This window comes from Lampetra planeri, chromosome 13 (assembly GCF_965212315.1).
Source record: "Lampetra planeri chromosome 13, kcLamPlan1.2.h2, whole genome shotgun sequence".
Taxonomy (NCBI): Eukaryota; Metazoa; Chordata; class Hyperoartia; order Petromyzontiformes; family Petromyzontidae; genus Lampetra; species Lampetra planeri.
The window spans coordinates 2,129,835-2,186,396 of record NC_136119.1 but is presented as its reverse complement, the minus strand read 5'-3'; the positions used below and the strand labels follow the sequence as shown (position 1 = coordinate 2,186,396).

The window sequence follows — 56,562 nt, the reverse complement described above, 5'->3', positions numbered from 1 at the left end:
AGAGGAGTCAACAGTGCAGATATCTGGGGGAAGGGAATTCCAAACTATGGAGAAAGCAGATGTGACGGCATGGTATATCACGGAGTGATGGTTAACTTGGAACTTAGAATGCTTTAGATGCTGGAGCCGTATGTGTAGATGAGTCATTTAAGAGATAGACAGGAAAGGGTCTATGATCTTGACATGCACCAATATTTGCAGAGCAAATATATAACAATGTGTCACTTGTGTTAAGAGGGGCCGTGTTGCAGTGACTTCAGAAGCTATTATGTGATGAAATCTTCCAAGCATGTTTTCTGACACAATGCACTTACAGCTGCAAGAATTCGGAATGGAAAAAAAACTAAAATTAGTTACTTCAGTGAACTTATGCAATGATTTACTGGAATTTCTGTAAAAGGCCAGTTGGCTTAAAATACTGTGCCTTTACTTTCCTCTCCGTGACAGTAAAAAAAATCCTGTAATTTCAATTAATCAATCATTTATTACCATTATTTTTGCATAACTACAAGATTGTGAATTGCAAAATAACTCTATATACAAGGAATTATTAACGAAGGTCATGATAATTAATTACATCAATCTGTGCCTGCAGCTGTATTATTTGTGCACATCTAAATTATCTCATTGGCAAATATACCTAATAATGTTTATTGGTCACAAGTGCAGTACAGAAAAAACACATTCCATATTATAATGGATATTAACCTTTTTACCATTGCAATATAATGTAGAATATTGAGTTTCAATGCAAATTCTTCATTGCAAAGGTAGGTTTAATATCTTTAGGTTGGGCCCACCTTTGCAATGTTTAGACTATCCAAAAAGGCTTCTCACTTTGGTAAATGGATAAGTAACGCCGATCTGACGATGCTGACGATATATAACGCACTTTGCATCATGCTTACTTTATTTTAACAATTCCAACTGCACAAGCACCAGATTCCCATCTTGACAAATAGCCTAAACAGTCACCTTACAGCTTAGCCCCATTACATCGGACGGAGATAAACGGCTTAGTTTCAGGCAAAGGAGTCGGGACGAAAATGGGACATTCGCCGACACAAATATTCTGACCTCAAGTGCAATTGCACAGCTAACTCTGTCAAGACATGAACAAGTTACCACGAGACTTCCAAACAAAAACACGATTCACAATTGATTTATTTTGGTTCGACCACGTAATCAAAAGTTAATTACGAATCATATTAGCCGCGGAAACCTACGTTTTTATTTACAATAAACAATATGTGCCTGCTGCAGATAGAAAGGTGGCGATAATGCGGGTTGTGGTAGTGATAAAGGTAGAAGAGTTAATGGTAACAGCAGTGGTAGTGATAACGATCGTAGTAGTAGCGACGGTAACTTTGTTTTATCGTGGTGGCAATCGTGATGACAGTGATGGTAAAAAGGCGTACAACACAACCAGTGTACAACCTTGAGCATTACCCATTGTCATTCAAATAAACCCAAGGGGAAATAACCAAATGTGTACGTATTACAACACACAGCATTGTAATGCTATTCCCCCAATGGGCCATAGGGACATTGCCAACGTGTCACATCTCATATCCTCGTGGCTTGTGTACACAAACCCCCTTTCAAGGACCCCATTGATTTACATTATGTTTGTTACATTCAGTACAAAAAAATAAGTGCCGTAAAAACACCCCCCAAAAAAACTATTAACTTAATCGTCTTCAACACCAATGCAAAAAAAATACTCCACACCGACTAGGCCGTAGGCTGCGTACCGCTGTGGGACTAGTTACGTAGCCGGGTTTGGGAGCGCCCGGCGGGCACAGACCCCGACCAGGCCGGCCTCGATCCCTCTACGGTCCCTGCTGTCGAAATGACCGAGCCCGTTGAAAGTACTTGTTTTTCAGAACTGTACCGTGTGAAAGCGACAAGGCATTTTTTCCTTATCGTGGAGGATATTTATATCGATGTATAACCGTGTTAAATGCTGTCGAAGATATCTCTCACCTTCGCTCGCTCGCTCGCTGGCTGACGAAGATGGAGACACTTGAGTTGAGACACCAGCTTCTCCCTGCTGCTGTTGTTGTCGTTGTTGTTGATGTCGGGAGTGTTGCTGCTGCTGTTATTGTTGTTGGTGGTGAAAATTGATGGTGGTGGACCAGCTTCTGTAATGGAACCATAAACAATAGCGGAGGCGGAAGATGAAGCAGCTTGGCTCAGGGCTCCCCCAGTGGGCGCCTCGCCTCTCTCCGCCCTCTGTTGGCTTAGGCCCGGCCCTTGCTGTAGCCTCCTCCCTCAATCGCTCACTCACTCGCCCTCGTTCCCCAGTACATTCGTGTTCACCTACTAACCTCGGCCTTCGGCACGAGTTCGAAGAAGGAGAGAAAATATTTTGGTTTGAGCCTTTGACCAAAATATTCCCGGAGGCGCCATCGCACGCGCGGAGAGCGACTTCTGCACAAACTTAGCGGCAGGTTTAGAGCAGATGACAAACGCATTCTGAATTAAATAAACATAATAGGCGATGGCATCAACCGCGTCTATTGAGGTCGCCCCCCCCCCCCCAAGTTATTCTGTAACAATGCAGTTTTGACTACATGTTGTTGTCAACATGACGCTCACATTGCATCTCTATGGGAATGTAGGATCCGATTTGCCACGGGGGTTCCGTTAACTCGTGTCGTAAAAACAGGAGACCGCCTATTCAAGTTCAAGTTCATTTATTAGGTAGAGCCCTGTGAGCCATTCGGCTCTTGAATCGGGTGCAACCGCAACAAACAAAAAACATGAACAAGAAAACATCTTAAAGTGACTATGTGCAAACAGAAAATCCAAGAAAAGACAGCAAAGTATTGCAGAAAAAGCACCGCACACCAACGCTGTGTTCAAAAATCCCAGTGGAATGCAAGTCAAACAACAACCACAAGACAACTTCGATTAAGGCCATCAGTCTTACTCCGTACTACAACAAACAAACATGGCCAAACCAACAAACTTTTCGAAAATCACCAAAATAAAGCCATAAAAGCAATGAAACAGTGATCATAGGAACTGTGACCGAATTTTCACAATAAACGACGTAAACAACATGTACCATCAAACTCTGCAGCCATAGCTGGCTGTGCTGCCCTTTGGAGTGTAAATAACCGAATAAACTAAATTCAGTAAAAGAAAACGACAGCCCACAAGGGGGCAGCCAAATAGCCCAATGGGGAGTTGGGGGGCAGCCAAAGAAGGTTACCGACCCCTGACCTACCTAGTATCAGAATTTGAATAAAATGGAGAAATCCGATGAGCTACAAAGCTTTTTCACAGATGTCCAATAGGGGCGGGTCAGAACGTTGCAACAACAATAGTAAAACACGATAGGAGTGCAAAGTAAAGGAAAGGTAAACAAACAGATAAAAAAATATACAAATAAAACTTAACAATTTGTTTAATATTGCCAGGTAGAGCCCACTGAACTATTAACTTATTTTTCAGAAGCGACTTTGGCCACAAATGATAGCTCAACAAAGTGGCATATGTGGAAATTTATAGCAGCAAATTAATATAAATACACGTAGTCTAATAATCTACAGACAATACACAACCTATCTTTCAAACGATATCTTCGTGGCTAACTTCCCCACATAATGAAACATACGCACCCTGTACCGACATTACCAAATCTCAGCTTTATTGGCATTTTAGAATATAAGTCAGACCTTAGTCGTGATTGTCCATACACTTTGTATAAATTGGATCCATTGAATGCCTGGACATTTCTACTTTTTTGTAGAATCAATCACCTGCTTCTCCGATGGCTGTGAAAAATAATGGCAATACAAAATGTCATTGCTGGATTTAATGATTATTCCAGTGCAAAGTTGAAGGCAAGCTGTCTGTTATTAACTTGCCCGTAGAGTGTAGAATTTTTAATCTCACACCACAGGTTTAGCACGACTCATAAGTTGATTACTCTCCTATCACTGGACTCGGGCCACGTGAGAGCACTGTGCAGTATCTAAAGCAAGCTTTGGGTTGTTTGACCCTGAACCAGTGATGGAAATTCGATATTCTTATTACAGGGGTCAGTCTGTGAAGATTTGGCCACCCTTGTATTTTAACCGACTTTGACTAATTGTCTGTCGACTTTTTTTTATTTGAGACCTCTGACATTGGGATATGGATGGGGTTACGCATGAGATTGTCCAAATGGTCGCGTGAGATTGACTTCGTGGTGGCGCGGGAGACAATCAGACACGGGGGCAATTGCTTTTTGAACATCAAAGTCTTAAGCTTCGTAAAACGCACGCTTGGAATTAACATTGACGGAGAGAAACATGGACACGCGAATCACATGGCGGCGTTGCAACTCCAGCGTTCGGAGGGTGATTTGACAAGTCTTGGCCAAAAGAGTCGAGTAACAGATGGTCAATCGTCATGACGGCACACCTGTCAATCCACACGGTTTAACCCGTATTCTTGTACAGGGAAATGTAGTTTTCAGGTCCATTCGGCGTACAGCCGTTTCAATACGGGCACATTTTTGTCTATTTGTGTTTCTCCCTTGTGATGGGCCTTTGTAGGATGGATGTTGAGATTGACAAGGACACGGGGGTGACCAATAAGGTCTGTGATCAGGTAGGGCACAGAGAAGGGGTTCATTATCTTTGTTTCTTTCGGTAAAGTCACGTAGGTATCAACTAAAATAAATAAAATCACGACGTTTTCATCGCGGAACCGATACAGCAGGACAACTGCTGATTTAGGAGGAAACCCATCCCACAGAGGACGCGAAAAAACCCAGGAGACGGAGCCATGAAAGCAGCTCGTGTGCGGTGGAGGTACTTTAACATCGGGCGATCGTGAAAGGCGGACAAGGGGTATTTGGAGGGCTTCCGTCCAGCAGTGGATCGAGAGCGGCTGAGTAGGGGGGGAGGAGGACGATGATGAAGCCCCGCCCCTGGCCGAGGGGTCAGAGGTCACGGGCCAGCTGTTCCTGGACGCCTGCGTCTTATTCCCTCGTCCTCCTCCTCTGTCGGCACAAAGTCAGTGTTCCCCTTCTTCCCTTCGATACAAAAAATTGAACCTCCGCTCATTTTCGTCGTCTGTAGTTCGACTCCCGGTCGCTCCGTGGCCGATTGCCTTGGCTTGCAAAAACAACCGAGACCGAGTAGGCCGCAGCCGAGGCCCATTCTTGCCTGGCGTGGCTCCCGGCGAAGGCGAGCCCTGCCCGGCGTCGTTATCAGAATGGCCAGGGGTGGGTCGGGGAGTTTCGGCAGTTTTGCCGTAAGCCTCACCCGATAGTGACGGACATTTAAATGTTTTTTTATCTTCCCATGTAGTGTTTTGCGATTTAACGTACGTGACGAAATGTGTGCGGCAATGCAGCTGTTTATACCTTTAAGGCCAATAAAACACATAACACGAGCATCGCCAAAAGTACAGGAAATCACTTTAAAAAAATTTAATATTCAACGATACTGCAATTTTATAACAATGTGTGTGTGTTTATTATATCGCGTCGACATGCGGATGCGTCTGAACATGAAGTTATGCATTTTGACGTTCGGCCCAATTCATTTAACGACTCTTGTTGGCACAGTGCAGAAAGATTCCGTTGCTGTGCTACAATCGCATGTCAATGTTGTGAATGTCGAAGGGTAAACTTTACCCTGAGTAAGGACTGATGTTTTATTGACAATGTTAAGTACTAAAACACGGATAGTCCACTGAGATGACTTGGTTTTTAATGGAAACTTTTTTGTTTGTTTTTGAAACAGGAAACCTACGTGCATTCCAAGATTATTATATTTTAATTGTCCCCGAATTCCCTTATTGAAGGGTGGCTATTTTGAGCAATTACTTGATTTTGTTATGAATACAGTGTAACTGGTTATATTATTGCAAGATGAACTCGTTGTCATGGGATTCGTCAAAAACCTACTGGGATTTAAACATACAGTATTGTTGCTGGACTGTCTTTGAGTGTGATATAGCTTTCAAAGCCCTCTAAGCAAAGATGGGTGGTGGTATAAGCTTCAGGGGCCATTGTTGACCAATTCAAACACGTATCGATACAATTTGTGTCGTGGGATGCTGTAGTTAGCACCGAGTATCCATTAAAAAGTAGGGAAAATACTTCTTATTCAAAGAAAATTTTAAACAAAATTGAAGTACTGTACATTGTTTTTAAAAATGGAATAGTTTTTCTTTAACAGCCGGGCACTGTTGTGTCTATGAATGTGATGGATCCGTTTTATAGTATGTGTGTGTTCCACAATCGGATGTAATTTGTCATGTTCAGCTTAAGATGAAACCTATTTACTGCATCTTCAATGCATTGGACAAAATACATTTTTGAGTAGGATAGGCTTTTTCGAAGGCGATATACAGTACATTTCTTCTCTTACTATCGACTTTACAAACAGTTTATTTTACCAACTAAACAACACTTATGTAAAAAAAAGTTAATTGGAAATCTAGGTTAAAAACAGAGCTTACCATGTTATTTTTTTTATTTATTGTATTTCAATATGAGCCCGGTACAGAGCAAAAATGAGGCAGAAGGGGGGTGTACAGAAATTCCGCAGACCTCAGTCCTGCACATTGCATCTGGGTTTAAAGCAGGGGGGAAAGTGTTCTCGCTGCACTATGTAATTTAAAAAAAATCCTTGAATCTCTTTTACAGCATGACTCACCTTCCCGAACCATCGGAGGTGTTCGAGCCCGATGTGTCCCGCTTTCGCGTGCAGCGCCGCTCGTGGGATGAGCTCCGGGAGGTGGTGCGTGCCAGCCGCAAGCAGCAGAGCCTCATGGCCTGCAAGGCCCCGCACGAGTTCCAGTTCGTACGTTACGGCGATGAGGCCGACCCTCAGCGATCCCACCGCGTCTACTTCCTCGGTGCGACACATGCGGGCAGTGGACACACACTGCACTTTGACATAGCCATGGGCCCTTTCACTATCAACTTAGTAGTGATCGGGCACCAGAGCAAATTTAACAGCACTCACAATCCTTCATAATTTTATAAAATAATGAACTTTGACAATCTACTGGTGGATGAAGGCCTCTGCACACCATGCCAGTAATGGGCAATCTGACTACACTTCACCATGCTGGTCAGTGTGGGGGGGGTCCAGGACTGGTTCAGATATCATTTTCTGCTGATGTTAGCCATGGCTGAAATCAACTCACCGTTTTAATAATGCAGTATTCTAACCACTGCACCACCGCTACCATCCACTCATTCTTTATGTGTAGAAACTTAATTTATTAGTCACAGAATGTACTTGAGAAATGTTGTCATATAGAACAAAGGCTCATTCTGACTTGAAGGAACTTATTGGAAGGGAACCATGGACCAATGCAGATCTAGGAGTGGTAAGCAGTTTACATTGACCTTAACAAACTGCAACATGATTTGGTGAAAAGATTGAAATGGATAATTAGTTGCAGAGTTCAGCAGTACAAGAAAAGTACTTTTTGTGGTAAATCAACAGGGAAGTACAATTTGCATGACAAGATGAAAATAGGTATGTCACGTGAATTAAGTTTAACTGGGGCCTCTGTTACAGGTATGCCAACAGGAAGCAGAGAGAGCACTCTCTTCTATACTGAGGTTCCAAGGCAGCTTCAGAATGAAGGACATACATTCTTGTCATGGACACAAATGTTGGATCAGTTTCAGGTTCGTACCCACGAATAATCATTGCTCAGTTTACAGGTTTTAAATAAATTTGAAATTTCCAAGTGACCAGCAGTAGTAACTGGTGTTTCACGTTTTACATATTATATGCTTAATGTAGATGCTGGATTGCTTTCTTGTTTTTTCTATGCCAGTTAATAGTTGTGTTTATGTTGATGTGAAAGAGTGCAAAAATGTGTACACTTGTAGTGAAATTGCAAATATGTTCTCAACAGTCAGCAGTACAACTTGGCACATTCTCACGGGAAGAAGAACTTCTTCGTGAGCGGAAGAGGATGGGCACTTTCGGGATCACATCTTACGATTACCACAGGGACAGCGGAACCTTTCTTTTCCAGGCTGGTGGAAGCATCTTCTACTGCAAGGATGGTGTCAACAACCAGTTCACCGTGAGTCTTCCAGTGACTTGTTTTCTGGTCAGTTTTTTAAGATAGGATTTAATTTCACTTACATGCCTATTTTTGTTTGTGCTGTGGACAGACATCACAGCTGATGCCAACAGAGGTACAGACAAGCTGTACTGGCAGCCGCATGGATCCCAAAATCTTCCCTCCAGATCCATCCATCGTCACCTTTATCCACAGTGGTGACCTCTGGGCAGCAAGTTTGAAGAGTGGGGAAGAGTGCAGGCTCACCTTTGCTCACAAAGGTTCACAGCAAATTATTAACAGTCTAGTTGCATACATGTACACAGAACTGCCCGCAAGCAAATTTGTAGCCAGTTTCAAATAAATTGACCTCTTATGGGCTCTGCTTTGCAGGTGTGGGTGGAGTGGCTGATGACTGCAAAACAGCTGGTGTGGCCACGTTTGTGATTCAAGAGGAGTTTGACAGATACACCGGCTACTGGTGCTGTCCTGTGGCACAAGCAGGTGATCCTACCTCTCCTTCCACTTGTCGTTGATATTTTTCATGAAATTCTTAGAAACAGATAGGTATGTAACACCTGCCTCGTTAAACCTACCGGAACTGCAGGTGCTGGTGACAGCAACATTCTGCAGATTTTGTATGAAGAGGTGGACGAGAGCGAGGTGGAGGTCATTCACGTGCCAGCTGCCGCATTGCAGCAGCGCAAAGCAGACTGCTTCCGCTACCCCCGTGCCGGTAAGCACCCACACACAAAGAAAAAAACCCCACAAACATGACAAAAAACCCTCAATAACATAATCACATAATTCCACATTAGCTGTGTCTAAGTTGCCGTCATTTGCGATTACTTGGTTGTAACAGAAGTCTGGTCATTAACCCATCCCAGCGCCCCACCCACGCACACCGCTAGGTTCCGACAAACACACGGGGTGACCCTGGCTGCAGCTGACTCTCCGGAGGTATTTCACCGTTTGAAACAGCGTTCCCGATGGGCCATAAACCGGCCATTTCTTTTTTTTCTTGTGTACATGGATAATGTGTGGTAATTTAAACAGTAACTGTCTCTCACATGGAAATATTTAACTAATTTTCAAAGGGTTTCTTTTTTCATTGAGCAGTTATGTATACAGCATTTACAGACACGGGTCGTGCAGGAGATAGACTGAAAAAATACAGTTGTGTACCCTTCGTGAGCCGTTGATTGCTGGGATAGGGTGTTCTCACCCTATCCCTTTAAGTTAGTAAAAATGTGTTGAATCATGACATCATTGGCATGACATTGTTTTTCATGACATTATTCTATACACTTTTCAACAATGCTTTAATTTTTTTTGTCTTTTTTTCAGGGAGTAAAAACCCTCTCGTTTCACTTAAGATATGTGAATTCACAGTGGACAAAGAAGGCAGGGTAAGTGGAAGTGATAATAATGTTTTATTTTTCAATTAATAATGATTTTATCTGAGGGTGCTTCTCAAAACAGGGAAAGTTATTTGGCAATTGAATCCCCTTACACTGTTTCAGTTAAAACCAACTGCGCACATCTGTTGTTCAGATCACAGACGTGGTTGACAAGGAGTTGCTGATGTCACTTGATGTGCTTTTCCCTGGCACGGAATACATCACGCGAGCAGGCTGGACTCGAGATGGACAGTAGTAAGTGCACTAAGGACATCGCATAATGGGCACGGCACACGCACTCTTACGTTACAAGCGATTTGCGTGCAATGCAACGCAAGCTTTAGGCATCTAATGGATTCGCCTCTCAAAATTTTTCTTGGTTCTCAATTCGGTTCAAGAAACAACTTCTTTTAGTAAAAAAATTGTACTGACCTATTTGCATTGTTTCTCGTTTTTTTTGTCCCATTTGTAGTCTCGTTTCCTCCATTCTGAATATAACAAGTCTGTCATTGCATATAGTTTTATTATACCCTAAAGTATAATTTCTCACACGATTTCTTTCATGCATCGGGAGCGTGAGAATGGACATTTATCAAATAACCATTGCGTCATCATTTGCCTAACAGGCCATGTTTAAGAATTGGTGGTTGTGGTGAAATATTTGATGTGTGTGTGCGTGCCGTTTTTTGACACTTGCCTCTCTGTCCCCTTGCAACTTCTGACATCTGCAGTGTGTGGGCCCAGCTGCTAGACCGTCCCCAGCAGAGGCTGCAGCTGGTGCTGCTCCCGTCCACGCTGTTTGTGCGTTCCCCATCTCCAGGTGGAAAGTGGGATGAGATCGCTCGAGCCACCCCGGGCAGCCTCACTCCCTACCTCATCTACCAGGAGGAGACTGACATCTGGATAAATGTATGGCATGGCAAGCAGCCGTTAATTGAACATCCTTACGCACAACACGGGGCATCTCATCTCTCTGACTGCCAATAAAGTTATTTAGGCTTCTGGTGACAATGATATGTGTATTGTTGACCTTCAGGTCACCGACATCTTCCATCCACTTCCTCAAGAGAAAGAGAATGAATTTACTTTCATCTGGGCAAATGAGACCAAAACCGGGTTTCGCCACCTGCATCGAGTCACAGCGCTTCTCCAGCAGAACAGCTGCAAAAGCTCTGAGGAGTCGGCCCCAAACCCTGGTAAGCTTTCCCTATGAACACGACATGCATTGCTTACTAACATTGATTATTGCCATTCATAATAATCATCAGCTATGAAGGTCTCCCAACGCCGTCGCCGTTTCTCGCAGTCCTGCGATGTAAAAATCCACTTAGCACCTGCACACCAGCTGATCTCAACGCACCATCTCTGCAATTGATAGCCTCTTGGATGTGTTCTCTGAATGTATGCATGTTGAACTTATTTCGCACCATATACATAGCCAACCGTGCTAATCGGAGATGCGATAATTGTGCTGATGCTGCTGATGATGCTACTGATGGTGCTGATGATCGTGGTAGTGCTGGTGATAATGGCAGTAATGATGGTACTGATGATGGTGGTGATGTCAGAAGTTCCTCCCACCTGTGCACCTGTCCCGGCTATATAATCACAGGGTGAGACGTCACTAACTCAGCCACCCCTAGAGTGATCCCCTCTCTTGGGACTGCTTTGGTGGAATTTTCCACAGTAATATCTTCAAAAGGGGGATTCTGATTTCCTTTCTCAGAGGGTGTTCCAAACTGACATTTACTGTGTTACTCTTGCTTCAGAGGAAGTAGGTGTGAAGAGACTTAATAAATTATTCATAATTTTGTAACAAGGGGAAAGTGCCTCCAGAACCAGATAATCCCATTTGCAGTGCCATTCTCACGCGATTACAGGCTTAGTGTGTTTGTCATTAAATCTCCTCGTATCGTGCCAAGATCTTTGGCCTGAATTACTTTAATAGCACTGCTTCGTGGGTTTGTCATACGTGTAGAAATGATTCTGGTTGACCATATTTCCATCTTTAAAACGACAATATACTGCGTGTGTGTATATAGATATCCAAAGTATTTTTTTAACTAGTCTTATGTAATCATATTGAATATTTTTTTCCAGCTGATTTTTTGTGCCCCCTGAAAGAAGAAATTGTCTTGACCCAAGGTGACTGGGAGGTGCTTGGTCAGCAAGGATTCAAAGTGAGCAACCTAGCTCCTGCTTGGATGGTTACATTAGACAACGGTTAAGGCACTGCGGGTTTAGAAATGTAGTGAAAACTCGGCATGATTCCAATAATTGTCATGATTTTGGGGTTTAAATTGTAACATTCAGTTATTTATTTTTCTCACTTTTTCCAATGTCATTTGTATTGTTTCTATGTTTGTTTGTGTCCTTAGTACAGTTTTTTTATACCATTAGCCGAAATGTAACAGCATAACATGTGTGTACACTTTGCATAAAGTGTAAGTTATTGATTCCTACATGTCTGATGAAATGTGTGTATGCTTTGGGATCCCTTCTCTAATCCCCCTGCTTGCCCCCCCCCCCTTCTGCATTCATTCTTGTAAAGCGTATTGAGATGGAAAATTATTTTTATTACTTTTGTAAGAATCTATTTAAAATGTATTAATCGATGTATTGTCACAGGCGTACTTTTATCCTGTTTTTAAAATACCCACTGCCACCAGGTGTGGGTGGACGAGGCGCAGGGCGTGGTGTTCTTCCAGAGCACACTTGATTCACCGCTGGAGCATCACCTGTACGTGGTGAGCTACGTGAGTCCGGGGGAGGTGCGGAGACTCACCCAGCCAGGCTTCTCGCATATCTGCTCACTAAGTCCGGTAAGGAATGTCTTGTTTATTTACTCCATCCCCTTTGATTTATAACCAAGAACGTAGCGAAACAGGAGGTAGATGATCGGCAATGCACAATCGGTAGCACTTCGGGAGAAAAATGGAACGGTAAATCGTGATAGAGATATAATCTTAATATCAGTTCAAGAATTGTATGCATATTTTAATGCAAAGAAAATGCATTTAGCCCAGGTATAAAACTCGATCTGAGATGAAGTTTCAAATGCTACACTTCAAAAAGTTAACTGTGACCTTTGCGATTAATGTTCATTATTGTAATAACAGCTGTCACAGTACCATTTCATTGCGTAACACTACGGCGATTACGTACACTTTCTTTTTTTTTGTCTCGTTACCTTGCTTTGCCAAACGTGACATAACCAAAGTCTTTGGGGGTGGGGGGGGGGGGGGGTTTGCCCGCTGTCCCTCTGCTGCAGGACTTTGACTTGTTCGTGACGCAGTGCAGCAGTGTGGCTCGGCCGCCAGCCGTGCATCTCTTCCCCCTGTCAAGCCCGGGTTCGGGAGCCTCCTCCCACATCGCGCCTGGACCCTGGGGCAGCCTCATGGAGCCACCTGGTCTGCTTATCGCACATCGAGTCGTGCGGCACATTGAGTTTAAACGACGTCCAATAACGTAATAATGTAATTGCACGTCGTTAGTGTTTATGGCATATTCTCAAGTGTATCTTTATTGCCACCTTATGGTCTGTTTGAGTTGAATGTCTAAAAATAAATATATTTAATGGGCTGTAAAAATACGGCCACTTGCAATGATATGAAATGTCTCAATTCTGGGTCATGATTTGATTAAATAATCGTTACTTTTTTAACGCTTGAGTGAACGTGGCACGTCTTGTAGCTGTCGCGTTCACCTGAACCCATGGTAACATTGTTGTTAATGTAGTGGCCTGTAGTGGTTGCATGGTTCATCTAAACCCAGTACAAACAATAACAACACCATCGTATCATTGCAAGCACAATTCAATGCGTATATCGTGACCTTCCAGTTTTATTCATTGCATGCCAAATGTTTAAACATTTTACACGATGAACACATCACGTGTTGTGGTGCTGCAATTAAAATCACGGAAGTGTGAATTATCTGTGCTTTACCAGAGAACATGCAGGAGTACAAACCACCGGTGATATTCAACTTCAAGAGCGAGTCCGGCCCCACGCTCTTCGGCATGCTCTACCACCCGCACAACCTGAAGCCAGGCCGAAAATACCCCACGGTCGTCTTTGTGTATGGGGGACCCCACGTGAGTTCAAGCAACTGTGCCCAACAAGCACGCCCTGCAGTGCCACAATACCCGAGTTCGAAATAGTTAAATATTTAATCCTGCACACGGTTTGTTCCCACTGCTGCTTAAACGTTCGTGTTTTATTGCATGCCGTACTACTTAATCACAGTAAAGTACACTTTCTTGCGTAAACGTTTGCCGTGCATACATATTTACTTTGAGGATTCACACCACATCTCTTCACCTGTTGTTGTGTCGCTCAGTACGAATGCATATTTTAGCGCATCTAATGTGTGAAGCAATACGAGTTGACTGATGAAGAACTATGATTAAAAAGTGAAAAAATTATCAATGTCTACATGTGGTGCTTTTAATTTTAGTTATATCGGCGTGGAGAAATGGCTGCTATAAAATGAATCCTGTTGTTGAAAAGTAATATTGTATGAAGAGATTTGCTCAAAGCTGCCAAGTTGCATGAAGTACAGCTTAGTTTAGTTTCAAGTTTACTTTGCTTAACCAGGTGAGAAGTCGAGACCAGGATAGGCTATTTAAACAGTTACCTGGATGACTAAAATGACAAAAACACTAACATGAAACAAAGTACCACAACAAAGCAGATAGAGGAAAAACATCCAAATATAAATTCAAGTAAAAACAACGACGTTACACAAGACATCAACAATTGCACAAACAAAAACGGATGTTAAATAACGTAAATTTCCCACGTCGAAATTTGTCTCGAGTGCACGGCTCTCATGTTTCCCCCGCAGGTGCAGCTGGTGAGCAGCTCTTTCAAGGGCACCAAGTTCATGCGGCTCAACACGCTGGCGTCGCTGGGCTACACCGTGGTCGTCATCGACAATCGCGGCTCCTCCAACCGAGGGCTACAATTCGAGGGCGTTCTCAAGCGCCGAATGGTTCGTGGTGATCAAAGCAAGCCGCCACCCTTTCTTGCTTATAATGTCACCGGCGCTGGCAACGTTTGATTTAATTCCACCACTATTTAACCGACTTCCAACACATGTTGAATGCCCAAAGCTTGGGCTTGAGGCTTGCAGTGTCTTGTTTCTGTTTGTCGTGAGTGTTCTGTTTCATTGTGTGCTTTTTACATTTTGGGTGACAAGAGTTTGATATGTTAGATTCTAAAATTACCTTATTTTCTGAAGCTAATATTCGGAAATATTGATGCTGTCAATAGGTTTTATTTACTGAAAAGCTAAGAAATACTCTTAAGAAAATTTGAATGGATTATATTTTACCTAGATGATAAATAAGCAAGTCTTGCACCGTGCAACCTACTGCAGTGAAATACAAACTGGTGTAAGCAAAGAGTGCATTTCTTCTCTGCACTAACACCTGCTGGGCGTTTGTGTTCACCTGTTGCTTGTTCAGGGCGAGGTGGAAGTCGCTGACCAAGTGCAGGGGCTGCAGTGGCTGGCCGAGAGGCACAACTTTATCGACCTGACGCGTGTCGCCATCCACGGCTGGTCCTACGGAGGGTACCTCTCCCTCATGGGACTCGCACTGCGCCCGGACATCTTCAAGGTGCCCTGCTTACGCGAGCTTCAAGAAGAGGGACTAATGTATTGAATAGGAATTCCGTTTATGTTAACACTCGATTGTCTCTGGGTGGATTGTCCGGGTTGTGTATAACCCGTTTTTTTATTTTTTATGACATACTCGCTGCTTTATTAATTACTCTTCGAGGGTGAGAAATTGTGTGCTCAAGTGATTGCAAATATTTGGGCAAATAAACCACTTTTTTTCTATTCTATGTAGTTAGGATAATTGACATTTGTTTTGCTTTATCCAGGCATTTGTTTTATCCGAGCCTCCCCTTCCATTCCCATCACCCCTTATAATTGAGAGCTGACCATGCAGGATAGCCTCACTGGGTATCTTGACATATCGCAAATCGTGACAATTTGTCAATTGCTGTGGGACCGAGTCATTACATGCCTCCTAACCGAGGCTTAACTCTGAGATTGGAAGAGATGGGATGAGATCGGATGCATTGAAGTTTGATACGGTCCTCGACTCTCATTGTACACTTTAGAGGAGTGACTTTGACTCGAGAACTGTGATGCATTGTTAGATGGTAAACTTTTTTCTCTCAACACCGTTGTGTTTGATAATTGGCTTTTTACCCTTCTATCTGGCAACAAAACTGACACCTTTTTTACAAGGAGTCATGTTTGCATAGACCACAATACCTGCAGTCATAATGCAAACAAAAAACATAACTTTGATAATGTGCACTGTCCTTGAAGTTAATAGGTCCACACCCGAGACAGCTTTCCTTAGAGCCTAGTCTCACATGGGTTGGACCAGATGACGCCAAAAGGCGCACAACTCAAAGACAATGCACCATCAGAGTATGAGAGCTCGGGGTAAGCATTTACACCATTGGAACCTCATTTGCCAGTAAAAAATATGATAATTGGCTTTTTACCCTTCTATCTGGCAACAAAACTGACACCTTTTTTACAAGGAGTCATGTTTGCATAGACCACAATACCTGCAGTCATTATGCAAACAAAAACATAACTCTGATAATGTGCATTGTCCTTGAAGTTGATTGTTGTGTTTTTTACGGGTTTCATCTTCCTCTTCGTGAACACCCTGCAGGTGGCGATAGCGGGCGCGCCGGTGACCGTGTGGATGGCGTACGACACAGCCTACACGGAGCGTTACCTCGGCACCCCCGACGAGAACATGTCCGGCTATGAGAGCAGCTCCGTGGCCTACCACGTGGACAAGCTGCCCAGGGAGTGCGTCGTGAGATGCAGTCGCATTTAGATGCCGTACTCCAAATAGTTTTTTGTAAATATTGTATTACTACGCTTGTGTTGCCTACAGCGCGATCGTTTGCTGCAAAATTATTTGTCCATGAAAGTAGATTTTCCGGCTAATGATACGTGCGTCAAATTGTTTGTGCAAAACTCGATTATTTGAAATTTCTGCACGTTTTATGATCGCATCTTAAGCAATTGCTTGGAATAGATCAGACAACAAATAAGACAGACAATACAGAAGGTACTTAACAAGAGATGGAACATAGACGAGACGGAAAAACAACACAGCGACAAACAGGATAGTACATATGAGACAGGCGTTACGGTAGGAAAAAAATTGGTTACATTTCAAATGAGGCAGCACAAATGAGATGAGGAAAAAATCTATTTCTAATCCAAATAACAATTCGTTTAGCCGTGGCAGGAAGGGGGCATGAGCTATAAAATGCCAAGTGCTCAGACTACACTTAGCTAAAACCACAGGCTTCGACGTAGGCATACACTTGATGAGCAGTTTCTACATTGCCAGCGTGTGTCATGCTGTGGCTTTAGTGGTGAAACATTGTGGTCTTGTGTAAATACTCCCCTACGTTATCAAAGAGCATTACATTATTTCCTTACTACTGTCGAGCGTTATCTCATGCATCATACGTATTTAACCAACTACACTATTAACTTTTATCATGGGACCTTTTTTGCCAGGACCAAAGAATGAGAAATAACCCCTAGGTTTTACCCTTTCTGCCAATACAACAGGTGTTAAGATGTTCAAACACCAAATAGGTACCTTTAGCAAGGAATCAAGTCTGCATTAACCACAATTACTTGTGAACATGCAAGAAAAACATGCTTTGATACTATATGCATTGTCTTTGAAACTGCTTGGCCTACACCAGCGACAGCCTTCTTTACGGCGAATGCCTTTTGGCGTTCTCTGGTCTGACAATAGTATCAGAGCATGTTTTGTCTGCATGTTCACCACAAGTAATTGTGGTTAATGCAGACTTGATCCCTTTCAAAAGGTACCTATTTGGTGTTTGAACATCTAAACACCTATACACTTTTGCTTATCGTGTACAGTGGTGTTATAATGTTTAAACAAATCTGATATTGCGATTGTGATTAACTTTCCCAGGCCAAACCGGCTGCTTATCCTGCATGGTTTCTTGGATGAAAACGTTCACTTCTTCCACACGAGCATGCTGGTGTCTCAGCTGGTGCGCATGGGCAAGCCCTATCAGCTGCAGGTACTTCCCTATCTCCATTCACTCCCAGTGCTGCCGTTAAAAGAAAGACACAACTCAAAACACAAACAGCTCTTGTTGATACTCACCCGGGCTGTGAGTCATAGATACTCAGCCGGGCTGTGGATCTTAGTTACTCACCCGGGCTGTGTGTTGTAGTTATTCAGCCGGGTTATGCATCGTAGATACTCACTCAGGCTGGGTGTTGTAGATACTCGGGCTATGCATTGTAGATACTCAACCATGTTGTTCAGCAAGAGTGAGGTTTCGTGAATGATAAAAATAAATTGTGGCTGGCTTCTCAATAATAATTGCCACGTGATGTCAATACATTGACATATTCAAACATATGTGATTGAATTCACATTAACGTGTACTCGAATTCCGTAATTATGCATTTGACTATTTATTGAAAAAAAATTTCTAAATCAACGAAGTTTCAATTGTGTGTCGAGCAAGCAGTTGCAGGGATGCATCTTTAGTAATATAAAGAAAAGTAATGCGTCGATATTGTTTCGTCTTTGCGTGCGCGATTGGATTTTACCTTTGGAATTGGCCTTGTTTTCAGATCTACCCCAACGAGAGGCATAGCATACGTTCAGCCGAGTCTGCCGAGCATTACGAAGCCACTCTCCTCCACTTCCTGCAGGAGCATTTGTGACCGGGAAGTTTTAAGAGTGTCCGGCTGGTTCACATGTGAAGGTATTAACGCGCTTGCTTTTGATACTCGCTGCACTGGTTTACCCGCAGTCCTTTCTGTCGGCAATCAGTGTTTTACAGAATGGTATTTTTAATCCGTTTAACGCTATGAACTTTACGTGCTCCGCCAAACCTTGCTGGCTTTTAAATGTCTCCTCTCGACAGCTGTGATTGCTGAGGACCTAACAGGGAGCGGTGAGAGAAAGGACTTAACGCCACGGCTGCTTTTGTGTCAATCGCTCGGCATGAATGCACAGTTTATTACAATTATTTTGTAAGAAGCAGTAAAGTATAAGAACTATTGATTCTCATTAGATACAAAAAGATCAACTGTTGGATGTGTGCCTTTCATTTGCTTTTTGACGAGGGTGTTGTTAATGGCTGCTATCAAACAAATCACTTGATGGTCACTTTAGCTTGCAAGTCACCGGTTACATTTTTGCGAATCTGCCACTGTGCATTAAAATATTAGCAAATTTAATCATGAAGAATATTGTTTCAAATAAAAAAAAAACACGAACAAAAGTGGTTGCTTCATTTTTCCTGTGTTCAACTTTCAGCTTAATTCCCAAAACTATACATTATTAGCAGTTTAAATTAGAAATAATGTATGTCCTACTGTTACACACGTTTTCACGGTTTATGTTGTGCAGCTGTCTGATACACAACCCGAGCTCTCATACTCTGATGGTGCATTGTCTTTGAGTTGTGCGCCTTTTGGCGTCATCTGGTCCAACCCATGTGAGACTAGGCTCTAAGGAAAGCTGTCTCGGGTGTGGACCAATCAACTTCAAGGACAGTGCACATTATCATAGTTATGTTTTTTGTTTGCATTATGACTGCAGGTATTGTGGTCTATGTGTAATGTAGGAACTTGGCGGGAGACGACCTTACGGGTAGCACACTCTTTTATTAACACCAACTTATATTACACGGGTGGCTAACTCCAGCCTTAACCCACGGGGTTCCCCCGGCTACACCCACACGGGCTCTTGCGCCCCGTAGCCTCTCGGAACACACCCAGCCGGGGTGTCCGTCTCGACTCTGGGTCCCACAGTCTCGGTCCACAGGGACGTCAGACCACGGGTCCCACAGTCTCGCCTCCGAGCCACACAGGGCCCCGGCCCTCACAAGGACAGCGGGACTAGGGGTCTCGGCCTACCTCTGAACTCCGTCTTCGGTCTTCGACTGGTTAACAACTCCCCGAGTGCTCCCGCGCGTCCCCCTTTATAGTCCGTCATGCGGACGTCGCTGAGAGCACCCACCCCAGTTGACCAATCACTGCGCGCTGCCCACGATCCTCTTTCCCACCTTGTGTCAGCGCGCACAACCACGCACCCCGCGCCGCCCCGTAATCTCTCACTCCCGGCGCGCGCGTCAACACAACGCCTACATCGCGTGCCCAACCACGCACCCCGCGCCGCCCCGTGATCTCTCACTGCGGGCGCGCGTCCGCACCACCACTACATATGTAAACATGACTCCTTGTAAAAAAGGTGTCAGTTTTGTTGCCAGATAGAAGGGTAAAAAAACAATTATCAATTGTAAGATGTATACCTCAGTGGTCATTCATCTGTGGTTGTCTTTCAATGCAAATACATCATTTACAGTCTTTTATCAATCCACTGCTGCGTGACATCATCCCCACGTACATCACCATGCTGGTGAGTGTGGCGTGTTTAAAAGAATGCCCAGGATCGGTTCAGATATATATTCAGATATTATAATTCTACCGATGTTGGTGGCCACGAATCAAAGTGAGATCACTAGGTTAGAGCAGCGAGACGCTAAGATGTTTTGATTATAATAAACGGACTAATTACATATATCATACAAAATGTGAGCTCTCCAAATAGTTTTTTTCTCAAAATAGGCTTTCACGCGACCATGGTTTTGCTAAATGCGCCTGCCTGGAATGTTGGCCTTTATCAACCTTGCCAGACACGTAGGCACAGCAATTCCTCATGCTATTTTTAGCTGCTGCACCCCTTAAATATTCTCATATATGCTGATGCGTGCAATACTCGACCTCTCCATGGTGCTCAAGGGTCGTTGGTGAAGGATGGTTTTAAAACCGTCGTGATTCAGTGGTACTTTTCTTCCGCGCAATTATATTCCAATTGCGCCATTGGGGTCATGCCACTCGATATTGATACTTTAATTCTGAATTCTCCCAGCTACTAGTGCACCGCCATGTGTTGAAGATGGCTCTAGAAGAAAATGCAACATTGATTTCTGAATTAAACTTCAGTCGCCCTTTTTATCTCTACGAGGGGACACACCTTTTGTATGCTATGCAGGGAGTATCTGTGGACATGTTGAGCAAACAATTTGTTTTACTTGCGGAGCTGAAATATACTGCATGTAAAAGCAAATTTAATGGTCATGCTTTTGGGGCGGATTTCATTGGTGCCTGGGCGGAGACCAACTCTTTATGCCGTTTTTGAAAAACCTGTTTAATCACGTGGTGCAAACACTGGATTAGAACCCAGGATTTTTGCGGTGTCAATACAGTGCTTGGACACGACATTGTCCCCCTAAAAACAACCTAGCCACCTCCGCATTGACACACCTTAACGCATTTATACCATTGCCAAATCCAATAGCTGCTTCAGCTGAAAGGTTAACCTCGTGCAAGAAACAAAAACTCCCTCGAGGTGTGGCTCGTCTCCGGTTGCCAAGAGATGCATGTCCCTACGTGACATCACGACGGGTGCAGATCTGGCACTATGCCCAGTGTCGCAGAGAAATCGGACACCGCCTAATGTGTCCCGGGCTTTAAGTTGCAGGGGGCAGGGGGAACCCAAAGTTAGCTGGACACACGAAACCGGCGCAGTGCTGCAGCAGTCCGCCGAGTGGGTCCACCGAGTGGGTCCGCCGCACTGCACAGGGCCCCGGGCATCTTCGCCGTTCTTCATCGCGTAAGAAGGAAGCCAAATCTGCGCGCTCTTTAGTACGGCACGTGCAAATAGACGCGTTCAAGATGTCGGACCAGACCGCGTTCGACACCAATGTGGAGACGCTCACCCGGTTTGTGCTGGAGGAGGGCCGCAAGGCGAAGGGGACCGGGGAGCTCAACCAGCTGCTCACCGCTCTGCTCACCTCCATCAAGGCCATCACCTCGGCCGTGCGCAAAGCCGGCCTCGCTCACCTGTGAGTTCCGCGACACGCTTCGTTCACACCACGCGCCGCGCTCATTCTTACGCACTGCATAAATGTTACTCTCGAAGAGTCAACCTTGCTTCGAGTCTGCAAAATAGTTCGGAATCAGAATCCTTATTTAGATTGGAGGGATCCGATGAGTTTTGTAGCTCTCTTTCACAGATGTCCAGTAGGTTCACAGATGTCCAGTCGTTTCTGCAAACACCGAATTCATGGAGGTGGCTGGGCATTGCAATACAGTTCCTCTTGAAAAATAAATCCGAGATTCGGGCTTTTATGGCTAAAGTGACATTATTTATCAAGAGGCTTATTCCATAAAATCCCTCTCGTGTAATAATGAGTACCACTTATTTTGAAATTAACAGATGCTGTCCTTCTGACTATCCCTCGTCATTGGAATGTGGAATTCCCATCGCTGGCTCAGGAATGCTGATGGAAATTAGAAAAACACTTTTAACTTTTCTGCTATTATACTCATTGATGTTCATTAAACTCACACCGCAAAAATAATCTTCATCGTGTAATTCTTACTATATTATTAAAGAAATCTTACAGTCACACGAAAGCAAAATGTATTTATTTGCAAACCAAATAGTACCATATGCAGTTGTTCTTACATGATGTCGATGCATTGCTGCTGTGGTGACTTTGCACAGGTTAACGCAATAAACATGGAACGTTGGGTCCAACGTTGGTCCAACGGTTCCAACCACATGCCAACGTTGACCTAAAGTTGCGTGTTTACTGGGCAAGTTAGTGCAGAAAGTGTTGTCAGATAAACATTTCTGTTGTTTCCCAGTAGCCTTTGTTCAAACCAGGGTTTCCCAAATCTAAATCTTTGTTACCCACCAATGTGCTCATTTCCAAATTTCACCGGTATGCATTTCGATGCAAAATAGTGGCATGCTACACATGCCTGATGATTGCTAAACACGTCTAACGCGACGTAGCACTGAGAGAGGTAAGATGGTTGCTTGTGTGGCGATCGAAACGTCGTGATCTATTATTCTTTTTCTACCTACGTGACTTTACCGAAATAACCAAAGAGTATGGATTCCTGCAGTCACGAAAGCTTCAAATCAAGATGAAGATAGAACTCTTGTGTGTGTGTATGTGTACTTACGTATGTTTGCTCCACATAATGTGCTGTGTAGTTATTTTAATTTGAACCAGCCCTTTTTGCATCGGGAGGAACTGTATTTGCAATAATAAGGAGCGTGCAGTGTGTACGACTTCATTTGTATTCAAATGGAAAAGATTGGTAAGTGTGGAAAGGGGCTCGGTGGTGGGTCATGAGGACTACAGTTTGGGAATCCCTGTTTTAAAATAAGCAACCTTGAACCTTTTTTTGTCCCCTGTCATTGAATCTCCTTAACCTTCAACAAAGAACGTCCCTGATGTTTTGCTAAACGCGCCTACCTCACCAGATATGCAGGAGGTCGTGGGTTCGATCCCGACCCTGACGCCTGCTGTATTTTCGGAGTTTGCGTGTCTCTCCCAGTGGTCGCGTGGATTTTTCTCCGGGTCCTCTGGTGTTTCCCTCCACATTTAGAATCAACATGCGTTCAGAGTACTTGGCCGCTATAAATGTCCACGTGATAAGCCACTTCGTTGAGCTATCATTTGTGGCCAGGTCGCTTCTGAAAAAGAGCTACATTGCTCTGTGGGCATTGCCTGGTAAAATGAAATAAAAAAGAAACGTTTGATTTGGGAAGAAATAGCGTCAGCAATGCATATCAAGTTGCTCAAATATAATTAGTACTGGAATACAATTACAATACGGACTGAGATGAATGCCATCTCACTGCTAATTCGGCAGGGAGACACGAACATGTTTTGATAATAATAAAGACACTGACCGGCTCATTGTGAGCTTGCGTAAAGACTACAAGGCTAAGTTTGCGTGCGTTTTAGAGAAAGGCGACTCATGCTTAACCACTAGCCACAGCATTTGCTGAAGGCACTGCCAAGCTACTTGATGTAGTGGCGAAACGTCGTTGGCATGGGCTCTGGTGCAAAGGATGAATTGGGGCCCCCAACTAGCACGGTTGGCTAAGTATGGTGCTGAAGAAGTTCAACCTACATATTACTGACATTGGCCCCTCCAGTTGGGGGCCACCAGTGCAAACAGCACCGCCTGAACGCACGATAACGACGCCACCAACTACGAACGGTGAGACACCGAACAGACAGCTGTCTGTGCCAGCCAGACATTCCGGTCACGATGCTCCCAGAATATCCGGGGTCGAGAGGCGTGTCTCGTGTCCTCCGGCTGTGACAAATATAACAGCCAAATAAACACATGCGATGCATTGTACATAAAGCTTTGCTTTGCTGTTTATTGCCTTTTTTATCCAAAGTTATATTATGTGTAGTTCCGTGTGCATTGTTCCACACACGTGCAATCCGCATTTCATCGTGAGATAAATAAATAATATGCAACTCTCACCGTAAACAGTGGACCACCTTGTGATCAGCAATTGCTGTAATGCCCAGGAAGATGGAATCACGTAAATACTTTTACCTTTCTTCATCCACACATCTGTTATATGCCTTGAAAAAATATATAATTAGTGTGACAATCAAAACATGTTTATTAATGTTCATAGCTGGAATTTATTAAAAATGTAAAACCAAATTTAGGAATGTTTTTTTTTTGCATTTCGTAATGACCAGGCTGAGAACACCAACTCAGAAGGTAGATGTCAAGATTTGAACCCGGGATCTCAGCAGTGATAACTCTCAACTTTGATGTGGATCAAGTCCAACGAACCCACCGAGCCATATCAAAGCTTTGATTTAGCAAATCAAACGAAGTAAACTTCATGTTGTGCTCTATCAGGGAGCCTCAAAATCGAGCCCTCAGAATCTCACGGAGTCTGTGGTTGCAATTAGATAACAACAATGCTGACATGTTGATGCATTAATGCTAACATTTGGCTCATGGGAAGGCATGTGGCCTGAGATTTTGTGAAAACATAGGTCACGTGAGTTGAAACATAACAACATTAGCTTTCGACTTCTCTGGGAGACCTGTGGTGATAAACATAAATTATTTGGGGCCAGCTATGTTTAAAATAACGTGCAAAAAAGTTATTTTAAAAAAGATATTGTTTCGTCTTTTTTTCCTGCTGTGCTTTTGGCATCATGTAGTGAGGCAAAGTGATTATTCGTAACTCTCCAAACTTAGTACATCACCTCGTGTTAGGGACATCAGAGCTACTTCCAAGACCCCGTCAAGTCATTGTCTTGCCCGAACACGTTCTCTCTGGACCCCACTGTACAGAAATGTTCATGTCACGGCAGTCAAGTTGGTATATTTAATTCTCAGGAATGGACTGTAGCCAAATTAAGCAAAGAAATAATTTTAACAGGAAGTGTTAAAATACTCTTTGGTTCTTTCGGTAAAGTCACGTAGGTATAAAATAAACGAACCAAAGACTATGGATTCCTGCAGTCAGGAAAGCTTCAAATCAGGTGTTAAAATGTTCAAACACAAACTAGATGCCTATTGCAAGGCATTAAGTTTGTATTAACCACACGTACCTGTGGAAAAGCATGCAAAAACAAACGTGCTCTGATAATGTTAGCATTGCCTTTGAAACAGATTGGCCAACACCACAGACAGCCTTCTTCATACTATGAGACCTTCTTTACCAGTGGCAAAATATAGTAGTAGGTTTTTACCCTTTCAACTGGTAAAGGAGATCTCATAGTGTAAATGCTTACCCCGAGCTCTCAATACTCTGATAGTGCGCTGTTTTTGAGTTGTACGCCTTTTGGCGTCATCTGGTCCAACACCAATGGAGACTAGGCTCTAAGAAAAGCTGTCTCGGGTGTGGATCAATCAACTTCAAGGACAGTGCATATCATTATCATCGTTGTTTTTGTTTGCATTTTTACTGCTTGTGTTGTGGTTATTGCAAACATGATGCCTTGTATAAAGGTGTCAGTTTTTGTACCAGTTGAAAGGGTAAAAAACCTACTACTATAACCTTCTTCATGGCATTGTCTCACCAGTGTTAGACCAGATAACGCCAAAAAGCGAACACTACAAAGGCAATGTAAGCATCAAAGTGTGAACAGCTCGGGTTGGGCAGCTGTATCTATAACTGAACGTAACGGTCAGTGACGATCCGATATGAGTCACGCTTGACCAGGCGATGACCGCCTCCACCCTTCAGGTACGGCATCGCAGGCAACATCAACGTCACCGGTGACGAGGTGAAGAAACTCGACGTTTTGTCCAACGACCTGGTCATCAACATGCTCAAGGCCTCCTTCTCCACGTGCGTGCTGGTCTCCGAGGAGAACGAGAAGGCCATCATCGTGGAGCCCGAGAAGCAGGTAAGGGGTGGGGGAGACGGTACAACAACGAGGCCCCCCACGTCCACACAGAAGCCCTCGATAGCCCAGCCACAGACACGCGCGGCACCATAATTGGCACTGCCACCAGAAATTCGTCGTCTTGCCACTTATGATTCCAAACGTTGTGTTAAAACCAGTGGATTAACAGATTCTTGGATCGTGGCACGCAACACAAGCCTGATGATTTATACACAATTGTAAATGTCACGCAGTGAGCATGGATTCAAATTAAGACTGCTCTCGCATGGGGCTTGGAACACACGTATGGTTTCGTCTTAATTTAAACTGGCTCTTTAGGTCATGTGGGACACAGATCTCTATTTTAAGCAGACCTGGCTCCATGTCATGTTACACAGACAACGTTCCCCTATATACTGTAGCCTTAACAGACGATTGGGGCAAATGCTGAGAGCGAGCACATATTAAGGTGGGCAAGGTACATGCCAGGGTGGGTGGCCAACACTACGCCCAGCCACCTTTGTCTCCACAGTGGGGATGTTTACACACAGCAACAGATGATTATTTAAGGCTGAGCAGATCTTAGGGAGGCCCAGGAAAGGTGCAAAGATTCGCCACTGATGCATATTGGTCGTGAGCATGGAATGGAACTCGGTTCGCCAGGTTAGGGCTATTCGGGACTGAGAGATCAGCGCTTTAATTTGAATCAGTGCTGACTGCATGAGGATGGCCTGTTGTTTAGCAATCATCAGGCATGTGTGGTGTGGAACTACATTGATGTTTTTTTTCCAAAGATACATTTGTAAATATTGTAATGGTATAAACCAACTGTGGTGGGTTGACAGGTGCGGGTTTTGGGAAATCCTGACACAGTGTAGCCGTTTTGCACATTAAAGTCCCGTTTAGTGAACTGGTGTTGATGGGGCCTAATTCCAGGTGGCTCTGTCTGCTGTGAACTCTAGGGCAAGTACGTCGTCTGCTTTGACCCCCTTGATGGCTCCTCCAACATCGACTGCCTTGAGTCCATCGGGACCATTTTCGCCATCTACAAGAAGGTGTGATCACTCGCGACTAAGTGCTACTGTGTTGAGAAACCCCCCCGCCTCCCCAATAATTTTCGAATTGCTGCTCCTAATTTTCTGCGGTTACCACTCTATATGACTGTCTTATTTGCAAGACTTTAGAGAGTGATCAACGAAGGGAAGTTTATTTTTTTGAGTTTGTGAAACCAAGAGGTCATCGTATTACTACTGGATTCATGATGCCACCCAGTTGTAGTTTTTCTTTTATTTCCACTACACAGCAAAGGGCGGTGACATGGCCCGGCTGTGGCACGTTCGCAACTTGTTGCAGCGGCCTCATGGTTCGAATCCAGCGGCCGCCCTGGTTATCGCTGCGGGTGCATTAACCGTAGAATACTCCATGCCATCTGCTTCGCAACGGCTCTTAAAGATCCCGTGAGGTCATTCGCAAGAGTAGACACAATTTTGGGCTTAGTTACCAAATTTGAAAAACTCGCAAATTAATGAATTGGGATTATACAGTGCAGTGAGTCGTCCTCCCTATAACGTGCGTTCACACAACGCGTTTTCGCTATAATGCGGTTATTCCATTCAAGAACACTGTTCGCACAACGTGGAAGACGTGCACCCTTATAACGTGCACCGTTACAACGCAGTTTCTGAGCGGTTGACGATGAACTTTTTCGAGCTGTGTGGCTGAGCGGGTTTGATACAGGATGCGGAATGATACAGAACGCAGCGGCGTACCCCCATCTCAGTTCTTTGTCCCCATATAGGATGACTGCAGGCTGATTTTATAGCGTACATGAGATTCAGTAAGAGTAATTCCTCACTTAACACGGTTTTCGCTTCAACCCGGCACTTTTCAGGAATGCATCGACCGCGTCAAAAGAACTAAAAAACAAACACCCTGTGACAGATCCAACACAGAAGATCTCTGGGTTTGATCTTCCACAAAGCTCATAGTCCACCCTAAACCCATCCACTGCACACACCGTGGCTGATGCGTATGCTTGATGTGCAAATGGAAAATTATAAATTATCCTGTGTGCGACTGTGGTCATCCCCAACAGACCATGCAACGTACAATGACGCAATGCCTGAGCCACAAATACGAAGGAGACATCGCAGCGATACACTCCGTTGCTCCTAACACGGTTATCTGGCTTGATAACCATGTGAATGTGAAATTGTAGCTGCTGCTTTGCATCTGCATCATCAGCAATTGGACAGAATAAGAAAAACGAGCAGTTACTGTCCTGGACACAGCAATCGCCCCCTACTGCGAAAACTTGAAAATGCAAGACTCAAAGCGGCTATTCTGAGTAAATAAGCGTGATTATAACAGCAAGAAACTCTATTTCCCCGTCTGTAAGTCAGTCACAGTTGTCTAATTAAGGGCTCCATTCTGACAGAGAAGAAACCAGCGAAAGATGGGATTATTATTAATTGATGAGCTCAATACGATGCGATCTTTGTCATGAACACTGCGACAAAAATAGTATTCACCGTTTTACTCTTATTACGATTTCTATTCCAATTCTTGTAATTGTTCCGTTAAAGTTACCTTTTTTTTTTTTACAAAAATTAAACGTAATTCGTGTAACTCGTCGGGGACAAACGGAGAGGGCCTTTGTCGTGGACTTGAACAGGCACTGTTAGTGTGTCGCACAGCACGCAACGGCAATTTAAAAAACACAAAAAAACTCGACACATTCGTCAATAACATTGCCTTCGAAAAATAAATATGCATATAAAAGAAGCGACGTTTTAGGCAATGGGCTTTCTTCACAGCACACAGATCAGAGGCCGGAGATGTTATTTGTGTTTGTACACCACTGTCAAAAAGCAGGAACTGCGTCATATAGAACGTTTAATTCTAAAGGCAGTTTAGCACGGCTGCGTCCAGCAGATGGCATCCCTGGATCAGTGATGAATCCCAGTGAAGTTAAAGTTTCAAGAGGACCTTTCTGCTTTGACTAGCTATTCATCACTTTTCCCGTACAGTGCATATTGGGGTGGTTCTGTTGCGTAATGGGCAATGCGCTGCGCCGTGAAACCAATACCCAAAGTTCGATCCCTGGCCAAGAACCCAAAGCCAATCGCCTGACGGTTGAGGGCTTTAATTAATTAAGGCAACGAGGGTTGGTGGAGTCGCACAAATTTTGTGAACCCCCCCATGTGTGTAGAGGTGCCATATCCTGGTTTTGCAGTCCAGGAAAATGTGGACTGATCACCATCCGTTCCATCTACACGAGATAGCGTTTCCTCCTCGTACGCGTGGGTTTCCTCCGGGTGGGCTGAAAACATCTTAATATACTAAGGACAGCAGAGCCTGTGTAAATGTTGATTGTGTCATCTCACTGCCTTCCCCGCTTGTCTGTGGTTTCCTCGCGCCTGTGAGTCATTTCCTCTCTTCGTGAGCGAGCGAAAAATGCGCAGCGCGTGACAATTGAATGTATTATCATCGTAACATCAGTGGCGAGTGATGTGCGTGCTGATACTGGGTCACCCCCTTCTCTAAAGCCGCACTGACCAGGTCAAACAACCCCATGGTCAACATGGCCTGGGAGATATCTCTTAATTATATTATTAAATATCCATTTTTGTTCACGTTTAGTGTGCTGAACGTTGCATGCAGGCCTGCAGAGGGCCACTAGAGGACAGTGGTTAGTCACACGCGCATCTAGTAAAGATTTAGATAAAAAATATCAATGCCACAATTTCACAATTGTTAATGTTGCAAGAGAAGCCACTTTAAATGTCGTGGGGGGTTTTTATTTTCTCTTTCAAAGCAGCCAATGGACGCGTTACACAACAATCTGGGGCGCGTTGAAACGCAAGCCAATGAATGGTGTGCCAACGTTTGGCAAGATGCCTGCTTTGTAGACCCAAGCCCATCGTTGTTCACACGTAGCAGACGTGGAAAATTGTCATCTAGTGGAGCAGTGTTACCAACTCCTTAGTGCGGAAAGTCGACAAATAACCCCCAAAAATTCTAGATAGACCCAAAGCCATCAACATTTTCATTCGACAACTTTGCAAGCGTCCAATGCTATTTTAACTTTTGATTTAATTTTACCACAACTACATAGCTCTTTTTCAGAAGCGACTTGGCCACGACTAATAGTTCAGCAAAGTGGCTCATCACGTGGACATTTATCGCAGCCAAATACTATCAACGTATGATTCTAAATGTGGAGGGAAAAAGTGAAGGACCCGGAGAAAAATCCACGCGACCACGGGGAGAGAGACACGAGCACATTCCTTGCGGAGGGAGCTGGTAGGAACGTTGGGTTGCTCGGTCAATGGCCAGGGTCAACGGCGGCGTGGTGTATTCCGCAAATATTCCCGACTGTGAGGGCGGGCACAAGCCGGCGTGAGTTGGTTAAACGTTGAGTTTTATAAGGGCACCACGGGGTGACCAGCCCCTCCCCACCCAGCCCCACCCAACCCCACCCTCCCCACCCAGCCCCTTCCCACCCTCCCCACCCAGCCCCACCCTCCCCACCCAGCCCCTCCCCACCCTCCCCTCCCCACCCAGCCCCTCCCTCCCCATCCAGCCCTTCCTGCACGACGGACGGACACAATAATCCCCTGTGGGCTGGTGGAACCAGTGGGTTCCTACCAGTAAAACTCCAAATATACAGCAGCAGGCGTCAGGGTTGAACCCGCGCCCTCCTGCATACCAGGCGTTGCGGATAACATATCGCCCCAAGTGTCAAACGCAATAAACTGATACAGAACCCTCCATAAATACGTACATGGAATCGTTCCTAAACCTGCCTATGTCCTCATCCAAGAAAGTCACTCGACTCGCCAACCTCACTTTTATACCGCGACACAATGAGGGAGTTTCAACCCAGTACCTGCTAGGTCGTCAAATGTCCTTGTTGGGTCCAACTTCAATTATCTATATCTCGGGAATGGAATGTCGGATTGATCTGCAATGTGTGTGGTATCTTTCTTTGCCAACGACAAAGCTGTTGCACGAAATGTCATAGGGGTTTGCTGAAGGATATTCTTTATTGATTTGGTATGAAATGACCTGTACACAAACACTCCCTTATAACCCCGATGAGAGCCCTTAATTCACAGCTGCTGCTGCTACTGATGTTGCTTCCACCACCGCCACTGCTGCTGTTGTGTTCGTGCCCATTTTTGGGAGCGGCGACCCGATTATCTGTACTGGTCCTGGGCCTCCCCTAAGTCGGCTCAGCCTCAAATGAGCACCTCGTGCGGTGTGTAGTATACATTGCCACTGGGGAGACAAAGGCGGCCGAGCGTGGTTGCTGTCCACCCACCCTCGTGTTTCCGTGCCAGCCTCCATAGGTGCTGCTACTCGCTAGACAGCATTTGCCCCAACAGTCTGTTAACGGCTATACGGGGGATCTTTGTTGGTGCCTTCGTGTGCAGGTGTCGGATGAGGGCGTCGCCGTCTCTGAGAAGGACGCCCTGCAGCCCGGCCGCAACATTGTGGCGGCCGGGTACGCCCTGTACGGCAGCGCCACCCTCGTGGCCCTCACCACGGGCCAGGGACTCAACTTCTTCATGCTCGATCCGGTGCGTGGTCGGGGGCCGTGGATGGCTCGATCCGTCTGGCCCCGGGGTGGGCAACCGGCGGCTCCGGAACCGCATGCGACTCTTTAAAGGGCTGCTTCGTGATGTTATTTTATTTTTTGTCAAGGGCCACCGTCTGGTATTCACGTTGCATTGCGGCTCTTGAAATATTGAGCTTTTTGACCGAATTCGACAAAAAATGGGTCTTCTTGTTTTTTTGGTTTCCGACCTCCTGGTGTGGTTCCATTGGGAGAAACGGGTCAAGCGAGGCCTTGGTCTCATCGTCGAGCATGAATTTAGTTCGCTAAAATTATTTTTGTTTTGCTCAACGAGTGGAGAACCAATAGTTGCTCTTCAAGAGAAAAAAATGAAAGACAGCTGTCAGAATTTTTTTTTATATCTACCTGGAGGAATCCGATGAGCTATAAAGCTCTTTTTCACAGACGTCCAGTAGGGGCACGGGGTCAGAACACGGCAACAACCATTTCCATTCCCTTCTCACACTCCTCCTGTTCTCGGAAGCACGAAAATCATCTGCTTTTTTGTGTAATACATCATAAAACGGCACGATGAAATGCCACGTGAGGGTTTAAATTGTACAGTATATTCACGAGGATTTCGGGAATATTCTGGTGAAAGAATTACATTAACAGAATCACAAACTGAAAAGTTAGAGATATTTTTAATTAACCGTGGTCAGTCTCCTGTATTCGTTAGTCCCACCTTGTATTTTTATTAAATGTCTTCTGAACATCTTCTTCCGACGTTTCGGTTTAACTTAATGTTTACTTGTCACACGGAAAATCCCGTTTAGCCAGTTCACCCAGCTAGTGTTTGTGGCAAGGTCCCGCGGCAGCCACTAACAACAACAACAACAAGAGTTATCGTTGGGGTAGAGAGGAGCCCAGTCAGCAGCCAGCTAGGAAACTCGAGGCATGGATTATTTATAATAGCTGTACGATTGATTTGGAAATGGCTTTTTAGAATTTTTTTGTAAAGGTGCCCTGAAATGCTCGATACTTTGTATTGTACATTGTATTGTGTCCTCTGTTGTTACAATGCCTGGAACACCCATGCGAACCTATCAGCTTTGCTCACTGATCTCTTGCATACCTGTCAACCCCTTATCAGTGCCCTACCTTACTACAGACCAATTCAAACCTCATTGGTCACCCCGTGCCCCTTATGAATCTCAACGTTCATCCTACAAAGTCCCATCGCAAGAGAGAAACACAAACAAATAGACAGCAAAAATGATGCCCGTATTGAAACGGCCGTACGCCGTATGGACCTGAAAACTCAATTTCCCTGTACATGACGACGGGTAAACCGTGTGGGTTGATAGCTATGCTCCTGTATAATTAACACTCCAAGCATGTGCAGTGGTTTTGCGTATTTTCCACGGGCACCACCACAAATGACACACTCGTGTGTGTGTGTGGAGGTCACGCTGACTCATAACAGACAAACATACATTGCCCCTTGACCTGTTGGGCAGTTGCCATTATTCAGGGAAGGGTTGTTGTTGTTGGCCTACACGTGATACAAGTACATCGTGAACACAAATATATACTGTACGTTTTTATTAATTGTTTAAATCGTAGCAATTTATGTCATTTTATTTAACCAGGCTAGATCTAAAGAGACCAGTATAGTCTCATTGGCAAGAGTACGTATGTTGCGTTTCTTTCGCACCACCATACGTAGCCAACCGTGCTAATCGGAGATGCAGTGCTGAGTCTATGGGCGGTATGTATGTTGAACTTCTTTCGCGCCGTACGTAACCAACTGTGCTCATCGGCGGTGTGGACCTGGCTCACTATTGGTTGTTGACGCCCAGCAGAGCACGACAATAATGCAGGCCATAGGCGGAATTTCAGGCTGTAGAATACACACATAGTAACCGACGTATGTTATCGATTTCAATTAATCCATAATGGAGTTTTTTTTGGATTAGATCGCGTAAATATATAAATGTGTCTTTAAACCATCTTTGAACAATGAAAATAAAATAGCCAGTGTTGTTTCCCCGATTCTTTTCTCCACTATGACCACATTTAGGCCATCGGAGAATTCATTTTGGTGGAGAGAAACGTGAAGATCAAGAAGAAAGGCAAAATCTTCAGCCTCAACGAGGGCTACGCCAAGTACTTTGACCCAGCGTTGACCGAGTACATTCAAAAGAAGAAATTCCCAGAGGTGAGTTATGGAACACGCCTGCGGTTTCACTCCGAACGTACCCCACCCACCGGACAAGTTTGATCACAGCAGCCACTTCTAATGCGTGCACTGTGCATCAACAACCCGAGCTTAATGTCACTGTCAGACTGCAGTAGGCGCGTGACTTGTAACCACAGCCAGACAAAAGACGGACAGTATACTCGATGTGGTGTGCCGGGTACGGAAATATTTTCCGGGTGCTGGACTCGGACAGAGTTTTTAAATGCATCCCCTGTATCGGATAACCAACCACCAAATTACAATCAACAACTTACAGCCCTTCGTTAATCCACTGCTTGAGCAAGGCATCCCGAGGCCGTGTTGGTTGTTTGACCACAACTCACCACAATATGTCGCAGTTCTTGCCAGTATCAGAATATAACAATAGGTTTTACCCTCGCTGGCCATAAAACAGCTGTGTTAAGATGTTAAAACACCAACTAGAATTCGTTTTCAAGGAATCCTGTCTGCATTAACCACACGTGTTTGTGGTTAATGCAGACAGGATGAAACCTAATCTCGACTAAGGCTCAAAAGAAACTGGGCTCAAAAGAAAGCTGTCTCTGGTGTGGACCAATCACTTTCAAAGACAATGCATATATTATCAGAGCAATTTTCTTGCTGTAGATTTTCTTGCTGTGGATTTCACACATGATGATGATTGCTTGTGTTGCAGTCGAAACGTCGTGATAATTTGTATTGTTTTATATTTATATTATTTTATTATTTCGCTTCTACGTGACTTTACCGAAAGAACCAAGAATATGAATCCCTGAAATCACGAAAGCTTTAAATCAAAATTGATCAGAGCATGTTTGTTTGCATGTTCACCACAAGTACGTGTGGTTAATGCAGACAGAATTCCTTGAAAAATGATTCTGTTTGGTGTTATAACATCTTAACACAGCTGTTTTATTGCCAGCAAGGGTAATACATATTCTTATGTACCTCACCACACTGGTCAGTTTCGGTTCGTGAAGGTAGGGCGAAGGCAGGAGTCTAGGACCAGTTCCGCTATCACCCTCCACTCACGTCAGCTTTGCCTGGGAGTCAAACTCAGATTATTGGGTTCATGTCGCAGCAGTTGTCGGGAATTGAACTCGGTTGATGTTTTATCGTGCATAGCACTAATATCTGCGCCACCGCCACCACCGCTACCCCCAACGTGCAGCCTATTGGGAAATAACAAACTGTCATCATTCTCTTGCGGATGAACGTCTGCATGGAGTGGAGTTAAGGAAATCTTGTTGACAAGTGTGGTCTCTTCACTGCAGCGAGAGGTTTCACAACTTGCTTGAATAATTCACATTGACCCTGTGACCCCCATCACCACCCACTGTTGGCTGATATCGGCCAGGTATCTCCCCACAACTGCGACTACAAACAACCAAACAAATACAAAAGAGCACGGCCTTTAGCACCAAGAGCTTACTACGTTAGATTACGCAGAATTCACATTTTTTTCTTCTGGCCAATGGTGTGACCGGCCGTATTTTGCCTCCTTATTACTACTGAGGGGGTACTGGAATCACCGAGTAAACTTCGCTCATCGCTTCCTCCGCCTCTTCCCTCACACTGCTGGGACTGCAGAGTTCCCTCCCATCGCGTCTCTTTTTAAATCCTTTATATTAAGTTCACTTGCTTGCTTGCGCGCTTACGACCGTGCAAATCTTTCGGTCGTTTTTAACCCACTTCCCGTGATCCAATCGAGCTGACATTTTGCACACAGACTCGTTGTGCGTGACAATTTATTTTCGTGAAAAATTTTTTTCCAAAATTTTCCCCTTTTTAGGAAATTTTTTTTTTCATATTTAATTTAAAATACCAATGTGATAAAAATGAAACTCTTACTCAAGAAAAACAGAAATGAATAATAAAATAAAACCGATGCCACGCATATAAAGGATTTATAGTGAAAAACTTTGTTTTTACGGGTTAATTTTTTCCTCATAAGCTTGCTCAATTCAACACACGCATATTCGCGATGTATCTATTAGACCTCGTGGCTGCACGCCTGCCAATCGAGCACTGCGCAGGCGACGGTGTTCGTAGACCGCACGGACGGTCGTGAATCTCCATTCCCGTGGGCGCCGAGGAGGTTGCCATACCCTGGCTCGCCAGGAGTAGGCAGGACTGCAAGTGGACTTAATCTCCATCCGTTTCCATCTGTACGGGGATAGAGGGTTTCCCCCACGCGCGCGTGGCATTTCCCCCGAGCCCTGCGGTTTCCTCCCACCTGAATAATAAACACTCGTCGTTTAATTGCCTAAAAACGTCTACAAATAAATAAATGAAACCGCATTTCAGGACCCTAATTAAAGAAGAGCCATACGACTCAGTGTGGCTTTCCTGGATACATAAATATTGTATTAGTATTTTTCAACAGTCCTGTTTGTTGTTTGCAGCTGGCTTTTTAGACCTGGTCCTGTGCACAGCAGCTCTGATTAAATAATAAACGAGACAGCGTCCGTCCCTGGCTGCAGTGGCTGCACAAACTGCCCGGCCCCGTGCTTTCTGCTGTTTGCTGATTGTGTGGAAGCTTCAGAGAGATCACGTGCGACGATTGCTCACACAAGTTACATAAGCCGTCTGTCTGCAGGAGCGTGTCTCGTCACGAGATGGCTGTGTGGCTCTGAGGTCAGATGACTGAGCTGGCAACGCTACTGGGATCCTTGGTTTGAATCCAAGACAGCTGCTTGTGATGACAATGGGTTCTCCAGTGTAGTGAGTCAATGGGCTCGGCCCGGTCCGCATAGGCTGTACAAAAAAAAACCCATCAGATCGAATTTGGTTCTGCATTTGTTATTGAGTAAATTGTATTTTCAAGAAATACAAATATTGGTTTGACTGTCGTGTATCAAACACTACTACCGTGTCCGTCCTGTGTTCGCTGAGCTGCATTGGCTTCCAGTTGCTGAACGAATACAGTTTAAGGTCGCACTCATTACACACAAATTGCTTGCCACAAATGAACCACGATACCTTGCTGATCTCGTCAAGGAGCATAAACCATCACGCGGACTCCGGATTTTGGCGAGTCATCGAACAAAGAAGGTCACTGCATCGCGCGCTTTAAGATATGCTTCTGCGGCCGTCTGGAATGCTCTTCCTTCCGATATTAGGAAGCCACTGAAGCTCGGCACTTTCAAATCTATATTGACAACGAATTTCTTTAAAATTGCTTTTTGTGTTGAGTTTGTTGTCCTTCCCCCCGCACCTCCGATTAACATGGTTGGCTACATATGGAGCGAAAGAAGTTCAACATACATACATGACTATGTAGCAACAAGACGGGTTCTGTAAATTCACGTCATGGATCTCACTCAACGATCTCCTCGCTCGACACCAGTGGTGAAGAATCGATGGCTCATGGGCCATATCCGTCCTATGACTTCATTCCACTCGGCCTAAGGCCACACAACGCCAACCACTTCGAAACGGCCTTGCAGACGATCATTTATCCGTAACTGCGAGCATCTTAGCCGCGCTGATCGAATAGGAGAGGAGGGGGGGGGGGTGATATTTTTTGACCTGGCAACATCGTTCCTAACTCTCAGCGTGCTCAGTCGCCTCTCGTCATCCAGGTAGTTCCGAGCACACAGTCGACGGACACAGTCCGAGCACAATCAAAGTTCGGTGTCAGCTGCTGTGTGGTCGCCAAAGGCATTCGAATATCCTGTCTGGCCCCCAGTAGGGGAGATGGTTTTCCCACTGCTACGCTATCGAATTCTTTTGGCGGTCTTGACACCAACGCCAACATTCGATGACACCAACGCCAACATCCGATGACCGAATAGTTTAGGTACATTTAAATGTTTAATAACCCCTCTTTCCGTGCACCTAATCATAATTTGCACTTATAAGGCGCCTTTCACAAAAAAAGTCCCATGTCGCTGTGTGAGTTAAAATGAGAATTTGTTTTAAAGAGAGAGAGCCGGGTGGCAGAATAAGAACCAAAGACGGAACAACACGATATAGAAGAAAACAAAACCATGTTTTTAAACGATGGGTTTTTGAGTGGGGATCTAAAGATGTGAGCGTGAGTGGGGAGCCTGATCTCCACAGGTAGGGAGTTCCACAACCCACTACATCTGCTTTTACCATGTCATTCACTGACGTTGTTAAATTATGTTTAATGGTTATATAACTTATTTGATAAGTTTCACGTTGTATTGACTCGGGTACATTGCTTTGTTGACACAATTTATGACACCAAATGTCTCTCGCGAGTTTTATAGGACACCCACGCGTAAAGCGCTGGCAAGACGCCTTTTTTTTGCCCGAGTTCCTCCACGGATATGGAGAGTAACCACCGCGTGATGGAGGGATCGTGTCGGGACCCACGCGACACACCTCACGAAGCCCCCTGCCTCTGCTGTCGCTCTCAGGACGGCAGTGCCCCCTACGGCGCCCGCTACGTGGGGTCCATGGTGGCCGACGTTCACCGGACCATCAAGTACGGCGGCATCTTCATGTACCCGGCAAACACCAAGAGCCCCAAGGGAAAGGTGCGACGCACAGGGCAACACAAGGGAGCCTGTTGACTTGGCGCGCAGTCAAAGCATTACACACACTCATCTGCTGTCACGAGATGCGGGCTGTACGTGGGACGCGGAGCTATAATGGAAAACAAATTCCTGAGTAATCCTCACCACGATGAATCGTTACACGTACGCACGTTACGGTAGTCGCCAAGTGATGAACTTTGCGCGAGATTGTATATTTTCTTCAGGGCTGTACAATGCGATCATTAGACCTCCTTTGCCAGTACCAAAATATAATAATAGGGTACGCAAGTATTGTGGTTAATGCAGACATGATTCCTCGGAAGAAGGTTTCAGTTTTGTTGCCAGAAAAAAAGGAGAAACAACCCTATTATTGTACAATGCGAGTTTGAAGTTTTATTAAAGAGGAAGATATTTATATATATAATTAAACTATGAGAACATTATTTGTCAGGAGCACTCTCGTGACATCACTGCAGTGACATCTAATTGAAAAGTACAAGATTGACGACTCGGAGGCATCCCGTGTATACTCCTGACCATAACTTTAAATGCTTTTTATTTTCATTCGCAGCTTTAAACACGACTCAGCTTAGGTATTTGTCTACAATACATATTTGTTTTTTTATGTTCTAGATTTGAAGCTTTCGTGACTGCAAGGATTCATACTCTTAGGTTTTTTCGGTAAAGTCACGTAGGTAAAAATAAATAACAATAAAAATAATAGAAATAAAATTATAAATCACTAATTTTACTTCTATTATTATTTCTATTATTTTTATTGTTATTTTTTTATGTTGCCTATATCTTTAAGTTATTAAGTTGGTGATTTAACGGACCAAAAGTATTCACCTGTGTAAACTTGCAACAGCTGCCCTTTGCTGCTTAGTGGTGGCGATATCACTTTGTCATTTGTGCCAGGCTAGGTGTACTTCGAGTACATATGTGGAATTACTTTTGACTAGTTACCACTCCACAGTACCATACATGGCAAAACACTGCACCAAGAAAATTAATAATTCTAATAAGCGTGTACGCATCCATCCACTTCGCGCAATGATACATTTTTATCTTTCCAATCTTTTGTGTAACTATTTGCTAAATGTGATGAGACGAAGTGTCCAATCTGAAGTCTCACCGGACCAGCGCTTCGCCCCACGTGCTCGACAACGGCCTGCAGAATGGTTTCCTCGGGTTGAATTCTACCTCCACACCCCCCGGGGTTGTACTTTCTCACACTCCCTGGCGCTGATAACTATTCGCTGCTGTTTAATCTTTAGAGCTGGAATTTAGCCAGACTGAGTGAAAACAAATCTCATCCGATGCGGGTTTTTGTTGTTGCGCGTGCAGTCGTTTGGTGACCGGGCTGAGACCACCAACTCGCTGCACTTAAGAGCCTGGTTTAGTCGCAGGCGGTGGCTGAAACTCGGATTCAAATCCCAGCATAACTCAACGGAGTAGCCTTAGCTCTCTGACCCCCCAGAACCACACAGCCACCTCTGCGATTATCTTAAGAAGACTTCCGCAGCATGTAACCAAATCGAACTGTCGTGCCAGCAAATATTCTTTACCTTTAAACTATTTTCATTTTTATTCTTTGGGTCTTTCGGTTAAGTCACGTAGATAGGTTAAAATAAACAAAAAATATAACAAAACGTCGTAGTTTTTGTTATTTTCTTTGAACCTATCTACATGACTTTACCGAAAAACCCATAGAATATGAATTCCTGCAGTCACGAAAGCTTTAAGTCAAGATTTATTTTCATTTTACCAGGTAAGGCCCACTGAGCTATGTAGCTCTTTTTCAGAAGCGACCTGGCCACGAATGATAGCTCAACGAAGTGGCTTATCACGTGGAAATTTCCAGCAGCCTAAAACTCTAAATGCATGCTTCTAAATGTGGAGGGGAAAACTGGAGGATCCGGAGAAAAATACACACGGCCACAGGGAGAGACATTCAGACTCTAAATATACAGCAGGCTTCAGGGTCGGGATCGAATCCATGACCTCCTGCATACCAGGCGAGGTAGTTAACATCTCGTCACCATGGCCCTCAGCCGCGCCATTGTGGTGGACATTGAGAAATGCCCCAATATCAGAATCTGAATCTTTATTTATACTGGAGGAATCCGATGAGCTATGAAGCTCTTTTTAACAGATGCCCCAATATGGTCACAGTGGCACTGCCGTTCTGACCCGTCACCACCCTCCCCTGCGCCCTTTCGCCGCCTTGCCCCGTGTGCGTAGCTGCGTCTCCTGTACGAGTGCAACCCGATGGCGTTCGTCATCGAGCAGGCGGGAGGCATCGCCACCACAGGCACTCAGCGCATCCTGGACGTCCAGCCCGAGACCATCCACCAGCGCGTGCCCTTCGCCGTGGGGTCACCCGACGACGTCAACGAGTACCTGGAGATCGTGAAGAAGCACGTGGCAAAGAAATAGGCGACGGGACCGTCGGTTAAACGATTAGGCACGTGACGATGCACAGACCCATTACGATCGCACCTTCCGTGCACGCGTGCGACGGACGGGCAGAATGGTGCCAGCGATTGTTCATGTTTGGCGAATTTTCGACCGCGACATCGGCGCACGGCCTCCTCTTTTGAATAATATTGGGATCTTCAGCGTCCACTTGTGCACAACCACAATTAATAAACAAAAACTGAACACGCTCGTCAACAACGTCGCCTTCAAAGGGAGAAATAAAAGCGCTAATAGGTAACGTTTCAGGCAATGGCCCTTCTTCACGTGTAGAGGTGGCATTGCCTGAAATGTTGACGAGTGTCAAGGAGGCATTGCTTTATTGTTAATACTCCTGCAGCATTACCCAGTTTAGCTGAAATTTTAGACCTCTGAAACAAGCGGTAAACGCACTATCGCAAGGCTACGTCACTGTGAGGTTACATTTAGAGTCATGGAGGACAAAACTACGCTTAAGCCACGAAAAAAACCCACAGAAATAATGCAAACGAGATAAAAAAAATAATTATAATTAGATGAAGGATTCTTCAATTGAACTGTGACCCCCCCTTCCCACCAAATCGTGAAAATCCATTGAATCGCTGGAAAAGGAAGTGAATCGTCACATGCCTATTAACGTGAAGTCACGAAGCACGATGATCAAAAGCATTCGATTAAAACTGCCGAACCAAGGATTTTTATAACATACACAATCGTAGCTGGAGTAAGACAAACGTTCTGGCCGCACTTCGTTCTCGTCAACTTCTCAAAAATGCCGACGTCATTTTGGACACAACTCCCAACACGCTGCTCACCCACCAGCAAACATGTGCATCGCTCACGAACGCGCGTGACTGCACGTGTCACAGTGCAACATTCCCCCAAAACCACCACCTCCTCCTCCAAACACGTTTTCGCCCCCTCCAGTCATGCACTGTTCAGTCACCATCGGCCAGTGAAGAGGAAATGAGCCAGCAAGGTTCTTTCCTCGTTGACGTGAGCAAATTCCGTTAACCTCCCACGTGACCATTTTTTTTAAACTCTCATACAGCAATGCATCACCCCACTGCTAGCAGAGGAGGAGATATCATATAACTTCTCTTGATACTGTATTCCCAAGTGACCTCTTAACCACACGAGGGCCGATTACAATTATCCACCCTGCTGTGGAGAAATGTGTAGTTTCGTAGCAGTAAAAGCAATCCGTGTATTCAGAGCTGGAATGAAGGCACATGAAGTAAAAAGCCAGTTTCACTGTGCTGTTATTGAAGACCTGACTTGACCCCAACAGCTCGGTACACTTGAGAACCTGGTTTATGGGTCGCTTCCCCAATACAAACCTAGGATCAGGCAGTGGTGGATCAGGCATATGCCCTCACCCCCCTCCAGACCCTGAAACATTTTATTTGATTGATATTTTATCAGAGAAAATGCATTTAATGTTTTTTTTGTATTAATCTAAGGCCCGATTAAACTGCTGAACATTTTAGGCCCACCCCCTGGTTATTAATCTGCCTCTGGGATCAGGATCCTCATCTAAAGCATCACGTATACCTTAAAGCATAGCACAATTGATCTAACTAGTTTTTAATCTTTATCTCGTCATAAATTCTTCTAGATTTAAATCATTCTTCAGTTAGTACTCACGTTCATTAACGCCACTGGTCTTAAAATAAAAATATATAATTGGGCAATGGCCCTTCACAGCAGAGGCAGAGTGGACAGTAAGGATTGGAGACTGTCCTTCTTACCATTGGACCAGTTAAGATTGTCTTTCAATAATAAATTACCAGTTTAATTTTAATTGGAACATGGTCACCAACATAATTGTAATTTTAAAAGTGTATTTATAAACACGTTTTTATTGTGTAAGGGTTTGTCTGTTACCCAATAGCTGCAAGTCTAACTATTCCTATGCCAATTTAAAAACCAGTAATCAGAAATAAATTTTTGAAGGTTTAATCATCAGGCCTCATGGTGTAAATTGCAGTCTCCAATCCCTATTATCCACCGTCTGGCCTCTTGGTGGCTGTGAAGGGCTATTGCCAGAAACTTCACCTATTATATACAGTATTTTATTTTTCGGCCACTTTTATGAACGAATGTGGAGTTATACAATGTGCACCCCTGCCAAAGCAGCATCACCAAATTAATTATTCCAATTGCATGTGTTTTAAGATTGAAGTGGTCCTCTGGGTTGTTTGTACTATCATCACACAGCTCCACCGTGATGCATACAAACACGGACAACCAATTCCTAGCGCCACCAATGCTCCCACATACCACGAGGTTTATAGTCTCACAAATACAGGGGTACTGTGCCAAGCGTACGAACACTGTGCTGAGAAACTGTGCATGGATTCAAGTGGGGTGCAAAGGTTAACAGACATTACTGGATTTCAATTTAAAGCTTCGTGACTGCAGGGATTCATATTGGTTATTTCGGTAAAGTCACATAGAAGGGAAATAATAAACTAATACAAAATTAAACAAAATTCTCACGACGTTTCGATTGCAACACAAGCAATCATCAGGTGTGAAAACCACCGCCACTTTTCAAAAATGTTCTTGCTGTGGTTTTCACACCTGATGATGGTTGCTTGTGTTGCAATCGAAACATCGTGAGAATAAAAAACATTTATTATTTTATTATTTCCCTTCTACGTGACTTTACCGAAAGAACCAAGAATAAGACATTACTGGCTCCGATCCCAACACTTTCCTCAAATCGGCACCCTTTCCCCACTCACTGTTAAAACAAAACTATACAATTACAAGATCTACAAACTGCTTCTTGTATGTTGTCATTTTTTTTACATGATGAGACTGGAGTTTAACTTGGAGAATGACTCAACTCGTGTATGTCAACAAACGCAGAACAATGCACCATAAAACACCCAACGAGCTAATCTTTGTAACGATAACATATCTTTCAGAACCAACAAAGGCCAAAGGTTGAGTTTTCACATTTGTCAAAATGTAAAAATGTTCAGGTCTCCTAATAAGTAAACCACCCTCCTGTAACATTGGGGTATGTTTGTGTAATTAATGTCACGGATGAAAACAGATACATCAATTGGCATAAGAGCTCTCCAAAAATTGTCAATACTTTATTGAGTTTGAGGTTAGTGTACACACTCGGGTATTGCACAGATATACCCCCAAAAAAATACTATTTCCTTTGAAATGCCAAATAAAAAACACATTTCACGTTTAAGAACAATTTGTTAACCATTGTGAAACTAAGATCACATTATGTACAATCAAATGTAAAAGTTGAACACGACTATTAAAACGAACTTGATCTAGATTTCCTAATCAAAACAAAAAATATTGTAAAATTGCGACTAAAAAAAAAGAACTTTAGTTGGGATAAATATAAAGCAAACGAGCCTAAAGTGGGCATTGCTGTGGCTTCATTTAAACCAAGGGGTAGCTGGCCGCCGTGGCGATGCCGCAGTGGTTCTTCTTGTTGCGCGCCATCAGCACGTAGCCCTCATCGCCCCACTTGGGGCTCCAGCTGCAGAGGACAAACACAAGAGGGAACACACACACACAACAGTTGTGTTAATAAAAAAAATGGCATGGCAATATCACTTCACTGCCAAGATCCAAAACCATGTCAGTCCAGTGCTCGCAAAGCTGCATTGGCTTCCAGTTGCTGAACGAAGCTCGCTCTCATTACACAAAATGTCACGGATCTCGAAGAGCATAAAACCATCACGTGAACCTCCGGTCATCCTCGCAGCAGTGCCAGGTTTTGGATTGCCATCGAACAAAGACTGTCACTGCATCGCGCGCCTTCAGATGCACTTGTGCGGCAGTCTGGAGCGCTCTTCTTTCCGATATTAGGAAGCCACTGGAGCTATGCACGGTACATCTAGATTGAAAACTAATTTCTTTAGAACTGCATTTTGTATTTAGTTTGATGTCCAAATTAGCACGGTTGGCGACTTACAGTGCGAAAAACGTTCAACAGGCGTACATTCACATGGACAAGCAATTTAAAAATACAAACCACGCACTTCTGGTTACCACTAGGAAGTTATTTTTCATGGCATCAAAACTCAACGGTCATTTATTGGCACATGATAAACGATGCATTAGTTCGCAGGAATATAATTATTGCACTCAGGATACACGCAACAAATTGTATGTGCATATCCAATTACGTGCAATTCTCGGAAATTATATACAACTGTTATGATGTTACGCCTATGGCAATTAGTGAATACAACTTCAAATTATACAAACACAATGAGAATACTTTTAAATATGAAGGAAAAAGACAAATTATAAGACACACAAACATAAGACAATTTATGGAATCGATGTGGGAGATCGGTGTGGCACGAATCAATTACATGCCTAATTATTGGCCAATTAAGCCAATTAAATTACCTACTTATTGACAGATACATTAAAACAATACAAATGCAAACGTGACAATAGGTGTGGCTAAAAGCGTACGTAGTCTGATACACGAACCATAACAATGGGACGTACCTGTTTTTCACAATCCAGTATTTCTTCCCGTTTTCACCAGTCCCCTTCACACCATAGCCCACCACGAGCACGCCATGGTCCAGGTCTTGGCTGCTGCAGTCGGGCTCGAAGTACACACCTAGGAGAGATATGTATATATAAAACAAACATTAAAAAGCAATAAGAAAAACCAGTAAAGCTCTACCCGCAGGAGTAAAAAATTATTCAACTATATAAACATGCATGCACGGCCTCATGAAAAACAGCAGAAGCAGATTGCACAAACACCATGATCATGTGACGCCCAAGAATCCTGCACAGTAAGCAAATGTATTTATAACAAGGCAATCATTTCCACTGCAGAGTGCCAGCATAGTGGTTAGTGCTATTGCGCTATGAACCAGATGATCAGACCTTCATTCCCAGCCATGGCTAACGCGAGTGATATTTCAACTGACCCTGTATAATCTCCCCTGCTCCCACCTCAATTTCACCAACCCGCAATGGAGAGGGTGAAGACTGGTAAAAAAAAACAACCTCCCACGACCGACATGACAGTGGGGGGGAAGTCTTCATCCAGCAGCGGAGATGCGATATTATGTAAATAATTAGATTTTTAATCGTGAACGACTTGCATGGAAATCGCACTAAAAAGACACTTCTCTTTATAAAGGAAACGGAATACACGTCGAATAAAGTCCGCAACTTCCTGCCGCCGAGAAGGGATTTCCCCTCGATGGCCCCTTTCAGCAATGCTCAGCAAAGCGATGTTAAACTACCGCTGGCACGTGGCAAAGTTGGCACCGATCCAACCAAAACACTCTCACCAGTTCACACGAAAGATATAAACTTAAAAATGTTATTTTTTTTATATCAGAAACACGATACACATTTCATGTTTTGCAACTCTTTAGAAACTTTTACTTATTATAAAAATGGATCTTAAATCCAAGGAACAAAGATAATTGGCTAAAAAAACGTTGAAGTACTCGGTGAAAACAATGCACTGCGCAAATCTATCTCAAAACATGTTTTGAACTTTGGACTACGCCTGCCTCGTGTCACAAAGACAACAAGCCGCTGACTCGCCCGAAGGTCACACAAGAACAACACCATCCAAAAGCGAAGCATAACGGACAATTTGAAATAACAAAACTTTAAAAAGTAACTACAACTGCTGTGTGGGTAGCGATGGGTGAAGCGATTCGTGCAACTGCGCTACGAACCCGGTGACTAAAGTTCGATTTTTGACCATGGCTAACGTCAATTGTAATATCGGAAACAGTCCTGCCCCCCCCCTTGCACCAACCATCACCTGGCCAGGATGGTGAAGTATGGTCAAACAACCCCCATGAAAGAAAAAGTTTGATGTGGTGGGGGGGGGGGAGAGTCATTAAGCAGCAAATTTACTTAAGGCAGGAAATTGTTTAATTGTTACTCTTTCTGTTACATTAACTTCTCAATCAAAGTTCAAGACATAAAAACACATTAATCAAGGAGGGATTGGGGGGGGGTATACCTTCACCGAATCCTGTGCAGTTGTGCAATCATCTTAAAGTACATTTTTATTTTTCAAATCCAAATACACGAACATAAAAACCCGCCGAAAACTCCAGACACACGAGCGCTCACCCGAATGATAGAACTGGAAGGACTCATGGCTCGCATCAATGGCGACGGACACTGGACCGACAGATGCCACGGCGATCTTCAGCGCTTTCTCGTCGCCACTGGTGACGTCTACGAATCCAGTGTCATTCGCAGAGTTGAACTTGGGATCATAGTTGCACTTATCTCCATCCTGAAACGCAAAAACACAACAATAAACACTTTTAAACTGCAGTCAAATCTTGCCTTGCATTATTACGCAAACACTGGGCATCTTTAAGTGAATTTACGTGTCAAACAATGAACACCCAATACACTCGATTACAAAACTCAGAATTACAAGGATGTGTATCAATGCATGGATTCAACAATTACATTTCTCATGTTTGTAATTTAATCGCAATGGGTGGGGGGAGGGCACAAATCGCGAGGACTCCAGTGCTCACCGTGCCAGTGTACGGGTAGGCCGCCTCAGAGTCGATGCCTCCATTGTCCTTGACGTACTGGAAGGCCTGGTCCATGAGGCCGCCACCGCAGCCCTGGTTGCCCTCGGGCCGCGAGCAGTCCACCAGGTTCTGCTCGCTCAGCGACACCAGCTGGCCCACCTTCCTCATGTGCTGCCCCTCGAGGGCGCCGGTCGTGCTGAACGCCCAGCACGAGCCGCACTCGCCCTAACACGCAAGGCGACATCGCGTTATGTCAACCGCTCCTCGACCACCTTCCCCGAGCCTTCACTAACCGCCACTCAGCAGTTTGCCGAGGTATGGTAACAAAAACTCCCATGACCGACACAACACAGCTCGGGGAGGACTTCACGCAGCAGTAAAATAACAAAGCACACTAAGTTATTAATTTTGAGATTGTTGGGTTGTAAAGTGTTTTAAACTTCAGCCGGGGTTACCTGGGTAATATTTTTTCATCCGGCATTCCACATTCATTAAACCCTCTTGCTATGGCATTGGTTACTAGTCAAAAGGTAGCAGTGGCCCAGAAAAGTGTTGGTGAAAAATTATGTCCTGGTGAAAGGGAATGCGATCCATGGGAAATTGCGTGTGTTCAAGATGCCTCAAATGGATTGCCAAACAAATGCTGAAAGTGCAATTTCTCCTTACCTATGCTTCCTGATATAATCTAAAACTAGTTTTAAAAACTAAACAAATGTTTTCATTTACCAGGTAAAGCCCACTGAGCTACATAGCTCTATTTCGGAAGCCACCTGGCCACATGATAGCTGAACGAAATAGCATATTATGTGGAGATTTCTAGCAGCCTAATACTCTAAATGCATGTTTCTAGATGTGGATGGGAAAAACCGGACGGCCCCGGAGAAAAATCCACACGGCCACGGGGAGAGAGACATGCAAATTCCAAATATACAGGCATCAGGGTCGGGATCGAACCTACAACCTCCTGTAAACCAGGCGAGGTATTTAACATTTCGCCACCGTGCCACCGATCTGAGGTAATTTGGAATACAAAAACCATGTCTGGAGACATCACCTGGTCCTTCACTTCTGTGACGAAGCCCTTGTCCCTCCAGTCGACAGTGGGTGGAGCCTCGTAGTTTTGGGGAACCAGGAAGGTGGAACCCTTGGAGACCTTGCGCGGTTGTGCCCCGTGGTAACCGTTCATCTTCTGGCGGAACTCTTCATTAGTCTGCTCAGGCGGGAATGCAATTGGAATTTATTATATTCCTAGACTAAAACCAATACTTTCAGCTGTGACCACAGTTGTATGTCAATGAAGAGTGCATTAATACATGTAGTGCATTGATAGTATATGTAAACCGTGGGATAGAGGTCTTTACCATGTCACCAAAGTGGTTCATCTCCATGCGCCAAGAGTGCTTCCCCAGGGAGTGTTCAAGATTGTGTATCTTAATCTTATTCAGGTTTTTCTCCCAGATCATACGCCGCCAGCTCTCCTGCCTCTATAGCACAAAAAAAACACGTCACACCAAGGTCACAAAGTTACCATGCGAGTGCAAAACACACACACACACTAAATGGAAATGGACATCTCAATATAGGATGCCCCTGAAAAAGTCTTGAGATTTTGATGAATAAAGCAGGGACGTTATTCATTATTGGGGGAAGCTGTTGGATCAGTGGTTGTGCACTGTACGGCCACCACCAAAGTTCCATTCCCAGCCATGGCTAACAGCAGTGGCAGATCGTATCTAAATATAAAGTATGGTTAAACAACCCCCACCGTGCCATGACCAAAACAGTGGGGGAAAGCCTTCATCTTGTAGTGCACCAACAAAAAGGAGTCTAAAAATTATCACTGCAATTATATATTTATCATATCAGTTAAAACCGCCCGGCCACGCAAACGGCAGATAAAATGATACGCAAGCAAATCCGCGAGTGCCAACTTCTGCGTGCGTCCACCGCACCGGCTCATAGAGCTTCTGGTGGAAGTCCTTCCATAAGCCCCACTCCTCGTCCAGCATGGGGTCGTGGATGGGAGTGGCCGAGGCCATGACCGCCAGCAGCGCTGGCACGAGGCTCCAGAGAACATTCATGGTGGCAGATTTTAAAAATAGAAACCTGCCGAGAGACAACAACAAAAAGAACACTTTGTAACAACAACAACTCCTCCCGGTGGTCATGTGTGGCACAAATCGTGTGATGAGAGAGTCCGAATAGGGGCGTGACTGCAATCCAGCAGCACTCTAGGGGCGACAGATTGGTGGCCCACAAAAAAAATGTGAAACGCTCAAACCCGGTGGGGCCAGGACATGACAGCCCAGAAAGTTGACGATAACAATGTTACGTGTGGAGCTTTTCGTGTGTGCATTCTCTGGGTACTCCAGTTTCCTTCCTCATGCCAAACACCTCGTGAATACAATTGGACACGCATCCCAATTCAGAATCCTCCTGAAAAAGTCTTGAGACTGAAATCTTGCATTCTTTGATAAAGGGCATCATTATGATAATCGTTAAAATCACGCCAGTCTCCCAATACAACCAAACAACGGAGCCGCAATCAGCTAGCCTATCCATGGTACAACCACCGTTGACTTCCTACAAATTGGTACTTCATTTTACCGAATCCGCAGTGATGATGGGCTTGGTGGACGAGTGCACCATATTTGACAAGTCACGGCGCTCCCAGTGATTGGCTGCGTCAACTCTGCAGCACATTTAACGATTGGACCCTTACAGTCCGCCCCTTGCGGCAACAAGCCGTAGCAGGTTACATAAACGACAACAATTATGTGCTTCTTATACCACGTTCACTTCGCCATGTTCTCTCAATTTCCACCAAGTTTGTTTGGACCCACGTCGTGTGATTTGCTAGGACACCAATCTGTTTACAACAGACCTTTGGGGTGTGGTCGCTGCTACACCATTAGCCACCAACCACCACCACCATCATCACTACTACCGCCATCAACACCGTCACCCTATCTCACAAATCCACCTTCCAACGCCAGTAACACCATTAACATCACCTCCACAATCACTACTGCCATCTCAACATCACCTCCACTATCATTAGCACCATCACCTATAGAATTACCACCATCAACAACCGTGACCTCCATCCAGTCTTCAACACCAGCACCCACCATCAACATCACCTCCACAATCACCAACTTACCGTCAACATCACCTACACTATTACATCATCGCCTCTACCATGAAACCTCACCACCACCATCAACTTACCAGCAGCAACATCATCAGAATCACCTCCAACATCACCATCAAAGACAGACCCCCCCCCCCCGTATCACCTAAACAGATGTGTGGGGCTGTTACGCCTGTTAGCGAGCACCCACGATGGGGCGGTTGGGTGGCCAGCACCACGCCCGGCCGCCTTTGTCTCCCCAGTGCTGATGTGTATCTCACACCGCACGAGGTGCTCAACGCCAACGATCACTAACGACCCATCACCAATAACCCCCCTGGGTTTGTACAAATGGGGTTGCTGACCGATTGTGTAAGAGTCTGCCTACCCATCGGCGTTCCCTTCTCTCCCTCACGTAAACAGCCATGGCTTTTGTTCGGGCATCATCCCACCACCCCCCTCACAACACGACAAGAGAACAGTCGTTAATACAAAACAAAAAAATCATAACCTCAATTACCCACAAAAAGTCATAACGCGCCGCCAGGCTTAAGAAGAAAACACAACGTCGTTGCAAACACGTCAGCTCCAACAACAAAATAACACACCGCGTTATACCGCATTACGTGAAGGACACGTTACACACAAATTACGCGAGCGTCACCTCGATCATAACATCGACAGGCATTTACTGACACACGTTTTCGCCCTTACCGATATAAAAACAAATTGCTGTTGACCGGGTCTCTGATGCGCTACGGAATTGCTCTCCTGTCACGTCGGCGGCTGGCGCCGAACTGAGCCCCACCCCGCTCTGCGGCCCCCACTTAAAGAGGCAGTTGGGGTGGGAGGGGGGGGTCACGCGCATTCCCGCATTCCCATTGGCCGGCGATCACGTTGGAGGAGGGGGGGGGGCGGTGACGGAATTGTTCTGGCCGTGAAAGGTCGGAGGGGGAGGGATGGTTGCGTCATCTCGCACGTGATGCGTGGCAAGGGGGCTGCAGTTTAATCGATGAGATTTATAATATGTATTTATACTGGGGAGGAGTGCGCTGAGCTGTAAAGTTCGTCTTCACAGATGGATTTCACACCTGATGATGATGATTGCTTGTGTTGCAGTCGAAACGTCGTGAGAATATTTATTGTTTTATATTAATATTATTTTTCTTCTTGGTTCTTTCAGTAAAGTCACGTAGAAGGGAAGTAATAAAATAATAAAAATAAAACATAATAAAACAATTGTTTTTTTAAAATAATAAAAATAAAACATAATAAAACAATTGTTTTATTATGTTTTATTTTTATTATTTTATTACACATAATAAAACAATTGTTCTATTATGTTTTATTTTTATTATTTTATTACTTCCCTTCTACGTGACTTTACCGAAAGAACCAAGAAGATGAATCCCTGCAGTCACGAAAGCTTTAAATCAAAATTTAATATTATTTTATTATTTCCCTTCTATGTGACTTTACCGAAAGAACCAAGAATAAGATGTCCAGCAGTTTCACAGATGCCCGGGAGATGCATTAATTGATGGAGCAAACAAAGCGAAAGAGAGCGCTTGATTCATAATTGATTTGATGAAGTTCTCACGTGAACAAACGTGTCAATGTTATGACTGCTTCAGCAGCAAACCGCCCACCGGGTGTGCTGTTGGTGAGCAATCCACACGTTTGCTAATTTGGTACTGTACGACGTTTCGCTGGTTTAGTTGCAAGGCAACGTGTAGGTGTCAGACTGCCTTGCCTCATGGAATTACACAGATGGCACAATCGGGATGGAGTTGGGAGATAAGGGGCCGTCCATAAATGACGTCACGCGATTTTGGACGATTTTTCACCCCCCCCCCCTCCCGTCATCACACGGCGTCACAAAATGTCAGACCCCCCCTCAAATATGACGTCACAAAGCTCTGCCCCCCCAAAATAAAACATGCTTCAAATCGCTTTAAACTATTGTCATTGTAGTGCGTATTTAGTGTGGCGCTGCACTCTGTTGTAGGAGAAAACATTTATTAAAAAGTCTATTTAATGAAGTAGAACGCGTTATCTATATTTATTTAAAGTTGCGCATTTTGATGTGACGTCACATTTCTCAACCCCCCCCATCGTCACACATCTTCACAAATGTCTGACCCCCCCCCCCACCTAGGTGCGTGACGTCATTTATGGACGGCCCCTAAATGAGTTCAAGCAAACCTTTATAGTCACTATCAGCGCTCGCCACAATAGCACTGCAGTGAGTGCACATTGCACGGTTAGCTACGTACGGTGCGAAAGAAGTTCAACGTAAACATACATACACCATCCCCATACATATTCATGCATCACTGGAAACACGAAAACATTTGCTTACTCCATGACTTCTTTGGTAGAATTTCCACATTTACATGTCTGGAACCAGCCTCTCCAGGACTGCTGACTTCTTACACCCCCAAACGGATAATGATGGAGGCTTCACTGTGTGGCAGTTAGGCCGCTGGGGTACAGAAAACTAAAAACGAAATATAAACTACAATATAAATATTTTTTATTTACCAGGTAAGGCTGACTGAGCTAAAGGCTCTTTTTCAGAAACGACCTGGTCACAAATTATAGCGCAACGAAGTGGCTTATAATGTGGACATTTATAGCAGCCACATGCTTCAAATGCATGTTTATTATAAAAATTGAGGGAAAACCCGGTAGATCTGGAGAAAAATCTACGCGACCATGGGAAGAACATGAAAACTCCAAATTCCAAATATACACGGTCAGGATCGAAGTCACGACCTACTGTATACCAGGTGAGGTAGTTAACATTTTGCACCATATATCTTTAACAACTCACCACCGTATCTCTGATTATCCCTAACAATCGTAACACTGGTGTCAACATTATTGCGATGTAGGGCAACAGGATTTGATTTGCCGAACAGTGGTTAGCTGACTACACTATAAACTCAGAGACCTGAGTTAAATGCCCACCACGGCTAAGATGAATGATGAGTGATATCGTAACCGGTCCTGGGTTCACCTTACACCAACTTGAACTGACAAGCGTGGTGAGGTATGGTCAAACTACCCTCGTGACCATCATGAGGCCTCCAACCCTTGGAAGTGAATTGACTAAGGTAGGTTTTCGGTTATGTTTATGGGTTGCAGAGTAATTCTGTACTGAATAGACCCAATCAAATTGAATCCTGTATGGATGGAAATTACACTGTGATATACCACTAAACATTTGGCCGTATGTTTATGGCCGCTTAAAAAAACACCCATACATGGAAATGGCAGGCTGTAAAGTAGGTCTGAATAAAAGTATTACTCTCCTAAAAGTCAAGTACAACAAGTTTGCTCCAAGGATAATCATTATTAGAGGGATGTCATTATACCTAGGTGAATTATTGATGGCAATTGGACTGAACATAAACCAAATAAATAAACGAGAACAACAGGATGGAGGAATGTGCCAAGGAATGGTAACATACCTAGAGAAGTAAAGGTTTAAATCAGTACCTTTTACGTTCCTGCTATGACATATGAGTCCGAAAAATGGACACCGACAAATAAAGTGGGATAGAGACTGAAAAGTGTGCCAATAAAAACGGGGAAATTGACGTTGCGATTACACTCAGAAGCCAAAAGAGGAAGTCATTGAAAATATGCCAAAAGCAAATTAGAGACATCACAACGACTGTTGCGGGAAGTACGTGGACTTGGGCAGGACACGTCACTGGTGGGATTGATGGGCAATAGGCGAGCCCGATGATGAAATGGCAACCCAAGAGAACACACCCAAGGGGACAACCACCCTGGAGATGGAGTGACAAGATGAGCTCAGTCCCCGATAGCTTGCGACATTGCAGGACCACGAGCAATAGGCGTTAGTCTGGGGAAGCCTTCATCTGGCAGTGGATAAGATCATGGTTGATGATAAACATGATACTAATGCTGGACTCATGATAAACGTAGGTTATAAGAGTTGTGCGTTTATAAATTTACTTACCTAACTCAACTCCAAATCTTGACATACAGTTTTCGTGACTGCAGGAATTAATATTCTTTGAGTCTTTCTGTAGAGTCATGTAGATAGGTTCAAATTAATAAAAATATATAGTTTCGATGTAGTTTCTTTGTTCACCAAAGTTCCTGTGCCCGACACCATTGCAATCATTGAAGATTTAGTCCAACAAGGATTGGATGCTGATGTACCGGTCCTGGTTAGACACTACCTCACCAATACATACTTCACCTGGAATGGAAAATTTTTCAAACAAGTTGAAGGCACCCCAATGGGTTCTCCCTTATCTCCGGTTGTAGCTAATGTTTTCATGGAAACATTTGAGACAGATGCCATCCACTCTACGTCCGTCCTTGTGGAAGAGGTACAGTACGTAGATGATACGTTCGTCATCTGGCCACATGGCCGACCAGCTCTGAACCAATTCCTCAAACCACATTAATTCCATACACCCAGCCATCAAATTCACCATGGAGGTGGAAAAGGATGGCAAGCTACCATTTTTGTATGTTCTAATCGAAAAGAGACCAGATGGCTCAATGGGACACTGCCTACAGGAAAGCAACTCATACGGATGCCTACCTAAAACCTGACTCCCACCACCATCCATCCCAAAAGAATTCCCTCATCAAAACTCTACACCATAGAGCTCGATGTATCTAAGACCATCATCACCTAGCCAGTGAACTTAAACACGTGCACCAAGCTCTCAAGATGAATGGATTTTCGGACCACACAATCCGTAAAGCTATCAACCCAACCGTTGGGAAAGAACCATCTGAGGACCCACAAAATGCTCAGGCTAAATGGCACTCATTCAGTTTGACTTTCCGTAACGTTTCAACGGGAAAATAGTATAGGGCAGCTGTTCTATTACTCGTGATAAGATGATTGTCCAGATTATGGGAAAGGAGAGTTTTGAAAGACTGCAAAGCAAAAAAGAACACAACACGACTGTTGGGAACTACGTCACGATGCGGTCAGCTCTTTGCCAATCATTGTTTTGCCAACTAGACAATAAATAGCAACAGCTTTAATGTTTCAACTGTTACAAATATAATTTACGATGCTTTCAATGAATGGCCGTTTTTCACTCATGATCAATTGTATTCATTTCACGTAAAACATGGCAGTATTTATACCACAAAGAATTGTTAGTTTCAGAAACATTCACAACATTTTTACAATCTTACCAAACGTAATTAACTCGTCAATAGACCTGCAAAAATATTACTTTTATTATGTTTTATTTTTATTATTTTATTACTTCCCTTCTACGTGACTTTACCGAAAGAACCAAGAAGATGAATCCCTGCAGTCACGAAAGCTTTAAATCGAAATTTAACCGCCTCTACGGGGAGGGTTTCCACATAACTTTGAGATCCTTCAACAAGCTCCGGGACAAGAAGGCTCAGCTAATCGAGTCTCTCACCTTTCTGAAGAGATGCCGCGACTCTAAGGTAATACCGAACGCATTTACACTAACATCTGCTGCTGTAACTTCTTCTAATGCGAAACGAATTCTGTCTAGAACTAGCTTAGCTCTTATCTCAGAGAAAATCAGACTTACGCGCACCGAACTAGATCAGTTAGACAAGACACTCTACAAATCACACTTATCCTTGAGTGCAACAATGTCCACATCGGATTGGGAACATGTGGAAAAAATGACTGCCTCTTCAGCTGCCGCTATGTCGACTAAATGTAAGGACAACTTGATTTCCAAATTCAACCGCCTCTCAAACAAGAAACCGGACCCACACATTGAAAAGCTAGATGTTAACAAAGTCGTAATTAATCGCAGTAACAGTCCTATTTCTGAAGGTTTGAAATCCGTTTTAGCTAAAGGACTAAACTTTGCAGTCACACCTAGACACATACCAGTTAATGATATAATTGCTCGAGTAGATGTAGCTCTCAAGGGCTTGAGTCACATCGCTGCAGACGTAGCAAGATCGGAAATCTCTGTAACCCTCAAAAACGCTAAGATGCCAGCTAGCAACATCAGCAAAGATGAGCGTTTTGAATTAGCTCAATTAAAAAAGAGGGATGACATTGTCATCCTCTCAGCCGACAAAGGCAATGCCACTGTAATCATGGACAAAATAGAATACAACAACAAAATTCAAGAACTACTCACCGATGGCAGCTATACAAAAATAAAAAGAGACCCCACCAACAGCCTCGTCTCCAAAACCAACAACATCATTTCTGCTTCAACCGCATTAATTGATCAGACCAAACAGTTCTCGTTGAAACCTTCTGCAGCCAGGCCACCAAGATTGTACGGCTTGCCAAAGATACATAAAGAAGATACACCTCTTCGTCCCATTGTCTCTACTATCAACTCCCCGACTTACAAACTGGCTC

The 56,562-nt window shown here is 44.2% G+C and overlaps 3 protein-coding genes across 5 annotated transcripts; 2 read left to right on the top strand and 1 right to left on the bottom strand.

The window, feature by feature from the left end:
• Positions 1 to 4,933: 4,933 nt before the first annotated feature.
• LOC144721897 (dipeptidyl peptidase 9-like) lies at positions 4,934 to 18,781 on the top strand. 2 transcript variants are annotated; one of them, XM_078599831.1, is made up of 20 exons: positions 4,934 to 5,012; positions 6,656 to 6,867; positions 7,542 to 7,654; positions 7,888 to 8,061; positions 8,153 to 8,321; positions 8,434 to 8,544; positions 8,648 to 8,776; positions 9,388 to 9,449; positions 9,595 to 9,695; positions 10,172 to 10,349; positions 10,477 to 10,636; positions 11,541 to 11,620; positions 12,110 to 12,262; positions 12,712 to 12,850; positions 13,391 to 13,536; positions 14,289 to 14,435; positions 14,911 to 15,063; positions 16,147 to 16,289; positions 17,449 to 17,560; positions 18,126 to 18,781. In XM_078599831.1, exons 2-20 carry the CDS (start codon positions 6,657 to 6,659, stop codon positions 18,216 to 18,218), a joined length of 2,574 nt encoding a protein of 857 aa, XP_078455957.1. In that variant the 5' UTR covers positions 4,934 to 5,012; position 6,656; the 3' UTR covers positions 18,219 to 18,781. The 2 variants fall into 2 exon arrangements, with proteins under 2 accessions (XP_078455957.1, XP_078455959.1); XM_078599833.1 differs by lacking the exon at positions 4,934 to 5,012 and adding an exon at positions 5,235 to 5,253.
• A 2,263-nt stretch (positions 18,782 to 21,044) lies between these two features.
• LOC144721899 (fructose-1,6-bisphosphatase isozyme 2-like) lies at positions 21,045 to 40,718 on the top strand. Of its 2 annotated transcripts, none has more exons than XM_078599836.1 (7): positions 21,045 to 21,409; positions 25,603 to 25,765; positions 26,707 to 26,799; positions 31,183 to 31,329; positions 33,388 to 33,525; positions 37,935 to 38,054; positions 40,299 to 40,718. In XM_078599836.1, exons 1-7 carry the CDS (start codon positions 21,240 to 21,242, stop codon positions 40,491 to 40,493), a joined length of 1,026 nt encoding a protein of 341 aa, XP_078455962.1. In that variant the 5' UTR covers positions 21,045 to 21,239; the 3' UTR covers positions 40,494 to 40,718. The 2 variants fall into 2 exon arrangements, with proteins under 2 accessions (XP_078455962.1, XP_078455961.1); XM_078599835.1 differs by lacking the exon at positions 21,045 to 21,409 and adding an exon at positions 25,405 to 25,482.
• A 2,890-nt stretch (positions 40,719 to 43,608) lies between these two features.
• LOC144721898 (procathepsin L-like) lies at positions 43,609 to 51,006 on the bottom strand. Its single transcript, XM_078599834.1, has 8 exons — positions 50,898 to 51,006; positions 49,003 to 49,156; positions 48,412 to 48,534; positions 48,105 to 48,260; positions 47,051 to 47,275; positions 46,629 to 46,797; positions 45,018 to 45,135; positions 43,609 to 44,031 (listed from the first exon to the last, which is right to left on the bottom strand). Exons 2-8 carry the CDS (start codon positions 49,129 to 49,131, stop codon positions 43,932 to 43,934), a joined length of 1,020 nt encoding a protein of 339 aa, XP_078455960.1. The 5' UTR covers positions 49,132 to 49,156; positions 50,898 to 51,006; the 3' UTR covers positions 43,609 to 43,931.
• Positions 51,007 to 56,562: the final 5,556 nt, after the last annotated feature.

Bases quoted from the DNA above. Each gene is read 5' to 3' on its own strand.
- LOC144721898 (XM_078599834.1), bottom strand. From the start codon at position 49,131: ATGAATGTTCTCTGGAGCCTCGTGCCAGCGCTGCTGGCGGTCATGGCC. The intron at 47,276-48,104 runs GTGATGTCTCCA...CTTGCGTGTTAG, and splicing joins TCACAGAAGTGAAGGACCAG to GGCGAGTGCGGCTCGTGCTG. The intron at 45,136-46,628 runs GTGAGCGCTCGT...TATCTCTCCTAG, and splicing joins CTTCCAGTTCTATCATTCGG to GTGTGTACTTCGAGCCCGAC.
- LOC144721899 (XM_078599836.1), top strand. From the start codon at position 21,240: ATGTCGGACCAGACCGCGTTCGACACCAATGTGGAGACGCTCACCCGG. The intron at 26,800-31,182 runs GTGTGATCACTC...CTTCGTGTGCAG, and splicing joins TTTTCGCCATCTACAAGAAG to GTGTCGGATGAGGGCGTCGC. The intron at 31,330-33,387 runs GTGCGTGGTCGG...GACCACATTTAG, and splicing joins ACTTCTTCATGCTCGATCCG to GCCATCGGAGAATTCATTTT.
- LOC144721897 (XM_078599831.1), top strand. From the start codon at position 6,657: ATGACTCACCTTCCCGAACCATCGGAGGTGTTCGAGCCCGATGTGTCC. The intron at 6,868-7,541 runs GTGCGACACATG...CCTCTGTTACAG, and splicing joins CCACCGCGTCTACTTCCTCG to GTATGCCAACAGGAAGCAGA. The intron at 17,561-18,125 runs GTACTTCCCTAT...CCTTGTTTTCAG, and splicing joins GCAAGCCCTATCAGCTGCAG to ATCTACCCCAACGAGAGGCA.